The 72,089-nt window shown below is 45.1% G+C and overlaps 4 protein-coding genes across 5 annotated transcripts in view; 3 read left to right on the top strand and 1 right to left on the bottom strand.

Moving 5' to 3' along the window:
• Nucleotides 1-15,106, top strand: part of LOC120050918 (rho guanine nucleotide exchange factor 4-like) — a 101,933-nt gene extending 86,827 nt beyond the window's left edge. Inside the window, exons 11-13 of the mRNA XM_038997445.1 lie at nucleotides 8,337-8,580; nucleotides 9,199-9,276; nucleotides 14,476-15,106. Of these exons, the coding sequence (XP_038853373.1) occupies nucleotides 8,337-8,580; nucleotides 9,199-9,276; nucleotides 14,476-14,633 (480 nt within the window). The 3' untranslated portion in view covers nucleotides 14,634-15,106. The remainder of the gene's footprint in view (nucleotides 1-8,336; nucleotides 8,581-9,198; nucleotides 9,277-14,475) is intronic.
• A 16,784-nt stretch (nucleotides 15,107-31,890) lies between these two features.
• On the bottom strand, nucleotides 31,891-44,259 carry LOC120050917 (myelin-associated neurite-outgrowth inhibitor-like). The gene is made up of 7 exons (XM_038997444.1): nucleotides 44,134-44,259; nucleotides 38,442-38,532; nucleotides 38,215-38,301; nucleotides 37,242-37,381; nucleotides 35,203-35,389; nucleotides 34,948-35,069; nucleotides 31,891-33,573 (listed from the first exon to the last, which is right to left on the bottom strand). Exons 2-6 carry the CDS (start codon nucleotides 38,515-38,517, stop codon nucleotides 34,960-34,962), a joined length of 600 nt encoding a protein of 199 aa, XP_038853372.1. The 5' UTR covers nucleotides 38,518-38,532; nucleotides 44,134-44,259; the 3' UTR covers nucleotides 31,891-33,573; nucleotides 34,948-34,959.
• Nucleotides 44,260-44,971: 712 nt separating this feature from the next.
• On the top strand, nucleotides 44,972-48,586 carry LOC120050294 (F-box/SPRY domain-containing protein 1). 2 transcript variants are annotated; one of them, XM_038996870.1, is made up of 3 exons: nucleotides 44,972-45,488; nucleotides 45,963-46,319; nucleotides 47,593-48,586. In XM_038996870.1, the coding sequence occupies exons 1-3, from the start codon at nucleotides 45,171-45,173 to the stop codon at nucleotides 47,776-47,778; spliced, it is 861 nt and encodes a 286-aa protein (XP_038852798.1). In that variant the 5' UTR covers nucleotides 44,972-45,170; the 3' UTR covers nucleotides 47,779-48,586. The 2 variants fall into 2 exon arrangements, with proteins under 2 accessions (XP_038852798.1, XP_038852797.1); XM_038996869.1 differs by having other exon boundaries at nucleotides 47,572-48,586.
• Nucleotides 48,587-56,843: 8,257 nt separating this feature from the next.
• LOC120050293 (transforming growth factor beta activator LRRC33-like) lies at nucleotides 56,844-61,641 on the top strand. The gene is given in 3 exon segments (XM_038996868.1): nucleotides 56,844-56,864; nucleotides 56,866-56,952; nucleotides 57,954-61,641. Coding segments are annotated over 3 exon segments (2,139 nt in total). The 3' UTR covers nucleotides 59,985-61,641.
• The last annotated feature ends 10,448 nt before the right edge of the window (nucleotides 61,642-72,089 follow it).

The raw sequence follows: 72,089 nt of genomic DNA, 5'->3' as shown, positions 1-72,089 counted from the left end.
GGGTTAGTAACAGTTCCCTGTATCCCTCTAGGACCTCCTGCACAGGGACATGCTGTACTGTTAGGGTTAGTAACAGTTCCCTGTATCCCTCTAGTACCTCCTGCACAGGGACATGATGTACTGTTAGGGTTAGTAACAGTTCCCTGTATCCCTCTAGGACCTCCTGCACAGGGACATGATGTACTGTTAGGGTTAGTAACAGTTCCCTGTATCCCTCTAGGACCTCCTGCACAGGGACATGATGTACTGTTAGGGTTAGTAACAGTTCCCTGTATCCCTCTAGTACCTCCTGCACAGGGACATGATGTACTGTTAGGGTTAGTAACAGTTCCCTGTATCCCTCTAGGACCTCCTGCACAGGGACATGATGTACTGTTAGGGTTAGTAACAGTTCCCTGTATCCCTCTAGTACCTCCTGCACAGGGACATGATGTACTGTTAGGGTTAGTAACAGTTCCCTGTATCCCTCTAGTACCTCCTGCACAGGGACATGATGTACTGTTAGGGTTAGTAACAGTTCCCTGTATCCCTCTAGGACCTCCTCCACAGGGACATGATGTACTGTTAGGGTTAGTAACAGTTCCCTGTATCCCTCTAGGACCTCCTGCACAGGGACATGATGTACTGTTAGGGTTAGTAACAGTTCCCTGTATCCCTCTAGGACCTCCTGCACAGGGACATGATGTACTGTAAGGGTTAGTAACAGTTCCCTGTATCCCTCTAGGACCTCCTGCACAGGGACATGATGTACTGTTAGGGTTAGTAACAGTTCCCTGTATCCCTCTAGGACCTCCTGCACAGGGACATGATGTACTGTTAGGGTTAGTAACAGTTCCCTGTATCCCTCTAGGACCTCCTGCGCAGGGACATGATGTACTGTTAGGGTTAGTAACAGTTCCCTGTATCCCTCTAGGACCTCCTGCACAGGGACATGATGTACTGTTAGGGTTAGTAACAGTTCCCTGTGTCCCTCTAGGACCTCCTGCACAGGGACATGATGTACTGTTAGGGTTAGTAAGAGTTCCCTGTGTCCCTCTAGTACCTCCTGCACAGGGACATGATGTACTGTTAGGGTTAGTAACAGTTCCCTGTATCCCTCTAGGACCTTCTGGACAGGGACATGCTGTACTGTTAGGGTTAGTAACAGTTCCCTGTATCCCTCTAGTACCTCCTGCACAGGGACATGATGTACTGTTAGGGTTAGTAACAGTTCCCTGTGTCCCTCTAGGACCTCCTGCACAGGGACATGCTGTACTGTTAGGGTTAGTAACAGTTCCCTGTATCCCTCTAGGACCTCCTGCGCAGGGACATGCTGTACTGTTAGGGTTAGTAACAGTTCCCTGTATCCCTCTAGGACCTCCTGCGCAGGGACATGATGTACTGTTAGGGTTAGTAACAGTTCCCTGTATCCCTCTAGGACCTCCTGCGCAGGGACATGATGTACTGTTAGGGTTAGTAACAGTTCCCTGTATCCCTCTAGGACCTCCTGCACAGGGACATGCTGTACTGTTAGGGTTAGTAACAGTTCCCTGTATCCCTCTAGGACCTCCTGCACAGGGACATGCTGTACTGTTAGGGTTAGTAACAGTTCCCTGTATCCCTCTAGGACCTCCTGCACAGGGACATGATGTACTGTTAGGGTTAGTAACAGTTCCCTGTATCCCTCTAGGACCTCCTGGACAGGGACATGCTGTACTGTTAGGGTTAGTAACAGTTCCCTGTATCCCTCTAGGACCTCCTGCACAGGGACATGATGTACTGTTAGGGTTAGTAACAGTTCCCTGTATCCCTCTAGGACCAACTGCGCAGGGACATGATGTACTGTTAGGGTTAGTAACAGTTCCCTGTATCCCTCTAGGACCTCCTGCACAGGGACATGATGTACTGTTAGGGTTAGTAACAGTTCCCTGTATCCCTCTAGGACCTCCTGCACAGGGACATGATGTACTGTTAGGGTTAGTAACAGTTCCCTGTATCCCTCTAGGACCTCCTGCACAGGGACATGATGTACTGTTAGGGTTAGTAACAGTTCCCTGTGTCCCTCTAGGACCTCCTGCACAGGGACATGATGTACTGTTAGGGTTAGTAACAGTTCCCTGTATCCCTCTAGGACCTCCTGCACAGGGACATGCTGTACTGTTAGGGTTAGTAACAGTTCCCTGTATCCCTCTAGGACCTCCTGCACAGGGACATGATGTACTGTAAGGGTTAGTAACAGTTCCCTGTATCCCTCTAGTACCTCCTGCGCAGGGACATGATGTACTGTAAGGGTTAGTAACAGTTCCCTGTGTCCCTCTAGGACCTCCTGCACAGGGACATGATGTACTGTTAGGGTTAGTAACAGTTCCCTGTATCCCTCTAGGACCTCCTGCACAGGGACATGATGTACTGTTAGGGTTAGTAACAGTTCCCTGTATCCCTCTAGGACCTCCTGCACAGGGACATGATGTACTGTTAGGGTTAGTAACAGTTCCCTGTATCCCTCTAGGACCTCCTGCACAGGGACATGATGTACTGTTAGTGTTAGTAACAGTTCCCTGTATCCCTCTAGGACCTCCTGCACAGGGACATGATGTACTGTTAGGGTTAGTAACAGTTCCCTGTATCCCTCTAGGACCTCCTGCACAGGGACATGATGTACTGTTAGGGTTAGTAACAGTTCCCTGTATCCCTCTAGGACCTCCTGCACAGGGACATGATGTACTGTTAGGGTTAGTAACAGTTCCCTGTATCCCTCTAAGACCTCCTGCACAGGGACATGATGTACTGTTAGGGTTAGTAACAGTTCCCTGTATCCCTCTAGGACCTCCTGCACAGGGACATGATGTACTGTTAGGGTTAGTAACAGTTCCCTGTATCCCTCTAGGACCTCCTGCGCAGGGACATGATGTACTGTAAGGGTTAGTAACAGTTCCCTGTATCCCTCTAGGACCTCCTGCACAGGGACATGATGTACTGTTAGGGTTAGTAACAGTTCCCTGTATCCCTCTAGGACCTCCTGCACAGGGACATGATGTACTGTTAGGGTTAGTAACAGTTCCCTGTGTCCCTCTAGGACCTCCTGCACAGGGACATGCTGTACTGTTAGGGTTAGTAACAGTTCCCTGTATCCCTCTAGTACCTCCTGCACAGGGACATGATGTACTGTTAGGGTTAGTAACAGTTCCCTGTATCCCTCTAGTACCTCCTGCACAGGGACATGATGTACTGTTAGGGTTAGTAACAGTTCCCTGTATCCCTCTAGTACCTCCTGCACAGGGACATGCTGTACTGTTAGGGTTAGTAACAGTTCCCTGTATCCCTCTAGGACCTCCTGCACAGGGACATGATGTACTGTTAGGGTTAGTAACAGTTCCCTGTATCCCTCTAGGACCTCCTGCACAGGGACATGATGTACTGTTAGGGTTAGTAACAGTTCCCTGTGTCCCTCTAGGACCTCCTGCGCAGGGACATGATGTACTGTTAGTGTTAGTAACAGTTCCCTGTATCCCTCTAGGACCTCCTGCACAGGGACATGATGTACTGTTAGGGTTAGTAACAGTTCCCTGTATCCCTCTAGGACCTCCTGCACAGGGACATGATGTACTGTTAGTGTTAGTAACAGTTCCCTGTATCCCTCTAGGACCTCCTGCACAGGGACATGCTGTACTGTTAGGGTTAGTAACAGTTCCCTGTATCCCTCTAGGACCTCCTGCACAGGGACATGATGTACTGTTAGGGTTAGTAACAGTTCCCTGTATCCCTCTAGGACCTCCTGCACAGGGACATGATGTACTGTTAGTGTTAGTAACAGTTCCCTGTATCCCTCTAGGACCTCCTGCACAGGGACATGCTGTACTGTTAGGGTTAGTAACAGTTCCCTGTATCCCTCTAGGACCTCCTGCACAGGGACATGATGTACTGTTAGGGTTAGTAACAGTTCCCTGTGTCCCTCTAGGACCTCCTGCACAGGGACATGCTGTACTGTTAGGGTTAGTAACAGTTCCCCGTATCCCTCTAGGACCTCCTGCACAGGGACATGATGTACTGTTAGGGTTAGTAACAGTTCCCTGTATCCCTCTAGTACCTCCTGCACAGGGACATGATGTACTGTTAGGGTTAGTAACAGTTCCCTGTATCCCTCTAGGACCTCCTGCACAGGGACATGATGTACTGTTAGGGTTAGTAACAGTTCCCTGTATCCCTCTAGGACCTCCTGCGCAGGGACATGATGTACTGTTAGGGTTAGTAACAGTTCCCTGTGTCCCTCTAGGACCTCCTGCACAGGGACATGATGTACTGTTAGGGTTAGTAACAGTTCCCTGTATCCCTCTAGGACCTCCTGCACAGGGACATGATGTACTGTTAGGGTAACAGTTCCCTGTGTCCCTCTAGTACCTCCTGCACAGGGACATGATGTACTGTTAGGGTTAGTAACAGTTCCCTGTGTCCCTCTAGTACCTCCTGCACAGGGACATGATGTACTGTTAGGGTTAGTAACAGTTCCCTGTATCCCTCTAGGACCTCCTGCACAGGGACATGCTGTACTGTTAGGGTTAGTAACAGTTCCCTGTATCCCTCTAGGACCTCCTGCACAGGGACATGCTGTACTGTTAGGGTTAGTAACAGTTCCCTGTATCCCTCTAGGACCTCCTGCACAGGGACATGATGTACTGTTAGGGTTAGTAACAGTTCCCTGTATCCCTCTAGGACCTCCTGCACAGGGACATGATGTACTGTTAGTGTTAGTAACAGTTCCCTGTATCCCTCTAGGACCTCCTGCACAGGGACATGCTGTACTGTTAGGGTTAGTAACAGTTCCCTGTATCCCTCTAGGACCTCCTGCACAGGGACATGATGTACTGTTAGGGTTAGTAACAGTTCCCTGTGTCCCTCTAGGACCTCCTGCACAGGGACATGCTGTACTGTTAGGGTTAGTAACAGTTCCCCGTATCCCTCTAGGACCTCCTGCACAGGGACATGATGTACTGTTAGGGTTAGTAACAGTTCCCTGTATCCCTCTAGTACCTCCTGCACAGGGACATGATGTACTGTTAGGGTTAGTAACAGTTCCCTGTATCCCTCTAGGACCTCCTGCACAGGGACATGATGTACTGTTAGGGTTAGTAACAGTTCCCTGTGTCCCTCTAGTACCTCCTGCACAGGGACATGATGTACTGTTAGGGTTAGTAACAGTTCCCTGTATCCCTCTAGGACCTCCTGCACAGGGACATGCTGTACTGTTAGGGTTAGTAACAGTTCCCTGTATCCCTCTAGGACCTCCTGCACAGGGACATGCTGTACTGTTAGGGTTAGTAACAGTTCCCTGTATCCCTCTAGGACCTCCTGCACAGGGACATGATGTACTGTTAGGGTTAGTAACAGTTCCCTGTATCCCTCTAGGACCTCCTGCACAGGGACATGATGTACTGTTAGTGTTAGTAACAGTTCCCTGTATCCCTCTAGGACCTCCTGCACAGGGACATGCTGTACTGTTAGGGTTAGTAACAGTTCCCTGTATCCCTCTAGGACCTCCTGCACAGGGACATGATGTACTGTTAGGGTTAGTAACAGTTCCCTGTGTCCCTCTAGGACCTCCTGCACAGGGACATGCTGTACTGTTAGGGTTAGTAACAGTTCCCCGTATCCCTCTAGGACCTCCTGCACAGGGACATGATGTACTGTTAGGGTTAGTAACAGTTCCCTGTATCCCTCTAGTACCTCCTGCACAGGGACATGATGTACTGTTAGGGTTAGTAACAGTTCCCTGTATCCCTCTAGGACCTCCTGCACAGGGACATGATGTACTGTTAGGGTTAGTAACAGTTCCCTGTATCCCTCTAGGACCTCCTGCGCAGGGACATGATGTACTGTTAGGGTTAGTAACAGTTCCCTGTGTCCCTCTAGGACCTCCTGCACAGGGACATGATGTACTGTTAGGGTTAGTAACAGTTCCCTGTATCCCTCTAGGACCTCCTGCACAGGGACATGATGTACTGTTAGGGTAACAGTTCCCTGTGTCCCTCTAGTACCTCCTGCACAGGGACATGATGTACTGTTAGGGTTAGTAACAGTTCCCTGTGTCCCTCTAGTACCTCCTGCACAGGGACATGATGTACTGTTAGGGTTAGTAACAGTTCCCTGTATCCCTCTAGGACCTCCTGCACAGGGACATGCTGTACTGTTAGGGTTAGTAAATGTTCCCTGTATCCCTCTAGGACCTCCTGCACAGGGACATGCTGTACTGTTAGGGTTAGTAACAGTTCCCTGTATCCCTCTAGGACCTCCTGCACAGGGACATGATGTACTGTTAGGGTTAGTAACAGTTCCCTGTATCCCTCTAGTACCTCCTGCACAGGGACATGCTGTACTGTTAGGGTTAGTAACAGTTCCCTGTATCCCTCTAGGACCTCCTGCACAGGGACATGATGTACTGTTAGGGTTAGTAACAGTTCCCTGTATCCCTCTAGGACCTCCTGCACAGGGACATGATGTACTGTTAGGGTTAGTAACAGTTCCCTGTGTCCCTCTAGGACCTCCTGCACAGGGACATGATGTACTGTTAGTGTTAGTAACAGTTCCCTGTATCCCTCTAGGACCTCCTGCACAGGGACATGCTGTACTGTTAGGGTTAGTAACAGTTCCCTGTATCCCTCTAGGACCTCCTGCACAGGGACATGATGTACTGTTAGGGTTAGTAACAGTTCCCTGTATCCCTCTAGGACCTCCTGCACAGGGACATGATGTACTGTTAGTGTTAGTAACAGTTCCCTGTATCCCTCTAGGACCTCCTGCACAGGGACATGCTGTACTGTTAGGGTTAGTAACAGTTCCCTGTATCCCTCTAGGACCTCCTGCACAGGGACATGATGTACTGTTAGGGTTAGTAACAGTTCCCTGTGTCCCTCTAGGACCTCCTGCACAGGGACATGCTGTACTGTTAGGGTTAGTAACAGTTCCCCGTATCCCTCTAGGACCTCCTGCACAGGGACATGATGTACTGTTAGGGTTAGTAACAGTTCCCTGTATCCCTCTAGTACCTCCTGCACAGGGACATGATGTACTGTAAGGGTTAGTAACAGTTCCCTGTGTCCCTCTAGGACCTCCTGCACAGGGACATGATGTACTGTTAGGGTTAGTAACAGTTCCCTGTATCCCTCTAGGACCTCCTGCACAGGGACATGATGTACTGTTAGGGTAACAGTTCCCTGTGTCCCTCTAGTACCTCCTGCACAGGGACATGATGTACTGTTAGGGTTAGTAACAGTTCCCTGTGTCCCTCTAGTACCTCCTGCACAGGGACATGATGTACTGTTAGGGTTAGTAACAGTTCCCTGTATCCCTCTAGGACCTCCTGCACAGGGACATGCTGTACTGTTAGGGTTAGTAACAGTTCACTGTATCCCTCTAGGACCTCCTGCACAGGGACATGCTGTACTGTTAGGGTTAGTAACAGTTCCCTGTATCCCTCTAGGACCTCCTGCACAGGGACATGCTGTACTGTTAGGGTTAGTAACAGTTCCCTGTATCCCTCTAGTACCTCCTGCACAGGGACATGCTGTACTGTTAGGGTTAGTAACAGTTCCCTGTATCCCTCTAGTACCTCCTGCACAGGGACATGATGTACTGTTAGGGTTAGTAACAGTTCCCTGTATCCCTCTAGTACCTCCTGCACAGGGACATGATGTACTGTTAGTGTTAGTAACAGTTCCCTGTATCCCTCTAAGACCTCCTGCACAGGGACATGATGTACTGTTAGGGTTAGTAACAGTTCCCTGTGTCCCTCTAGTACCTCCTGCACAGGGACATGATGTACTGTTAGGGTTAGTAACAGTTCCCTGTGTCCCTCTAGGACCTCCTGCACAGGGACATGATGTACTGTTAGGGTTAGTAACAGTTCCCTGTATCCCTCTAGGACCTCCTGCACAGGGACATGCTGTACTGTTAGGGTTAGTAACAGTTCCCTGTATCCCTCTAGGACCTCCTGCACAGGGACATGCTGTACTGTTAGGGTTAGTAACAGTTCCCTGTGTCCCTCTAGTACCTCCTGCACAGGGACATGATGTACTGTTAGGGTTAGTAACAGTTCCCTGTATCCCTCTAGTACCTCCTGCACAGGGACATGATGTACTGTTAGGGTTAGTAACAGTTCCCTGTGTCCCTCTAGTACCTCCTGCACAGGGACATGATGTACTGTTAGGGTTAGTAACAGTTCCCTGTATCCCTCTAGTACCTCCTGCACAGGGACATGATGTACTGTTAGGGTTAGTAACAGTTCCCTGTATCCCTCTAGTACCTCCTGCGCAGGGACATGCTGTACTATAAGGGTTAGTGTGGTATATCTATGGTTCTTACAGGACCTCCTGCGCAGGGACATGCTGTACTATAAGGGTCGTATGGACATGGACCAGATGGAGGTGGTGGATGTGGAGGATGGGAAGGAGAAGGACTTCAACGTGTCGGTGAAGAACGTTCTGAAACTGCGCTCGCTGGCGGGGGACGAGGTCCACCTGCTGTGTGCCAAGAAGCCTGAGCAGAAACAACGCTGGCTCCAAGCGTTCCAGGACGAGAGGAGGCAGGTGCAGCACGACCGCGAGACAGGTGAGGCGCCGCCTCGTTACGTTAGGGATAACTGTCAGTTAACCGTCTCTGTCATGATTGTACGCCTCCGTTTGACAAAGGTATGTGATGAGCTGCCGACCTGTGTTATTGCTAGTCAGCTTAAAGCCACTGGATGTGTTTCCTTTCCTGTTAGTCAAATGCGAGTTTGGACCTCCTGTCTCTCTAATGCTGCAGTAATAGTTGAAACAGCTGTTGGCGCTGTGGTCAGAGAACCAGGAAGAGAAGGGTATGCTAATGGCTCAGCGTGTCATTGATCCCTCAGATAAACAGGCAAAAGGCCCATCAATCCATCTCAGCTGCCCCCTTCGCTTCTCTGCCGTAGTCTCAGGGTTTTGTCTGGGATCTGTGCATGTGTGGAGGGTTCTGGTTGGGAATTCAGTGGGCTCTTGCTCTGAGTCTGTCTGCCTTCCTAACCCGGATCCAGTCAGGTCCCCCTGGAAAACACAGCATATGGATGTTACTGAAACTTTCTCATCCAACAATCTGGCCTTGTGTTATTCTGTTCACTCTGAAAAGCTGGGTATTGATGGGTGGCACTGGCATAATGAATCTGTGATATCCACAATGACCTATGACCTATGTGGTTTCTACCTCCAGGATTCTCTATCACTGAGGTCCAGAAGAAACAGGCCATGCTCAACGCCTGCAAAAGCCATCCAGCTGGGAAACCCAAAGGTATGTCTGGGTAATGTAGTCCTTAGAGGGTTATACTGAAAATGGGTGCATGGCAGGAAAACTCAATTTCCCTTTGGGAGTTTTAGATTTGGCTGTGTGGATGGGTATGTGTAGTGTTGTTGATTTTTTAAATAAGCTTAGATAAGATGTTTGGCTATGTTTATACACATTTAGTTTGTAATAATATTATCAATATAATATTCATATGAGCCTCTTTAGATTGAAATGCACTCGTAATCCCCCCCATCTACAGTACCAGTCAGAGTGTACAAAGCTGTCATCAAGGCAAAGGGTACTAACCCCCTTCTGTTCTCCTCTCCCCAGCGGTGACCCTTATATTACTAACCCCCTTCTGTTCTCCTCTCCCCAGCTGTGACCCTTATATTACTAACCCCCCTTCTGTTCTCCTCTCCCCAGCGGTGACCCTTAGATTACTAACCCCCCTTCTGTTCTCCTCTCCCCAGCTGTGACCCTTATATTACTAACCCCCTTCTGTTCTCCTCTCCCCAGCGGTGACCCTTATATTACTAACCCCCTTCTGTTCTCCTCTCCCCAGCTGTGACCCTTATATTACTAACCCCCCTTCTGTTCTCCTCTCCCCAGCGGTGACCCTTATATTACTAACCCCCTTCTGTTCTCCTCTCCCCAGCGGTGACCCTTAGATTACTAACCCCCCTTCTGTTCTCCTCTCCCCAGCGATGACCCTTATATTACTAACCCCCCTTCTGTTCTCCTCTCCCCAGCTGTGACCCTTATATTACTAACCCCCTTCTGTTCTCCTCTCCCCAGCGGTGACCCTTAGATTACTAACCCCCCTTCTGTTCTCCTCTCCCCAGCGATGACCCTTATATTACTAACCCCCCTTCTGTTCTCCTCTCCCCAGCTGTGACCCTTATATTACTAACCCCCCTTCTGTTCTCCTCTCCCCAGCGGTGACCCTTATATTACTAACCCCCTTCTGTTCTCCTCTCCCCAGCGATGACCCTTATATTACTAACCCCCTTCTGTTCTCCTCTCCCCAGCGGTGACCCTTATATTACTAACCCCCTTCTGTTCTCCTCTCCCCAGCGGTGACCCTTATATTACTAACCCCCCTTCTGTTCTCCTCTCCCCAGCTGTGACCCTTAGATTACTAACCCCCTTCTGTTCTCCTCTCCCCAGCGGTGACCCTTATATTACTCACCCCCTTCTGTTCTCCTCTCCCCAGCGGTGACCCTTAGATTACTAACCCCCCTTCTGTTCTCCTCTCCCCAGCGATGACCCTTATATTACTAACCCCCTTCTGTTCTCCTCTCCCCAGTGGTGACCCTTATATTACTAACCCCCCTTCTGTTCTCCTCTCCCCAGTGGTGACCCTTATATTACTAACCCCCCTTCTGTTCTCCTCTCCCCAGCGATGACCCTTATATTACTAACCCCCTTCTGTTCTCCTCTCCCCAGCGGTGACCCTTAGATTACTAACCCCCCTTCTGTTCTCCTCTCCCCAGCGGTGACCCTTATATTACTAACCCCCCTTCTGTTCTCCTCTCCCCAGCGGTGACCCTTATATTACTAACCCCCTTCTGTTCTCCTCTCCCCAGCGGTGACCCTTATATTACTAACCCCCCTTCTGTTCTCCTCTCCCCAGCGGTGACCCTTATATTACTAACCCCCTTCTGTTCTCCTCTCCCCAGCGGTGACCCTTAGATTACTAACCCCCTTCTGTTCTCCTCTCCCCAGCTGTGACCCTTATATTACTAACCCCCTTCTGTTCTCCTCTCCCCAGCGGTGACCCTTAGATTACTAACCCCCTTCTGTTCTCCTCTCCCCAGCGGTGACCCTTATATTACTAACCCCCTTCTGTTCTCCTCTCCCCAGTGGTGACCCTTATATTACTAACCCCCCTTCTGTTCTCCTCTCCCCAGCTGTGACCCTTATATTACTAACCCCCCTTCTGTTCTCCTCTCCCCAGTGGTGACCCTTATATTACTAACCCCCTTCTGTTCTCCTCTCCCCAGCGGTGACCCTTATATTACTAACCCCCTTCTGTTCTCCTCTCCCCAGTGGTGACCCTTATATTACTAACCCCCTTCTGTTCTCCTTTCCCCAGCGGTGACCCTTATATTACTAACCCCCTTCTGTTCTCCTTTCCCCAGTGGTGACCCTTAGATTACTAACCCCCTTCTGTTCTCCTCTCCCCAGCGGTGACCCTTATATTACTAACCCCCTTCTGTTCTCCTCTCCCCAGTGGTGACCCTTATATTACTAACCCCCCTTCTGTTCTCCTCTCCCCAGCGGTGACCCTTAGATTACTAACCCCCCTTCTGTTCTCCTCTCCCCAGCGATGACCCTTATATTACTAACCCCCCTTCTGTTCTCCTCTCCCCAGCTGTGACCCTTATATTACTAACCCCCCTTCTGTTCTCCTCTCCCCAGCGATGACCCTTATATTACTAACCCCCTTCTGTTCTCCTCTCCCCAGCGGTGACCCTTATATTACTAACCCCCTTCTGTTCTCCTCTCCCCAGCGGTGACCCTTATATTACTAACCCCCCTTCTGTTCTCCTCTCCCCAGCTGTGACCCTTAGATTACTAACCCCCTTCTGTTCTCCTCTCCCCAGCGGTGACCCTTATATTACTCACCCCCTTCTGTTCTCCTCTCCCCAGCGGTGACCCTTAGATTACTAACCCCCCTTCTGTTCTCCTCTCCCCAGCGATGACCCTTATATTACTAACCCCCTTCTGTTCTCCTCTCCCCAGTGGTGACCCTTATATTACTAACCCCCCTTCTGTTCTCCTCTCCCCAGTGGTGACCCTTATATTACTAACCCCCCTTCTGTTCTCCTCTCCCCAGCGATGACCCTTATATTACTAACCCCCTTCTGTTCTCCTCTCCCCAGCGGTGACCCTTAGATTACTAACCCCCCTTCTGTTCTCCTCTCCCCAGCGGTGACCCTTATATTACTAACCCCCCTTCTGTTCTCCTCTCCCCAGCGGTGACCCTTATATTACTAACCCCCTTCTGTTCTCCTCTCCCCAGCGGTGACCCTTATATTACTAACCCCCCTTCTGTTCTCCTCTCCCCAGCGGTGACCCTTATATTACTAACCCCCTTCTGTTCTCCTCTCCCCAGCGGTGACCCTTAGATTACTAACCCCCTTCTGTTCTCCTCTCCCCAGCTGTGACCCTTATATTACTAACCCCCTTCTGTTCTCCTCTCCCCAGCGGTGACCCTTAGATTACTAACCCCCTTCTGTTCTCCTCTCCCCAGCGGTGACCCTTATATTACTAACCCCCTTCTGTTCTCCTCTACCCAGTGGTGACCCTTATATTACTAACCCCCCTTCTGTTCTCCTCTCCCCAGCTGTGACCCTTATATTACTAACCCCCCTTCTGTTCTCCTCTCCCCAGTGGTGACCCTTATATTACTAACCCCCTTCTGTTCTCCTCTCCCCAGCGGTGACCCTTATATTACTAACCCCCTTCTGTTCTCCTCTCCCCAGTGGTGACCCTTATATTACTAACCCCCTTCTGTTCTCCTTTCCCCAGCGGTGACCCTTATATTACTAACCCCCTTCTGTTCTCCTTTCCCCAGTGGTGACCCTTAGATTACTAACCCCCTTCTGTTCTCCTCTCCCCAGCGGTGACCCTTATATTACTAACCCCCTTCTGTTCTCCTCTCCCCAGTGGTGACCCTTATATTACTAACCCCCCTTCTGTTCTCCTCTCCCCAGCTGTGACCCTTATATTACTAACCCCCCTTCTGTTCTCCTCTCCCCAGTGGTGACCCTTATATTACTAACCCCCTTCTGTTCTCCTCTCCCCAGCGGTGACCCTTAGATTACTAACCCCCTTCTGTTCTCCTCTCCCCAGTGGTGACCCTTATATTACTAACCCCCTTCTGTTCTCCTCTCCCCAGTGGTGACCCTTATATTACTAACCCCCTTCTGTTCTCCTTTCCCCAGCGGTGACCCTTATATTACTAACCCCCTTCTGTTCTCCTCTCCCCAGCTGTGACCCTTATATTACTAACCCCCTTCTGTTCTCCTCTCCCCAGCGGTGACCCTTATATTACTAACCCCCTTCTGTTCTCCTCTCCCCAGCTGTGACCCTTATATTACTAACCCCCTTCTGTTCTCCTCTCCCCAGCGGTGACCCTTATATTACTAACCCCCTTCTGTTCTCCTTTCCCCAGCGGTGACCCTTATATTACTCACCCCCTTCTGTTCTCCTCTCCCCAGCGGTGACCCTTATATTACTAACCCCCTTCTGTTCTCCTTTCCCCAGCGGTGACCCTTATATTACTAACCCCCCTTCTGTTCTCCTTTCCCCAGCGGTGACCCTTATATTACTAACCCCCTTCTGTTCTCCTTTCCCCAGCGGTGACCCTTATATTACTAACCCCCCTTCTGTTCTCCTTTCCCCAGTGGTGACCCTTATATTACTAACCCCCTTCTGTTCTCCTTTCCCCAGCGGTGACCCTTATATTACTAACCCCCTTCTGTTCTCCTTTCCCCAGCGGTGACCCTTATATTACTAACCCCCCTTCTGTTCTCCTTTCCCCAGCGGTGACCCTTATATTACTAACCCCCTTCTGTTCTCCTCTCCCCAGCGGTGACCCTTATATTACTAACCCCCTTCTGTTCTCCTCTCCCCAGCGGTGACCCTTATATTACTAACCCCCTTCTGTTCTCCTTTCCCCAGCGGTGACCCTTATATTACTAACCCCCCTTCTGTTCTCCTTTCCCCAGTGGTGACCCTTATATTACTAACCCCCCTTCTGTTCTCCTCTCCCCAGTGGTGACCCTTATATTACTAACCCCCCTTCTGTTCTCCTCTCCCCAGCGGTGACCCTTATATTACTAACCCCCCTTCTGTTCTCCTCTCCCCAGCGGTGACCCTTATATTACTAACCCCCCTTCTGTTCTCCTCTCCCCAGTGGTGACCCTTATATTACTAACCCCCCTTCTGTTCTCCTCTCCCCAGCGGTGACCCTTATATTACTAACCCCCCTTCTGTTCTCCTCTCCCCAGCGGTGACCCTTATATTACTAACCCCCCTTCTGTTCTCCTCTCCCCAGCGGTGACCCTTATATTACTAACCCCCCTTCTGTTCTCCTCTCCCCAGCTGTGACCCTTATATTACTAACCCCCTTCTGTTCTCCTCTCCCCAGCGGTGACCCTTATATTACTAACCCCCCTTCTGTTCTCCTCTCCCCAGCTGTGACCCGGCCCTATTGTGACTTCCTGCTCCGTCAGAAGCAGCCGTCTCTGCCCAGCAGCGTACCCCAGCAGCAGGTCTTCATGCTGGCTGAGCCCAAACGCAAGGCAACCACCTTCTGGCAAAACATCGGCAGACTGACGCCTTTCAAGAAGTGAAACGCCAAAGGAGAGGAGAGCTCTCTGCTCGTGCCTGAACTTAACTTTTTATGCCAGATGCTCTTTTTTTATATATACATAATCCTATCCTAATTGATATACTGATATCGTGAAAGATTATTATGATATATTTTTTTCTTTGAGAAAGCACTTTATAGGCTGTTACAATTAGACTTGGGAATGGTTCTTCCGGACAGTGTGTGTGTGTGTATATACATTGGGCGACCGTTACTAGGACTATTATACCTGCTACTGCAACCAACAACCGATTGGTTCCACTACTGCTGCGTGATCATGTGACTGCCAGTGAGGCTCCTCTTTATGAAAGACGTTGACTGGCGACAACAAAATGTTTAGTTCTTTTCCCCCCCAGTGTTTATGTTTTCTGACAAATGCCAACTGTTCACAGTGCCAGAAACATGTTGCTTTCTGGGAAAAAAGGTGAAAAATTGTGATAAAGATTTATTGTACTTCTCTGTGTACAAAGATGTTTTCCTGATTTATTTTAATAATTTAATAAGAGTCGATAGTTCACACGCCTTACCTTTGAACTTTCCCAAACTTGGTCCTCTGGACCCCAAGGAGTGCACATGTTGTTTTTTTGCCATAACACTACACAGCTGATTCAAATGATTAAAGCTTGATGATTATCTGAATCAGTTGTGTAGTGCTAGGGCAAAACACTAAACATGTACCCCTTGAGGACTGAGTTTGGGAAACCCTGCCTTACCCTGCGAGTAATTAACTTCTTTATAGAAGTGCCATCTGAAGAGTGTACGGATGCTTTGAAACACAGCATGAAGAGTACTGTTTTACCTTTTATAAACCCCTACATTTACATTCATTTAGCAACACATTTTCTGATTCTACATGTATTCTCAAAATGAGGCTGGATTGAAGAGGTGCAACTGCACTTGTGTTCCCCATCGGAACGATGTCTGTCTGTGACACCTTTCAGAAGTGTTAATTTACAGGTGAATATTCAGGGTTTCTGGAAAGATAAAGTTGTCTGTTGTGACAAAAAAAGAAATGTGTGTTCCCGCTGATAAGGAGACTACAGGCTCCCTTGTATTCCTGCTGATGAGGAGACTACAGGCTCGCTTGTATTCCTGCTGATGAGGAGACTACAGGCTCCCTTGTATTCCCGTTGATGAGGAGACTACAGGCTCGCTTGTATTCCTGCTGATGAAGAGACTACAGGCTCCCTTGTATTCCTGCTGATGAGGAGACTACAGGCTCCCTTGTATTCCTGCTGATGAGGAGACTACAGGCTCCCTTGTATTCCTGCTGATGAAGAGACTACAGGCTCCCTTGTATTCCTGCTGATGAAGAGACTACAGGCTCCCTTGTATTCCCGCTGATGAAGAGACTACAGGCTCGCTTGTATTCCTGCTGATGAAGAGACTACAGGCTCCCTTGTATTCCTGCTGATGAAGAGACTACAGGCTCCCTTGTATTCCTGCTGATGAAGAGACTACAGGCTCCCTTGTATTCCTGCTGATGAAGAGACTACAGGCTCGCTTGTATTCCCGCTGATGAGGAGACTACAGGCTCGCTTGTATTCCTGCTGATGAGGAGACTACAGGCTCCCTTGTATTCCTGCTGATGAAGAGACTACAGGCTCCCTTGTATTCCTGCTGATGAGGAGACTACAGGCTCCCTTGTATTCCTGCTGATGAAGAGATTACAGGCTCCCTTGTATTCCTGCTGATGAGGAGACTACAGGCTCCCTTGTATTCCCGCTGATGAGGAGACTACAGGCTCCCTTGTATTCCCGCTGATGAGGAGACTACAGGCTCCCTTGTATTCCTGCTGATGAGGAGACTACAGGCTCCCTTGTATTCCCGCTGATGAGGAGACTACAGGCTCGCTTGTATTCCTGCTGATGAGGAGACTACAGGCTCGCTTGTATTCCTGCTGATGAGGAGACTACAGGCTCGCTTGTATTCCTGCTGATGAGGAGACTACAGGCTCGCTTGTATTCCTGCTGATGAGGAGACTACAGGCTCGCTTGTATTCCTGCTGATGAAGAGACTACAGGCTCCCTTGTATTCCTGCTGATGAGGAGACTACAGGGAGCTTGTATTCCTGCTGATGAAGAGACTACAGGCTCGCTTGTATTCCTGCTGATGAAGAGACTACAGGTTCGCTTGTATTCCTGCTGATGAAGAGACTACAGGCTCGCTTGTATTCCCGCTGATGAGGAGACTACAGGCTCCCTTGTATTCCCGCTGATGAGGAGACTACAGGCTCCCTTGTATTCCTGCTGATGAAGAGACTACAGGCTCCCTTGTATTCCTGCTGATGAGGAGACTACAGGCTCCCTTGTATTCCCGCTGATGAGGAGACTACAGGATCCCTTGTATTCCTGCTGATGAGGAGACTACAGGCTCCCTTGTATTCCTGCTGATGAGGAGACTACAGGCTCCCTTGTATTCCTGCTGATGAAGAGACTACAGGCTCCCTTGTATTCCTGCTGATGAAGAGACTACAGGCTCCCTTGTATTCCCGCTGATGAAGAGACTACAGGCTCGCTTGTATTCCTGCTGATGAAGAGACTACAGGCTCCCTTGTATTCCTGCTGATGAAGAGACTACAGGCTCCCTTGTATTCCTGCTGATGAAGAGACTACAGGCTCCCTTGTATTCCTGCTGATGAAGAGACTACAGGCTCGCTTGTATTCCCGCTGATGAGGAGACTACAGGCTCGCTTGTATTCCTGCTGATGAGGAGACTACAGGCTCCCTTGTATTCCTGCTGATGAAGAGACTACAGGCTCCCTTGTATTCCTGCTGATGAGGAGACTACAGGCTCCCTTGTATTCCTGCTGATGAAGAGATTACAGGCTCCCTTGTATTCCTGCTGATGAGGAGACTACAGGCTCCCTTGTATTCCCGCTGATGAGGAGACTACAGGCTCCCTTGTATTCCCGCTGATGAGGAGACTACAGGCTCCCTTGTATTCCTGCTGATGAGGAGACTACAGGCTCCCTTGTATTCCCGCTGATGAGGAGACTACAGGCTCGCTTGTATTCCTGCTGATGAGGAGACTACAGGCTCGCTTGTATTCCTGCTGATGAGGAGACTACAGGCTCGCTTGTATTCCTGCTGATGAGGAGACTACAGGCTCGCTTGTATTCCTGCTGATGAGGAGACTACAGGCTCGCTTGTATTCCTGCTGATGAAGAGACTACAGGCTCCCTTGTATTCCTGCTGATGAGGAGACTACAGGGAGCTTGTATTCCTGCTGATGAAGAGACTACAGGCTCGCTTGTATTCCTGCTGATGAAGAGACTACAGGTTCGCTTGTATTCCTGCTGATGAAGAGACTACAGGCTCGCTTGTATTCCCGCTGATGAGGAGACTACAGGCTCCCTTGTATTCCCGCTGATGAGGAGACTACAGGCTCCCTTGTATTCCTGCTGATGAAGAGACTACAGGCTCCCTTGTATTCCTGCTGATGAGGAGACTACAGGCTCCCTTGTATTCCCGCTGATGAGGAGACTACAGGATCCCTTGTATTCCTGCTGATGAGGAGACTACAGGCTCCCTTGTATTCCTGCTGATGAAGAGACTACAGGCTCCCTTGTATTCCCGCTGATGAGGAGACTACAGGCTCCCTTGTATTCCCGCTGATGAGGAGACTACAGGCTCCCTTGTATTCCCGCTGATGAGGAGACTACAGGCTCGCTTGTATTCCCGCTGATGAGGAGACTACAGGCTCGCTTGTATTCCTGCTGATGAAGAGACTACAGGCTCCCTTGTATTCCCGCTGATGAAGAGACTACAGGCTCCCTTGTATTCCCGCTGATGAAGAGACTACAGGCTCGCTTGTATTCCTGCTGATGAGGAAACTACAGGCTCCCTTGTATTCCTGCTGATGAGGAGACTACAGGCTCCCTTGTATTCCTGCTGATGAGGAGACTACAGGGAGCTTGTATTCCTGCTGATGAAGAGACTACAGGCTCCCTTGTATTCCTGCTGATGAGGAGACTACAGGCTCGCTTGTATTCCTGCTGATGAGGAGACTACAGGGAGCTTGTATTCCTGCTGATGAAGAGACTACAGGCTCCCTTGTATTCCCGCTGATGAGGAGACTACAGGCTCCCTTGTATTCCTGCTGATGAGGAGACTACAGAGAGCTTGTATTCCCGCTGATGAGGAGACTACAGGGAGCTTGAAGATTCCTGGGAAATATAGTGTATTTGGAAAGTATTCAGACCCCTTCCCCTTTTCCACATTTTGTTATGTTAGCTTTATTCTAACATGGATTAAATAAACATTCTTATCAATCTACACACAATACCCTATAAAGACGAAGCAAAAACAGGTTTAGATTTTTTTGCAAATGTATTAAAAACAAATACCTTGTTTATTTATTAAGTTTTCAGACCCTTTGCTATTAGACTCAAAATTAATCTCAGGTGCATCCTGTTTCCATTGATGATCCCAGCAGGTAGCCTAGTGGTTAGAGCATTGGGCCAGTAACCAAAAGGTTGCTAGATCAAATCCCCGAGCTGACAAGGTAAAAATCTGTCATTCTGCCCCTGAACAAGGCAGTTAACCCACTAGGCCATGGCAAACTAAGTGGGCTGTCTTGTGCCTTTTACTGAGGAGTGGCTTCCATCTGGCCACTCTACCATAAAGGCCTGATTGGTGAAGTGCTGCAGAGATGGTTGTCCTTCTGGAAGGTTCTTCCATCTCCACAGAGGAATTCTGGGGCTCTGTCAGAGTGACCATTGGGTTCTTGGTCACCTCCCTGACCAAGGCCCTTCTCCCTGATTGCTCAGTTTGACCGGGCGGCCAGCTCTAGGAAGAGACTTGGTGGTTCCAAACTTCTTCCATTTAAGAATGATGGAGGCCACTGTGATCTTGGCCACTGTGGTACCCTTCCCCAGATCTGTGCCTAGACAAATCCTGTCTCTGACCTCCATGGACAATTCCTTCAACCTCATGGCTTGGTTTTTGCTCTGACATGCACTGCCAACTGTGGGACCGTATATAGACAGGTGTGTGCCTTTCCAAATCATGTCCCATCAATTGAATTTACCAATCAAGTTGTAGAAACATCACAAGGATGATCAATGGAAACAGGATGCACCTGAGCTCAATTTCGGGTCTGAATACAGTACTTAAGTTTATAGAATTCCCTTGTGTCTTTTGTATAAAAATGTGTGTAATTGTACCAGGGGAAAATAAGACCCTATCCCAGGGTTGGGTTTTCAGAAGACTGAGGTGGGGTTTCCTCTTAACTTTTTACCTGGGCTTTGCTCCGTTCATATTTATTTTGATACTAACAAACTCTCCAGTCGCTGCTGGTGACAAAACTTGAAAATACATTGCATTCACTCCATATTACTGGCCTGCATGACAAAGGGGAAAGAAAGAGGCCTGTGTTTAAAAAAAAAAAAAAAAAAATCCAAATCATCCATTCAGTTTGCATCAAGGCTGTTAAGTAATACTGCATTACAACACAGAAAATATAGAATGTCCATTGGCTGCACGGAGTCGCATTAGGAGAAATCCCATGCAGCCTTGTTTTACAAGTTTGAACACTGGAATGTGAGATGTAATCTACACCTCGATTACGCTGATGGAAATCCTCATTATTTCGTTTAATGCTTTTCACTTTCTGTAGTATACAGCCTACACTTTCTTCGTTCTGAACATCTATTGCGAATGGGACGGGTGTGGCTTCATGACAATGATCAAGAGCAACTGCTCTCCGATTAGACAGTTCCAACATAGTTATACCGGTGACACAACCAAACCATCAGCTGTGAAGAGAAATCCCATGCAGGTTAACACTTAAAATATCAACTATGCAGAAATTTCCTGGTTGCTAAAATCCTAATAGTTCACCGAATTTCAGTTTATGTGACAAAAGTACAGTGTAGTGAATCACTGTACCATCTAAACTGTGAAATATATTTTCCATAACCAAAAATATAATATTTTCAGCTGTTTTGAAGCTGGTGTACAAAAACCTGAAATAAAAGAAGCAAAAATGAAACGTTAAAACTGGAAGCATAGAAACAACACATAAGACAGATCTACTGCTTCTCACAGTTTCTCAATCGCTTTGAGTGACGTATGTTGGTTCGGTGGAAGCTGACATTATCCCACACAATTACATCATTTAGCAAATCTGGTCTAACTAAAACCTCTTTCGTATTCTGGTATTTATATCTCTGTAAAGGGTATTTAGGAAGGCCAGGAGAAGTTGGGTGTTATAGGGCCCAATGTGTGGAATACGTGTTCTCACGCCATTCTCAGAAATGGCAGCACACGTTGTAATATTGCCCCTACGTTGGCCTGGTGTGCCAATTGTGGCTCGGTGTCCGATGAGATTGCGGTCACATCTCCTGCCTTTGGCCAGATTGAACCCAGCCTCTTCCACAAAATCAAGAATGTGGGTCATTTCATGTCCTTCCAGGTCCATTATTCTCTATATAGTAACACAGAAACCAAATATAAAGTTAGTTTTACATAAACTATTCTAGAATCAGACAGTTTAGTAAAGTAGAAATGTTTTCTGTTCTTATGGGTATCTACAACTTCAATAACTATATACAGGCATCATTGAAGTACAGTAAAACTCCCTGTACAAGATACCATGTGCACACCAATGTTTTACCTGGACATACTGGTACCGCAGCTCCTACCTGGACATACTGGTACCACAGCTCCTACCTGGACATCCTGGTACCACAGCTCCTACCTGGACATACTGGTACCGCAGCTCCTACCTGGACATCCTGGTACCACAGCTCCTACCTGGACATACTGGTACCGCAGCTCCTACCTGGACATCCTGGTACCACAGCTCCTACCTGGACATACTGGTACCACAGCTCCTACCTGGACATCCTGGTATCACAGCTCCTACCTGGACATACTGGTCCCACAGCTCCTACCTTGACATCCTGGTACCGCAGCTCCTACCTGGACATACTGGTACCACAGCTCCTACCTGGACATACTGGTACCACAGCTCCTACCTGGACATCCTGGTACCACAGCTCCTACCTGGACATCCTGGTACCGCAGCTCCTACCTGGACATCCTGGTACCACAGCTCCTACCTGGACATACTGGTACCGCAGCTCCTACCTGGACATACTGGTACCGCAGCTCCTACCTGGACATCCTGGTACCACAGCTCCTACCTGGACATCCTGGTACCACAGCTCCTACCTGGACATCCTGGTACCACAGCTCCTACCTGGACATCCTGGTACCGCAGCTCCTACCTGGACATCCTGGTACCACAGCTCCTACCTGGACATACTGGTACCACAGCTCCTACCTGGACATCCTGGTACCACAGCTCCTACCTGGACATACTGGTACCACAGCTCCTACCTGGACATACTGGTACCACAGCTCCTACCTGGACATACTGGTACCACAGCTCCTACCTGAAACATACTGGTACCACAGCTCCTACCTGAAACATACTGGTACCACAGCTCCTACCTGAAACATACTGGTACCACAGCTCCTACCTGAAACATACTGGTACCACAGCCCCTACCTGGACATACTGGTACCACAGCTCCTACCTGAACATACTGGTACCGCAGCTGCTACCTGGACATACTGGTACCACAGCTCCTACCTGAAACATACTGGTACCATAGCTCCTACCTGAAACATACTGGTACCACAGCTCCTACCTGGACATCCTGGTACCGCAGCTCCTACCTGGACATCCTGGTACCGCAGCTCCTACCTGGACATACTGGTACCACAGCTCCTACCTGGACATACTGGTACCACAGCTTCTACCTGGACATACTGGTACCACAGCTCCTACCTGGACATCCTGGTACCACAGCTCCTACCTGGACATCCTGGTACCACAGCTCCTACCTGGACATCCTGGTACCTCAGCTCCTACCTGGTCATACTGGTACCACAGCTCCTACCTGGACATCCTGGTCCCACAGCTCCTACCTGGACACCCTGGTCCCACAGCTCCTACCTGGACACACTGGTCCCACAGCTCCTACCTGGACACACTGGTCCCACAGCTCCTACCTGGACATCCTGGTCCCACAGCTCCTACCTGGACATCCTGGTCCCACAGCTCCTACCTGGACATCCTGGTCCCACAGCTCCTACCTGGACACACTGGTCCCACAGCTCCTACCTGGACACACTGGTCCCACAGCTCCTACCTGGACATCCTGGTCCCACAGCTCCTACCTGGACATCCTGGTCCCACAGCTCCTACCTGGACACACTGGTCCCACAGCTCCTACCTGGACATCCTGGTCCCACAGCTCCTACCTGGACATCCTGGTCCCACAGCTCCTACCTGGACATCCTGGTCCCACAGCTCCTACCTGGACATCCTGGTCCCACAGCTCCTACCTGGACATCCTGGTCCCACAGCTCCTACCTGGACATCCTGGTCCCACAACTCCGTCACTATTCCTCTCAAATGGCACCTTGTGGAGTTGTTTCATAGTCATTAGATTTTTTTTCAAAACTCTGTCTATAGTGGAAATGCTGACAGAATTGAGATTTGCGAAGATATTGTTGTCATTTATGATTGCACATTGGATCTCTCTCAGCGTGATGGAATTGTTGGCTATGACCCTGTTGCAAATGTCTTGTTCTTGCTGATGGCTTAATCCTGCTGCTCTGCCACCAGCATGAGGTCATTGGGCAGTCCTTTATATATATATGACATGTAGAATTCACAAATAGATCATGTTACGGATAGTATATTGTATTCAAATTGTGCTGTATTACTGTATATTCCTCCTAACTATCTTACGGTACATTGTGATTTTCAGACTTGCATTTACCTTTTACAGTAGTTGCTGTGTTGTTGTGAATGAGATGCTGTAACAAAAGTAAAGGACGAGTACATATTGACCTGTTTTCCCTACGGAATGTTTACACAATTGATGACACTGTGGACCTGTTAACATTAGGCTGTACTCTCCGACCAGTCTCTTCCATTGTAAGACCGTGGTTTATGACACTGTGGACCTGTTTTACATTAGGCTGTACTCTCCGACCAGTCTCTTCCATTGTAAGACCGTGGTTTATGACACTGTGGACCTGTTTTACATTAGGCTGTACTCTCCGACCAGCCTCTTCCATTGTCAGACCAGGGTTTATGACACTGTGGACCTGTTTTACATTAGGCTGTACTCTCCGACCAGCCTCTTCCATTGTCAGACCAGGGTTTATGACATGGTCCACAATTGTGGCTCTGATTTTATTAGGGACTCTTATTCTTAGCCTTCGACCTCTTCCACTATTATGTCTTCCCCTAAAACCACCGCATTCTTACACCTTATTTCTCTTTTACGAGCATGTAGCTGCTGTTCAGGGTTGTGATGTTCGCAAATGGTAGTGATTGTGCTGTGGGCAAGCTCCATATATATATATATATGCTTCGAAACTTGATTGGTAAGATTGTGTTTTCTATTTCATTCCTATGTCACCTGGCAGGTAATTTGCCAATTTAGCAGACATCACAAACATTCCATGTCCTAGATATTTATGTAATATACATGTACGTATGTATGACTGTTTTTGATAATTTAATGGATCATTTTGCATGTGACGGCTCACACATTGAAATAATGTTTAGAAGTTGTGAAGAGTATGACAAATTCACTGAGAATCAACTCATCAGTTTTGATCAGCCATGTGCATGTAGTAGTTATTGTGCAAATTGTAGACAATTGTACTTATTATTTTGCACATGTGGCAAAACATGTGCAATTTGCTTAAATTAATAAGAAATTCTAATCTGGTGTGAACAAGAAACAAATTTTTCAGAGATTTGAATTTATTGTTTAAAAAAATATATATTCTAATTTGAGAATGGAGCCAAAGCGATTGAAAAATAGTAGAAAGTGTATTTTCAATGAGAATAGCAGATCTATAACTCACATTTCTATGTTTATTATGTCGGTCGCACAAAGGTTTGAATATTGCTGTTAAAAAATGATTCCCATTCAAATTGACCGAGCTTGAATATAACAATGAATATACAGGTAACTGCCAAAATAAAGGAAACCCCAACATAAAGTGTCTTAATAGGGTGTTGGACCATCACAAGCCAGAACAGCTTCAATACACCTGGGCTGCGTTCAGTACGTTTTAATGTTAAATTGAACGGAAACGGTGCTGTACTGAAAGACCTGTTAAAAAACAGGAAGGTTGTGGGTTGGGGAACGCTGTCAGCATGGCCACCGCCCTTTTAAATACGTCACTCATTGAGTCAAGACACACCTCGCCACACCCACAAACGGGAGCAAACGTACCTTAAAGTCTGTTCAAGAACCTACAAGAACGTTCTGGATAAACGTGTCGTCCAGTACAAACTGTTCCGCAACATAGCAAACGTTCAAGCAAACTGAATGCACCTTGGCATAGATTCTACAAGTGTCTGGAACAATTGGTTTCCACTAGTTACCACAGCCACCAAGTCAAAACTGTTTAAATCGTAAAAATTCATGAAAACAAACATTAGCTTTTTGGTCTTAATTTAAGGTTAGGGTTAGGCATAAGGTTAGCATCATTGTAGTTAATGTTAGGGTTATAAGGTTATTAAGAAGATAAATTGCAGAAATGTGTGAGGTTTGTGACCTTCTGGCTGTGGTAACTAGTGACAACCAATTCTATGGGCCATTCTTCCAAGAGAAATTATATTGTTGGGTGTTTTGTTGATGGTGGTGGAAAACGCTGTCTCAGGCGCCGATCCAGAACCTTCCATAAGTGTTCAATTGAGTTGAGATCTGGTGACTGACAAGTCAGCTACATTGACACAGTGCTGATGGTAATGCTGGTAATGTGACGTTCTAATAGGCCGTTGCAGATTGGCAGGGCGGTGACAGATAGGCAGGGCAGATTGGCAGTGGCAGATAGGCAGGGCAGATTGGCAGTGGCAGATAGGCAGGGCGGTGGCAGATAGGCAGGGCAGATTGGCAGTGGCAGATAGGCAGGGCGGTGGCAGATTGGCAGATAGGCAAGGCGGTGGCAGATTGGCAGTGGCAGATAGGCAGGGCGGTAGCAGATTGGCAGTGGCAGATAGGCAGGGTGGTAGCAGATTGGCAGTGGCAGATAGGCAGGGCGGTGGCAGATTGGCAGTGGCAGATAGGCAGGGCGGTGACAGATTGGCAGTGGCAGATAGGCAGGGCGGTGGCAGATTGGCAGTGGCAGATAGGCAGGGCGGTGGCAGATAGGCAGGGCGGTGGCAGATAGGCAGGGCGGTGGCAGATAGGCAGGGCAGTGGCAGATAGGCAGGGCAGTGGCAGATTGGCAGATTGTACAGTCTTCTTTCCTGACAATTATATTTCTAAAGGAAGTTTGTTCTGAAGTGTCTGTCCTATATCTGAGAGATAGAAGAAAGATCAGGAAACATTTATATTTTTTGGGCATGTTTTGGCACCCCCTATTTTTGGCCCTAAACAGTCTCCATATACAGTATACTGTACTTCCATTCCTTTTTTCAACTGGTACAGGGGACTTTCAGAGGAGTATTGTGAGGCCTGTGGGCGACCTAGATGAGTTTCAACAGTTTGTGTAGCCCAAACTGTTCGGACGCTGCAGACAGAAGTTGGCCGATTGGCTGTACCGACGAATCCCAAGACGCTTGTGGGGGTAGTAGAGCAAAATGGAGAACGAAGTTGACTCTAGGGGTTAACTCTTGAGATTCCTCAAGTCTCCACCGAACTAGGTAAATCCACTTTTAGTTTTAACGCTCCACAGATTTGGAATCACTTACAAAATGAATTACATTTGGATTCCCTGGTGCCATTAGGGCAGTTTAAAATCCTGATGATAAATTTGTTTACCGAGGTGTGCAATTGTTTTGACTTTAATCAATCAATCAATCAAATGTATTTATAAAGCCCTTTTTACATCAGCAGATGCCACAAAGTGCTGTACAGAAACCCAGCCTAAAACCCCAAACAGCAAGCAACGCAGATGTAGAAGCACGGTGGCTAGGAAAAACTCCCTAGAAAGACCAAAACCTAGGAAGAAACCTAGAGAGGAACCAGGCTATGAAGGGTGGCCAGTCCTCTTCTGGCTGTGCCGGGTGGAGATTATAACAGAACATGGCCATTAAAGCTAGATCATTCTTCAAAAGTTCATAGCAGGGTAAAATAATAATCACAGTGGTTATAGAAGGAACAACTCGAGTAAATGTCAGTTGACTTTTCATAGCTGAGCATTAATCATTTGTTTTAGTTATTATGTTTGTGATATTATAATGTAATGTACTTGTTATTGTATCCCAAAGGTGTTCAATGGAGTTGAGGTCAGGGCTCTGTGCAGGCCAGTCAAGTTCTTCCACACCGATCTCGACAAACGATTTCTGTATGGACCTCACTTTGTGCATGGGGGAATTGTCATGCTGAAACAGGAAAGGGCCTTCCCCAAACTGTTGCCACAAAGTTGGAAGCACTGAATCGTCTAGGTTGGCATTGTATGCTGTAGCGTTAAGATTTCCCTTCACTGGAACTAAGCGGCCCGAACCATGAAAAACAGCCCCAGATCATTATTCCTCCTCCACCAAACTGTACAGTTGGCACTATGCATTCGGGGAGGTAGACTGCCAGATGGTGAAGCTTGATTCATCACTCAAGAGAACGCGTTTCCACTGCTCCAGAGTCCAATGGCGGCGAGCTTTACACCACTCCAGGCAACGCTCTGTATTGTTCAACCATGGAAACCCATTTCAGGAAGTTCCAGACGAACGGTTCTTGTGTTGACGTTGCTTCCAGAGGCAGTTTGGAACTCGGTAGTGAGTGCTGCAACCGAGGACAGACGATTTTTACGCACGTCAGCACTCGGCGGTCCCGATCTGTGACCTTGTGTGGCCTACCACTTCGCGGCTGAGCCGTTGTTGCCCCAAGGCCTTTCCACATCACAATAACAGCACTTACAGTTGCCCGAGGCAGCTCTAGCAGGGCAGAATTTTGAATAAGGTGGCATCCTATGATGGTGCCATGTTGAAAGTCACTGGGCTCTTCAGTAAGGCAATTCTACTGGCAACGTTTGTCTAGGGAGATTGCATGACTGTGTGCTCGATTTTATACACCAGTCAGCAACGGGTGTGGCTGAAATACCCGAATCCACTAATTTGAAGGGGTGTCCACATACTTTTGTATATAAAGTCCCCACTAATACTTAAATGCATGTGATTTTGTCCTTGAAACATTTAGTTTAAATACTGTAGAATTTCATTAATTCTTTTGGAGGACTAATCCTAAAGGGGACTGCCAATATGGCCGACCGGTGGCTTCAAAACCTCTCAATCACTGAGGCATAATGAGAAGTGGAGACTGCGTCCAAGATGTCCGCTGTTGTTTTCAAGGTATTCTATTCACTTTCGCATACGCAGATTTATGGACCATCTATATCCGTGTTGCATCTGGTTTATACGGACCAACATCAATGTGCACTAACACTCAGTGCTGCACACAGGGAGCACAGCGAGCAGAGACGATGTCATCACGTTATCCAAAAACATTGCAGACATCGGATGAATATAAAATGTTAATACCTTCGGCTGAGTGATACATTTTTTGGGGTTGGCCTCAGCGACAATAATTTGAAAAAAAATCAATGGATGATAAATCAAGTGTCTTATTAGGAATTTTCAAATTTGACTTCTCTATGTGGTCGTCTATGGAAATGGTCTTTCTGGTCTGGGGTGTCAGTTAAACTGCATTTCGCTACACTGACGAGCATTTCGCTACACTCATTAACATCTGCTAACCATGTGTATGTGACAAATGCATTTGATTTGATTTGATTACCGAAGGAGTAGGAGCAGTCGAAACCGTGCTTCAAGACTGGAACCCTGGTCCCTAGCTCTCAGTGGCCAATACATAGCATCAGTGATCCAGGTTTGATATACATCATTGGAATGAACAAATTAATTCCTCTGTGATACTCTGTGATACTTGAGCTTGGAGCTTGCCATTGGACGTGATGCGGGCAGAATGGCAGCTTTCATTGATTTCAAAGGAATCGTTCCCTCAATGGTTTATGGCAATGCCGGACTCCGGATGGCTGTAGTGTAGCAGGGCCGTGAGACGGCCATGGCATATGGTTTACAATATTTTCATGCACATCATTCAATGACCACTCGTGCCAATATAATAGCCTGCCCATCATTTTTATACATGACCCTAAGCATGATGGGATGTTACTTGCTTAATTAACTCCGTAACTAAACCTTTCAATATACAGTTGTGGCCAAAAGTTTTGAGAATGACACAAATATTAATTTTCACAAAGTTTGCAGCTTCAGTGTCTTTAGATATTTTTGTCAGATGTTACTATGGAATACTGAAGTATAATTACAAGCATTTCATTAGTGTCAAAGGCTTTTATTGACAATTACATGAAGTTGATGCAAAGAGTCAATATTTGCAGCGTTAACCCTTATTTTTCGAGACCTCTGCAATCCGCCCTGGCATGCTGTTAATTAACTTCTGGGCCCCATCCTGACTGATGGCAGCCCATTCTTGCATAATCAATGCTTGGAGTTTGTCAGAATTTGTGGGGTTTTGTTTGTCCACCCGCCTCTTGAGGATTGACCACAAGTTCTCAATGGGATTAAGGTCTGGGGAGTTACCTGGCCATGGACCCAAAATATTGATGTTTTGTTCCCTGAGCCACTTAGTTATCACTTTTGCCTTATGGCAAGGTGCTCCATCATGCTGGAAAAGGCATTGTTCGTCACCAAACTGTTCCTGGATGGTTGGGAGAAGTTGCTCTCGGAGGATGTGTTGGTACTATTCTTTATTCATGGCTGTGCTCTTAGGCAAAATTGTGAGTGAGCCAACTCCCTTGGCTGAGAAGCAACCCCACACATGAATGGTCTCAGGATGCTTTACTGTTGGCATGACACAGGACTGATTGTAGCGCTCACCTTGTCTTCTCCAGACAAGCTTTTTTCCGAATGCCCCAAACAATCGGAAAGGGGATTCATCAGAGAAAATGACTTTACCCCAGTCCTCAGCAGTCCAATCCCTGTACCTTCTGCAGAATATCAGTCTGTCCCTGATGTTTTTCCTGGAGAGGATTGGCTTCATTGCTGCCCTTCTTGACACCATCCTCCAAAAGACTTTGCCTCATTGTGCGTGCAGATGCACTCACACCTGCCTGCTGCCATTCCTGAGCAAGCTCTGTACTGGTGGAGCCCCGATCCTGCAGCTGAATCAACTTTAGGAGACGGTCCTGGCGCTTGCTGGACTTTCTTGGGCGCCCTGAAGCCTTTTTCACAACAATTGAACCGCTCTCCTTCAAGTTCTTAATGATCTGATAAATGGTTGATTTAAGTGCAATCTTACTGACAGCAATATCCTTGCCTGTGAAGCCTTTTTTGTGCAAAGAAATTATGACGGAACGTGTTTCCTTGCAGGTACCCATGGTGGACAGAGGAAGAACAATGATTCCAAGCACCACCCTCCTTTTGAAGCTTCCAGTCTGTTATTCGAACTCAATCAGCATGACAGAGTGATCTCCAGCCTTGTCCTCGTCAACACTCACACCTGTGTTAACGAGAGAATCACTGATATGATGTCAGCTGGTCCTTTTGTGGCAGGGCTGAAATGCAGTGGTAATGTTTTTGGGGGATTCAGTTCATTTGCATGGCAAAGAGGGACTTTGCAATTAATTGCAATTCATCTGATCACTCTTCATAACATTCTGGAGTATATGCAAATTGCCATCATACAAACTGAGGCAGCAGACTTTGTGAAAATGTATATTTGTGTCATTCTCAAAACTTTTGAACATGACTGTAATCCCTCATTTACTCAAGTGTTTCCATTATTCTGGCAGTTACCTGTATGCTGCCCTAGAGTTGTGGAAAGTTGGTAGAATCTTATTCCAAATGATTAATAAATGACTAAAATAATATGATATAATGAAGCCCTGTTCACACTGCAGACCTTAATCAGTTTTGTTTTTCAAATCCGTTTTGGAATACTGACTGTACAAACAGCAATTTATAAGTGACCAAAATCGGATTTGTGTGTTCAGACCATAGACTGTAAAAAAGACTGTTCAGACAGCAGTCATTTGTTGACATTTCTATGCTCATTGTCATAGTAACAACAGGTGTGTGCGCAGTGGCTGATTGATGGTGGTGCTCCTGCTACCTACCATTTAGAAGTTATGTAGCAAGCCGAGGTGACAATGCCTTTCATGGACGTGTCCCAGTTGCTTTGAACGTTCAAAATCATAGTGTAAAAAAACATAAAGCCTTTTAAAGTCTCAAAGGATAAGATGATCCAACTTTCAAAATGAGTCCTTATTGGCCACAGCGGTCAACTAGCTAGCCACAGCGGTCAACTAGCTAGCCACAGCGGTCAACTAGCTAGCTGTTTTGCTTTCTAGCACATTCACTCATTTGTTTGTAAACAATTAACAAGCTAGTAAGCTAACACATGTTCTTGTCAAATTGTTGAGTAGCTAGTAAGCAACAAAAATGCCAAATAAGTCTAAAAACCACTTGAGGGCAAATAAATCAGATTTGTATCCGATTTCAAACCACCTACAAAGGTGGTTTGAAATGTGGCTTGAAATATCCGATTCCATGTACTTTTAGGCTATTCAGACTGCAGAAAAATTGACAAAGGTGCTAACACCATCTATTAAATCTGGGGTGTGAAGACATCCACAAAATCAAGACATCTTTGTTTTTTTTGTGTTTCATTAATTTGGAATATGTTCTAGAACTTTCTGCCACTTTGAACATGCAGTAGTAGATGGTGTAGCTCTATAGGAATTTAAAAAAAAATCAAACCCTTTTTAGATTACATTTTAAGACAGCAAAATGTGAAGACTGTGCACGTGGTTTGTAGACTTTCCCCTTTACCTTAGCTGGACATTTAGTATATATATATTCCCACAAAATGGTATTACCATGATCATCCCATTCACACGTTCAGACAATGCAGTGATGCTGAAGGCAGATATCTAAGACGTAAGGTCCATCTGCTGGACATCAGACGGGACGACTGCAGCAAGCCTCAAACCACATCACCTCACCCCATCGCTCAGGGTTATCGTAAATCACCTTAAAACACCACATCACCTCACCCCATAGCTTGGTGTTATCGTAATCACCTTAAAACACCACATCACCTCGGACCCCATAGCTCGGTGTAATCGTAAATCACCTTAAAACACCACATCATCCTTGGATCCCCAAAGATGTGCAGGTGACATGATTCAATGAAATGGTTAAATAAAAATCCTTGACAATTCTCATAATAGTATTTATTTTGTAGTCTTTCTCGACAACCCAAAAACACATTACAAAACAGATTCAGTAACTGAGGTGACTTAGATTAGATAGGCAACATAGACGAGTGACTCAGACAACGATATAATCTGGTAAGTTCTGGTGGAGCCTTGAGAGAGATATCTCGCGTCAGTTAAGTTCTGGCTTCCTTAAAACAGTCTCAAATAAGAATTTAATGTGTCTTCTCTTCCAGTAGTGCTTAGAAAATTATAATAGATTTAATAATTTAATAAAGTCTCAAACCTGTTGAAAATGTCTCAGGTTAGCATTGCTTTTAAAAGTTTGTGGCTCTTGGTTTGGTTAAGCACAAACCAATGACAGAAAGGAATCTGTAGACATGTTCAGGTATGATACATACATACATACAAGCATAAATACATACATCTGTATGTGCAACAGTTTCAGTATTTTAAACCTCTGAAGATAGAATTATACACAATCACTCATTGTCTGCAGGAGTCCAAGTGGCTGTAAATAGATTCCTTTCCTTTGCGACCAGTAATAGATCACATGTCACGACAGGTCTGTATCATTCTGCTGTCATGATGTAGTGGATCTTAGGACGATGGTCCAAGGAAAAGGAAATTATCTGTCTTAGACCGTTGGAACTTCTACATGGAACTCGGTGTCCACAACATCTTCCAATGGGCAAAGAGTGTGGAGAATGATTTAGAGTTGGAATGGACACAGAGGCACAAAACTCAACAAAAAAAGCCCCACTTTCCCAAACTACAAAAACAAAAAGGTCCCAACAGACAAAATGTTGACGCAGCTTCATCTAGGGAAATAATACTGTGCCTGCAACGTTTCTAAAAACAAGTCAAACAGAAATCTGCACGGCTTTGTGTAGTAATCCTAAAGCTGGAATCGTTAATGGTGAAAATGCCACATCCGTTTGTGATATTACCACAACAAAGACGTTACTGCAAACACAACCAACACTGTTGTTCCCCCTCTGACACCAGCAATAGAGGAACACAAAACATACTGCACATTTTGTTTTTTACCGTGCAGCTTTGCAACTAAAACAATAACAGTGGTGGGGCAGCCAGTGGCACCGTCTTCCCCCCGCTGCGGATTCCATCTTTAACTTTGTATGAAACTAAACTTTTTTCCCCTTTCTTATTTAAGGTTTCAAATTAAGACACGACATCAGTGCTAAAAAAAATTGCAGTTCTTATTCTTAGTTCCTTTTAGATTCAATCTTTTTGGTGATTTTGCATGTCTCAGGTAGATTGAGCGAGCATTATTTAGCATACACACGCGCATTTACCTCGATATGGATCCCCAAAAATAAAAACTCATCCAAACTCTCTTTTAACCACTTAATAGTTAACTACACATTTCTAAAGACAGTCCACAAAACACAAGTTTGCATGGAGGAGACCTCCAGTAGCCATCTGACGGAAGATATGCAGCAGAGTGAGCGAAGGATTCTGGGATAGCGTTATTCCAAACAGGAATAGTCAGGAGTGGGAAGATTGTCTTCATCCCGTTCTGAACAGACCTGTTGATGTATGGTTAGGATTCAGATTCGCATCACGCCTATAAAAAGGAAGGAAGAACAACTGAAGGGGGTCATCATCATCAGCTGTAGAATACTGGACGGGAGTGTCAATGCATATCTACCATCTTCTGACCTGAAGAGAGAAGCAGAGGAAAAGTTGATTTAATACACAGTAATACCGATTGTTTTCCTACACATAAAATGTACTTCTATTGACCACTGCCAAATTTTCCCAACAGGTTTGACAACCCTTTAAAATGGTAATAAGTAGGCCACCCTTCCTGTGACAACCCTTTAAAATGGTAACAAGTAGGCCACCCTTCCTGTGACAACCCTTTAAAATGGTAACAAGTAGGCCACCCTTCCTGTGACAACCCTTTAAAATGGTAACAAGTAGGCCACCCTTCCTGTGACAACCCTTTAAAATGGTAACAAGTAGGCCACGCTTCCTGTGACAACCCTTTAAAATGGTAACAAGTAGGCCACCCTTCCTGTGACAACCCTTTAAAATGGTAACAAGTAGGCCACCCTTCCTGTGACAACCCTTTAAAATGGTAACAAGTAGGCCACCCTTCCTGTGACAACCCTTTAAAATGGTAACAAGTAGGCCACCCTTCCTGTGACAACCCTTTAAAATGGTAACAAGTAGGCCACCCTTCCTGTGACAACCCTTTAAAATGGTAACAAGTAGGCCACCCTTCCTGTGACAACCCTTTAAAATGGTAACAAGTAGGCCACCCTTCCTGTGACAACCCTTTAAAATGGTAACAAGTAGGCCACCCTTCCTGTGACAACCCTTTAAAATGGTAACAAGTAGGCCACCCTTCCTGTGACAACCCTTTAAAATGGTAACAAGTAGGCCACCCTTCCTGTGACAACCCTTTAAAATGGTAACAAGTAGGCCACCCTTCCTGTGACAACCCTTTAAAATGGTAACAAGTAGGCCACCCTTCCTGTGACAACCCTTTAAAATGGTAACAAGTAGGCCACCCTTCCTGTGACAACCCTTTAAAATGGTAACAAGTAGGCCACCCTTCCTGTGACAACCCTTTAAAATGGTAACAAGTAGGCCACCCTTCCTGTGACAACCCTTTAAAATGGTAATAAGTAGGCCACCCTTCCTGTGACAACCCTTTAAAATGGTAACAAGTAGGCCACCCTTCCTGTGACAACCCTTTAAAATGGTAACAAGTAGGCCACCCTTCCTGTGACAACCCTTTAAAATGGTAACAAGTAGGCCACCCTTCCTGTGACAACCCTTTAAAATGGTAACAAGTAGGCCACCCTTCCTGTGACAACCCTTTAAAATGGTAACAAGTAGGCCACGCTTCCTGCATTTTCCTGCCTTAAAAGTAAAAAAAAAAAAAGTGATTTTATTATTGATTTTATAACTATAAAATTATCACAATTTTCTATGATATTGTATTTCCATGTGTCAGTGGTCAGTGTTTATCCCAGGCAGATCGACCAGAGAGAGGGGGACACGGAGAACGTATTCACTACTCACAGTGCCATCACTTCACCACTGGGGGGGCACATAGCTGTAGGTGGGCGTGCCTGGGTGTCGGTATGTGGGCATCGTGACTTGGTGGGGGGCGAGGGGATTCGGGGAGTGCGTCAACAATGTTCCTGGAGAAGGGAGGGAGGTGGGAAAGGTCAGGAATTTAGACAAGAGCAAAACCATTTCTTCATCCTCGTCAAAGATTTGTACGCTGTGTAGAGACAGGATAGTATAAAAAAAGAGGAAAATATTGGAACTCACCGGCTGACATGGCCATAGTGGTCCCTGCTACCATCCCCATGGCAACACCATTGTGGGGGCGAGGCGGATGGTGCATGGGCGGGGCATACATGGCTGCTGGCATCCCATTGGGCTGGACCACTGTAGTGTGATGTATGACATGGGGCGGGGCTGCGTACAGTGGCTGTGTGTAGTAAGTGCCTTGATGCTGAGAGAGAGAGATCTCACGTCAGTACCTCAGAGAGAGATCTCACGTCAGTACCTCAGAGAGAGAGATCTCACGTCAGTACCTCAGAGAGAGAGATCTCACGTCAGTACCTCAGAGAGAGATCTCACGTCAGTACCTCAGAGAGAGAGATCTCACGTCAGTACCTCAGAGAGAGAGATCTCACGTCAGTACCTCAGAGAGAGAGAGATCTCACGTCAGTACCTCAGAGAGAGAGAGATCTCACGTCAGTACCTCAGAGAGAGAGAGATCTCACGTCAGTACCTCAGAGAGAGAGAGATCTCACGTCAGTACCTCAGAGAGAGAGAGATCTCACGTCAGTACCTCAGAGAGAGAGAGATCTCACGTCAGTACCTCAGAGAGAGAGAGATCTCACGTCAGTACCTCAGAGAGAGAGAGATCTCACGTCAGTACCTCAGAGAGAGAGAGATCTCACGTCAGTACCTCAGAGAGAGAGAGATCTCACGTCAGTACCTCAGAGAGAGAGAGATCTCACGTCAGTACCTCAGAGAGAGAGAGATCTCACGTCAGTACCTCAGAGAGAGAGAGATCTCACGTCAGTACCTCAGAGAGAGAGATCTCACGTCAGTACCTCAGAGAGCGAGATCTCACGTCAGTACCTCAGAGAGAGAGATCTCACGTCAGTACCTCAGAGAGAGAGATCTCACGTCAGTACCTCAGAGAGAGAGAGATCTCACGTCAGTACCTCAGAGAGAGAGATCTCACGTCAGTACCTCAGAGAGAGAGATCTCACGTCAGTACCCCAGAGAGAGAGATCTCACGTCAGTACCCCAGAGAGAGAGATCTCACGTCAGTACCCCAGAGAGAGAGATGTCACGTCAGTACCTCAGAGAGATCTCACGTCAGTACCTCGGAGAGAGAGATCTCACGTCAGTACCTCAGAGAGCCAAGTACAACTACAGCAGCAATATGCAGCAAGCTAATGTGTATGGACCCAATTCAGACCAAGGAAATGTCTGCCTTTCATACGCACTTCTCAGTATTTGGTATTCCGACTTAACTTATTCAGTCGCGTAATGCGCTCTGCAGGAGTGGCTACCTTGCTCGCTTTGAATACATTTCATTTTTAAAATATACTCTGATCTTGTAGATTATTTAGGGTTAGGAAAGTATTTATGAAACCCTTTGGGCTGGGGGCAGGGACTTGGCCCTTCCGGCGTCTCGGGGCATGTGGAAGTCGAGGGCTCCCACTGATGGGAGCGCCCATTCGTATTGTCTTAATAAAAATTCTGATTTTAAAAAATACCGTATATATATTTATGATATTTTTTTAAATAAAAATTCTTATTTAAAAAAATACCGTATATATATTTATGATATTTTTTTAAAGGTTTGGAGAGCCTTTACGCAGAAAAGAAAGAAAATGGTGGTTGGATTCATTCGGAAAATTACCACATTCAGTTATTTAACACACGGAAACGTTGGAAGATTAGTGTACATAGATTTATGATAGGGAGAATAGTGTACAATAGTAGGTTATACCCTCATCTATTGCCTGCACTAACCATGGAACTGTGTGATGTCACAGCCAAGTACAGCGCTAGGTTCAAACTGTTACGGCTTGGCATAGGAGAAATGCTCACTAACAGGGAGGCTAACAAATTCATGCACAGTATGGGAAATATCTGGGATCTTTCAATTCGGCTCATGAAACCAACACTTTACATGTTGCGTTTATATCTTTGTTCAGTACAGTTCTGCAAGTACAGCAAATAAATAAATAGGTTACGTTTTACTACTTCAGATGGTAAAGGTTGACTGGATATGTTGCAGTAGTCTGTAGATGAACTAACAAACTAACGGACGGACTGACCTGTGCGTAGGGGTTCTGTTGGGGGTAGGTGCCTCTCACAGGGTATACTGCTCCAGGGTAGGGGTTGGGTGACGAGTAAGGTGGGACAGCCCCCGTGGTGGGCGAGCAGGACATTTTAAAAGGAGTGCCCGGAGCGTAACCTATAAGAGACATTTCAGAGATATCATCTGGGGAATTACACATTTTAACAGGAAAAAAAAACAATGAACACTTCAGGGCTGGCCTTTGTCCTAAGGGCTTGTAAAGGGACTGATTAATGTCCGACTCCTTTCTGAATCTGTACAACATAAAAGAGGGAAGTTTCAGTCAACGGCAAAATACGTGTAGCTGGAAAACAAGACGAGAGGCAGAAACGTTTGTCTGATTTCAATCTTCTCTCCTGAGAGCTGTCTGGTTCTCCCATGTTTAGCTAAAGGTAATGAAACCATGGTGTACAGAGTCACAACACAGCAGCGACCGCTGAAAGCTGCCGCTACACTACGTACAAAGACTGCGATCGAATTCGACCGATTCAATTCAGGTCAGGATTTAGCCTTCAGTAATGTATCGGGTTGCAACGATCCCACAAACTGATACGGTTCAGCTGGGGTGTACTCACTAGGAACCAAACGGAACCAAATGGAACGGAGAGGGACCTACCTGAATTTGTCCAATGGAAACTCAATTGCAACGGTTTGGACTAATGATTAGACCCCCTGGGGGTGTATTCATTATGGAAACCGTTTACCGTTTAAAAACCAAATGGAAGAAAACAGAGCAAAACATGAGTTTCTATTGGATAAATTCAGGTAGGTCCCTGTTTCCTTCCATTTGCCTCCGTTCAAGAAATGTTTTGCAACAGAATCTGCGTAATAAATACACCCCTGGTGAGATTGGGAGATCAATTCCCACAGAAATCACATACTAACAATGTATTCACTGACTGTACAAGGGTAGGCTTTACATGCAGCTCTGGGAGGGACTGTTACCTTACCCGTGGGGAAGGCTGGGTGGTTGGCTCCAGGGTGGTACATGTTGGGAGCATAGGCAGGGGACGCTGCATACCCCACAGGGAATCCAGCTGGGAGGTCATATGTCATACAAGTTCAGAAGCATCAGACAGACATTTAGAGAAGACCCAACACTTAGAGAGAATTTTTTTAATAAAACTGTGTGTAAACACTACAGGCTCACAAACTGGTTAAGGGGTTCTCTGCCTACCTGGGTATCCTACTAAATGCCCCTTTTGATTGGCATAGGGGACCCCTGTTGGTGCAGGGCAGTACACTGGGTTCATAATGCACTTCAGATACTGCAACAACCAAGACAAGAAGCAAACATTTTATTGTTAATGTTAGATAATATCTGATATGTTCTTCATTAAAAAAAAAACAGTTTTAGAAAAAGTAGCCACTTGTCATACTTGAGTAAAAGATACCATAATAGAAAATGACTCAAGTAAAAGTCACCCAGTAAAATACTACTTGAGTAGTGGGGCAAAAAAGTATTTAGTCAGCCAAAATTGTAGACCTGCACCAGGCTGGGAAGACTGAATCTGCAATAGGTAAGCAGCTTGGTTTGAAGAAATCAACTGTGGGAGCAATTATTAGGAAATGGAAGACATACAAGACCACTGATAATCTCCCTCAATCTGGGGCTCCACGCAAGATCTCACCCCGTGGGGTCAAAATGATCACAAGAACAGTGAGCAAAAATCCCAGAACCACACGGGGGGACCTAGTGAATGACCTGCAGAGAGCTGGGACCAAAGTAACAAAGCCTACCATCAGTAACACTCTACGCCGCCAGGGACTCAAATCCTGCAGTGCCAGACGTGTCCCCCTGCTTAAGCCAGTACATGTCCAGGCCCGTCTGAAGTTTGCTAGAGAGCATTTTGATGATCCAGAAGAAGATTGGGAGAATGTCATATGGTCAGATGAAACCAAAATAGAACTTTTTGGTAAAAACTCAACTCGTCGTGTTTGGAGGACAAAGAATGCTGAGTTGCATCCAAAGAACACCATACCTACTGTGAAGCATGGGGGTGGAAACATCATGCTTTGGGGCTGTTTTTCTGCAAAGGGACCAGGACGACTGATCCGTGTAAAGGAAAGAATGAATGGGGCCATGTATCGTGAGATTTTGAGTGAAAACCTCCTTCCATCAGCAAGGGCATTGAAGATGAAACGTGGCTGGGTCTTTCAGCATGACAATGATCCCAAACACACCGCCCGGGCAACGAAGGAGTGGCTTCGTAAGAAGCATTTCAAGGTCGTGGAGTGGCCTAGCCAGTCTCCAGATCTCAACCCCATAGAAAATCTTTGGAGGGAGTTGAAAGTCTGTGTTGCCCAGCAACAGCCTCAAAACATCACTGCTCTAGAGGAGATCTGCATGGAGGAATGGGCCAAAATACCAGCAACAGTGTGTGAAAACCTTGTGAGGACTTACAGGAAACGTTTGACCAACAAAGGGTATATAACAAAGTATTGAGATAAACTTTTGTTATTGACCAAATACTTATTTTCCACCATAATTTGCAAATAAATTCATTAAAAATCCTACAATGTGAGGCCTCCCGGGTGGCGCAGTGGTCTAGGGCACTGCATCGCAGTGCTAACTGCGCCACCAGAGTCTCTGGGTTCGCGCCCAGGCTCTGTCGCAGCCGGCCGCGACCGGGAGGTCCGTGGGGCGACGCACAATTGGGCTAGCGTCGTCCGGGTTAGGGTGGGTTTGGCCGGTAGGGATATCCTTGTCTCATCGCGCTCCAGCGACTCCTGTGGCGGGCCGGGCGCAGTGTGCGCTAACCAAGGGGGCCAGGTGCACGGTGTTTCCTCCGACACATTGGTGCGGCTGGCTTCCGGGTTGGAGGCGCGCTGTGTTAAGAAGCAGTGCGGCTTGGTTGGGTTGTGCTTCGGAGGACGCATGGCTTTCGACCTTCGTCTCTCCCGAGCCCGTACGGGAGTTGTAGCGATGAGACAAGATAGTAATTACTAGCGATTGGATACCACGAAAATTGGGGAGAAAAGGGGGATAAAATTTTTAAAAAATTTAAAAATTTAAAAAAAATCCTACAATGTGATTTTCTGGATTTTTTTTCTCATTTTGTCTGTCATAGTTGAAGTGTACCTATGATGAAAATTACAGGCCTCTCTCATCTTTTTAAGTGGGAGAACTTGCACAATTGGTGGCTGACTAAATACTTTTTTGCCCCACTGTAAGTATCAAAAGTACATGTCATTACTAAAATATACTTAAGTATCAAATGTATAAATCTTTTCAAATTCCTTATATAAAGAAAACCATGTGTTTAGTGAGTCCACCAGAACATAGAAAGTAGGGATGACCAGGGATGTTTTCTTGATAAGTGTGTGAATTAGACCATTTCCCTGTCCTGTTAAGCATTCAAAATGTAACGAGCATTTCGCTACACCCACAATAACATCTGCTAAATATGTGTATGTAAACAATAACATTTCATTTGAATACTTTTGGGTGTCAGGGAAAATGTATGGAGTAAAAAGTACATTATTGTCTTTAGGAATGTAGTGAAGTAAAAGTAAAATGAGTCAAACATATAAATAGTAGAGCAAAGTACAGATTAGAGGTCGACCGATTAATCGCAATGGCCGATTAATTAGGGCCGATTTCAAGTTTTCATAACAATCGGAAATCGGTATTTTTGGACACTGATTTGGCTTTTTTTTTTTTACACCTTTATTTAACTAGGCAAGTCAGTTAAGGACACATTCTTATTTTCAATGACGGCCTAGGAACAGTGGGTTAACTGCCTTGTTCAGGGGCAGAACGACAGATTTTTACCTTGTCAGCTCGGGGATTCAATCTTTCAACCTGACGGTTAACTAGTCCAACGCTCTAACCAGCTGCCTTACATTGCACTCCACGAGGAGCCTGCCTGTTACACGAATGCAGTAAGAAGCCAAGGTAAGTTGCTAGCTAGCATTAAACTTATCTTATAAAAAACAATCAATCATAATCACTAGTTAACTATACATGGTTGATGATATTACTAGTTTATCTAGCGTGTCCTGCATTGCATATAATCGATGCGGTGCGCATTCGCCAAAAAGGACTGTCGTTGCTCCAACGTGTACCTAACCATAAACATCAATGCCTTTCTTAAAATCAATACACAAGTATATATTTTTTAACCTGCATATTTAGTTAAAATAAATCCAGGTTAGCAGGCAATATGAACCAGGTGAAATTGTGTCACTTCTCTTGCGTTCATTGCACGCAGTCAGGGTATATGCAACAGTTTGGGCCGCCTGGCTCGTTGCGAACTAATTTGCCAGAATTTTACGTAATTATGACATAACATTGAAGGTTGTGCAATGTAACAGCAATATTTAGACTTATGGATGCCACCCGTTAGATAAAATACGGACCGGTTCCGTATTTCACTGAAAGAATAAACGTTTTGTTTTCGAGATGATAGTTTCCGGATTCGACCATATTAATGACCTAAGGCTCGTATTTCTGTGTGTTATTATGTTATAATTAAGTCTATGATTTGATAGAGCAGTCTGACTGAGCGATGGTAGGCACCAGCAGGCTCGTAAGCATTCATTCAAACAGCACTTTCGTGCGTTTTACCAGCAGCTCTTCGCAATGCTCCAAGCATTGCGCTATTTATGACTTCAAGCCTATCAACTCCAGAGATCAGGCTGGTGTAACAGATGTGAAATGGCTAGCTAGTTAGCGGGGTGGACGCTAATAGCGTTTCAAACGTCACTCGCTCTGAGACTTGGAGTAGTTGTTCCCCTTGCTCTGCATGGGTAACGCTGCTTCGAGGGTGGCTGTTGTCGATGTGTTCCTGGTTCGAGCCCAGGTAGGAGCGAGGAGAGGAACGGAAGCTATACTGTTACACTGGCAATACCCCACCTCTTTAAGGAATACCTAGGATAGGATAAAGTAATCCTTCTGACCCCCCCCCCCCCCCCCTTAAAAGATTTAGATGCACTATTGTAAAGTGGCTGTTCCACTGGATGTCATAAGGTGAATGCACCAATTTGTAAGTCGCTCTGGATAAGAGCGTCTGCTAAATGACTTAAATGTAAATGTAAAATGTACTAAAGTGCCTGTAAGAACATCCAATAGTCAAAGGTATATGAAATACAAATCGTATAGAGAGAAACAGTTCTATAATTCCTATAATAACTACAACCTAAAACTTCTTACCTGGGAATATTGAAGACTCATGTTAAAAGGAACCACCAGCTTTCATATGTTCTCATGTTCTGAGCAAGGAACTTAAACCTTAGCTTTCTTACATGGCACATATTGCACTTTTACTTTCTTCTCCAACACTTTCATCTTGCATTATTTAAACCAAATTGAACATGTTTCATTATTTATTTGAAGCTAAATTGATTTTATTGATGTATTATATTAAGTTAAAATAAGTGTTCATTCAGTATTGATGTAACTGTCATCATTACAAATAAAATAAATAGGGCGATTAATCGGTATTGGCTTTTTTTGGTCCTCCAATAATCGGCGTTGAAAAATCATAATCGGTTGACCTCTAGTACAGATACCCCCAAAAACTACTTCAGTAAAATTACTTGAAAGTACTACTTAAGTACTTTACACCACTGTTTAAAACAAAACCTGGCTATAGTAAGTGCCATACTGGTTGCTGTCACATAACGTATTGCTTGTCGAGGAGGATGCAATGCTATGTCATGACTCATGATCTGAATCATTATAGCTTCACAACCAAAACTATGTGAAGAAGGTAGCTAGCTAGCAAACCAGTTAAACTAGCCGCAATAGCTAACTATAGTACAGTGCATTCGGAAAGTATTCAGACCCCTTCACTTTTCCCACATTTTGTTACATTACAACCTTATTCTAACCTTATTTTTATTTTTTTTGCCTCAATCTACACACACCCCATAATGGCAAAGTAAACAAAACGTTTTTTAGACATGTTTGCAAATGTATTAAACATTTTAAAAACTGAAATATCACATTTAAATTTCATCCCCCCCCCAAAAATCGCTAAGTAACAAAGTCTTCCAATTTTGAGTGTTCATGTAATGTTCAAAGCATCCTGAATACACTCGTTTTGTTTTTTTACCTTTATTTAACTTGGCAGGTCAGTTAAGAACAAATTCGTATTTTCAATGACGGCCTAGGAACAGTGGGTTAACTGCCTTGTTCAGGGGCAGAACGACAGAGTGTTACCTTGTCAGCTCGGGGATTTGAACTTGCAACCTTTCGGTTACCAACGCTCTAAAGCCACTTGGCTACCCTGCCACCCCATCACCTAACCTGTGATTTTTATTAAAACAAATTCCACCCTGGTCATAGAACTAAGCCATGTCAAAATACGTAGAATTGCAGTAAATTACCTGAAAAACAGTAGGGGGGTTGTGCTAGGGAGAACACACATAGTAAATCCAAGCCCTCTTCAAAAGTTGGCAACCCTGAGCAGCTAGCTAGTATATACACAGATCAATGTTTTTCGTAAATCATAATTAGCCATCATGTGGCGCCCTTCACTTGACACATTTAGAGTATGGGACCCGTGGTCGCAGTATTGGAAATGGACGTGTATCGATTAACGAACAGCTACAGTAGTGAACGATAGGGCAGCTAGCTAGAATTCAACACATTACGGTAACGTTAGGTAGCGAACTGTAAACAGTGACATTATTCTTGTGCTTCTGTGCTGACAAATCCCTATGGAGCGTTTAACTATGGGCGATGCAGTAGCTCCACAACAACAAGGGCCGCGGGATGGTATTGTGTTGGGGCTACAGTCGCATCTCTCTCCTTGTAGTTAATACTGGCTGTCCCATCCACCTCTTCATATTGTCAATCTTGGCAACTGGTTTAACAATAGATGCCAACTGTAATATTAGGAATAGTTGTCAACGTTACTTACAGTTGTAATTTCTCAGTTTCCGACTGCTGTTCTTTTAGGCTCAGATGTTTACTTTTGGTTATTGTATTTTTGTTCTCACGGTCTCTGGTTGACGCTGTTCTTTTCTGCTTGGCTCACTGCGCACAAAAAATTCTCCAGCAACCGGCGTCACTTCCGAGTACAGTGAGTCTCCATTGTGCCCATGTCACATGATGTCGTACTGCAATAAAAGGTGACTTTCACTTTGCTGTCTCTGGGCAATGGTTCTGGGACAGCATATGTATAACATGGTATACGCTATTATATAATTTATGTAATAGAGTATAGATACTGATGCATACGCATCATCTGTCATAAATAATAGCTATGGGGGTGTCTCAATGCATTAATGCATTAGGCATTTGTAGATTATATTGGACCTTTTGTCGGTGTTGGATCGTGTTGGCATTGCTCAACAATACGTTGTTCCTAAAAATAACTGCAATCAAATCTGAAAGAAGCATTCTTGCATTCATCTATTTTCTATCTGTCAATGACAATTACAACCCTCCCCATAATGGAAGTAGACCCTTACACAGATCTAGGATCAGTAAACCATACTTCAATCTTCAGTTTGGACTCTAGGCTGGCTGGGGGGTACAATTAAATCTGACTGTAGATCAGCTATAAGGGGCACTGTATGACAGACAAAGGTCCTAACAGGAACACAAAGTAAAATGCACCTATTATCATTTTCCGGACAGAAAGTTATTTATGCGATTATCTCGGTCCCCTTATTTAGAATTAAGGATTGTGAATCAGAATAAATATAAATTTATATTAATTTAGAAATACATGATTTATCAATGCTGTACAAACATTTCCGGGACCTTGACTGGATTTCGCATTTTCCTTCTCCCTTTACCAACCCGGGCTGGGTCCATGGAAATACATGCAGAACAATACAACCGCTGTGATTTAGGCTCGTATTGTTAAAAATGGTCAGTTTTAATTCATTTTAGTTAGGAATTTATGCTGTAAAACACAATTTATCGGTCGGCGTCCTCAATTAGACAAATATGTCGGGAGCGGCCGCCGGAGGGGCGCAGTCTTGCATCGGCGCAGCCGCTGCCAGTTGTAGCTCTGCCGGGAACTCCTTCGTCGCAGCCGGCGGAGGTGTGGGAATAGCAGGCAGGCTACCCAGTCGGGTTCTTGAGCATGTGTTCTCTTATCTGGATTTGTATGATCTAATGCGGTGCTCGTTGGTGTGCTGGCATTGGAACAACTGCCTAGCCGACGAGAACAGCGAGGTGTGGCGGAGTCTGTGCGCTCGCTCTCTCAGTGAAGAGGCACTGCGCTCCGACATTCTCTGCAATCTGCCAACCTACAAGGGAAAGGTAGCTATATATGCTAACGTTTGTTTACTATTTGAAAATCATCGTGAAGGCCTATAGCTATTGTTACAGACTTGTATGATTTCAATCCAGATGATACTACAATGAATAACTCACGCACCCACTTTCAGCACACATATTAGCTTGCCATTCAATCAGACCGCCTACTCATCAACGTTATTAGTCACGCTGTCTGTCATGCAGAGACTAGTGTCTAGCGGTCTGCACACGCCCTGTTTATTCGACGTCTGCATTCAATAAGATACATGAGCATGATGTAATAATTTCCTGAACGAGATAATGTAAGTGAAATGATATAGCTATGATCTCTGGTTCTGCCCTCATATTTTGCTCTCAATTCATCGAGATGCACCAGCCATATTTGATCAATTACTTGGATGGATGGAGTTGTTGATCCTCTTCAAAACCCTGACCCATCTTTGTCTGCCTTCTCTCCCGTCTTCTCCTCTCCTGAAGCTCAAGTCCTACCAGCACGCTCTGAGTTCCCACGACTGTTCACGTAATGTCTACGTGAAGAAGAACGGCTTCACCCTTCACCGCAACCCCATCGCCCAGAGCACAGACGGAGCCCGCGGCAAGATTGGCTTCTCTGAGGGCCGCCATGCCTGGGAGATCTGGTGGGAGGGGCCCCTAGGGACCGTGGCGGTGATCGGCATCGCCACCAAGCGTGCTGCCATGCAATGCCAGGGCTACGTGGCCCTCCTGGGTACTGACGACCAAAGCTGGGGCTGGAACCTGGTGGATAACAACCTGCTCCACAATGGGGAGGTCAACGGGAACTTCCCCCAGTGCAACAACGCCCCCAAATACCAGGTAGGTTAGCAACATGTATCCCGTGGGTCATATTCATTAGCGCACAGTGTACACCGTAGCAAATATTTTGCTACAGAAAAATTCCATCTCAACAGCGAGTTTAGTGCTGAAGTTCAGGGACGTTGTCACTATGGGGTGAGCTGCAGAGTTCAGGGACGTTGTCACTATGGGGTGAGCTGCAGAGTTCAGGGACGTTGTCACTATGGGGTGAGCTGCAGAGTTCAGGGACGTTGTCACTATGGGGTGAGCTGCAGAGTTCAGGGACGTTGTCACTATGGGGTGAGCTGCAGAGTTCAGGGACGTTGTCACTATGGGGTGAGCTGCAGAGTTCAGGGACGTTGTCACTATGGGGTGAGCTGCAGAGTTCAGGGACGTTGTCACTATGGGGTGAGCTGCAGAGTTCAGGGACGTTGTCACTATGGGGTGAGCTGCAGAGTTCAGGGACGTTGTCACTATGGGGTGAGCTGCAGAGTTCAGGGACGTTGTCACTATGGGGTGAGCTGCAGAGTTCAGGGACGTTGTCACTATGGGGTGAGCTGCAGAGGTCAGGGACGTTGTCACTATGGGGTGAGCTGCAGAGGTCAGGGACGTTGTCACTATGGGGTGAGCTGCAGAGTTCAGGGACGTTGTCACTATGGGGTGAGCTGCAGAGTTCAGGGACGTTGTCACTATGGGGTGAGCTGCAGAGTTCAGGGACGTTGTCACTATGGGGTGAGCTGCAGAGTTCAGGGACGTTGTCACTATGGGGTGAGCTGCAGAGTTCAGGGACGTTGTCACTATGGGGTGAGCTGCAGAGGTCAGGGACGTTGTCACTATGGGGTGAGCTGCAGAGGTCAGGGACGTTGTCACTATGGGGTGAGCTGCAGAGTTCAGGGACGTTGTCACTATGGGGTGAGCTGCAGAGTTCAGGGACGTTGTCACTATGGGGTGAGCTGCAGAGTTCAGGGACGTTGTCACTATGGGGTGAGCTGCAGACAGGGGTATAGACACATCTGAATACATAAATGGATATGTCCTATTAAAGCTCTGAGCCATTGTTTAAGGCTGATGAACCATCTCAATTAAGTGTTTGTAGTTGAAATATTAAATTGACATTTATTTATGGGATGAGTTGGTACAGTAGGATGCATGTCAAGAAGAACGTTACTTTAAATGAGAAGTTCTCATAACAGTAAGCATGTATTAATTGTAGCTTGAAAGTGAAGCAATTCTCTGTATTGTAGCTGTTACTTATTGTTATATTACTTTCTAGTGTAATGGTGTGCGTCCACAGATCGGGGAGAGGATACGAGTAATCCTGGATATGGATAACAAAACCCTGGCCTTCGAGAGAGGCTTTGAATTCCTGGGAGTGGCCTTCCGAGGGCTTCCGAAAGCCTGCCTCTTCCCGGCCGTCTCGGCTGTCTATGGCAACACTGAGGTGACCATGGTCTACCTGGGCAAGCCTCTGGATGGGTAGCACTGCCACAAGACCAGCCGGTGCCATGTCAGGTGTGCCAAGGATAATGACTGATGGTTGGCACCGAGAAGACTCTAAACTAACATTCCACAACCACTGGAGTGGAACCTAAAATCAAAATGGATGCTAGTGATCATTGATGGACAGAGGGGAGGTGGGTGTGGACTGGAGGTTGTCTCAACATGGATGTTATCCACTAGCTGCTGGACCATTTTATTGACAATATGGGAGGACTTGACTTTTTTTTTTTTTAAATGTTATTTTATGAAGTAACAACACTGCTGAATCCCGTACATGCGGTTGGTTGTATGTCTGTTCCTATGAGGCCAAACCAAATATGAACTGTGGCAAATATGTAAAGAAACCTCATCATATGATAGAGGAACAAGTCATCATCATGAGAATATTGTAGATGTGGAAATGTAAAGCTGTAACATTTCTAGAGCACAAAGGTGTAACTGCCATGAGGGGAGAACGTGGAGTGATTGACCTTTGACCCTTTCAGAGGACTACATGCAGTATGGAACACTTTTTGGCCAACTGACCATTAAAACCAGGAAAGACTGGTTCAGTAGCTAAGCTAGCTAGTCATGAGCATGCGTTACAGTATAACTGACACGTCTCCTCTCTTCAGATACATCGTATAGGAGAGCAGAAGTCCGGGGACTACATTACCCTTTGTGCATCCATTTTAATTGTGGTGGTATTAGTCCTAGTATTTCATGATATTTATTTATAGGTTTTAATCCGTGGTACTATTGAAGAGGTCATGGAAGCTTCAAATAAAGACTACCTGGTGCCAGTCTGATTGATTGTTTCATGATGCTTCCACAAGAGGGCGATCATTGCTTTGTATATGTTATATAAAATAAGAACCACCTACTGAAACATTTTAATAGGCCTGTATTTTATTTACTTCCTAAATCAAAAGACACTTGCACATCTGAGCTATCTTTGTTGCAGGTGCCTGGTAACAGTTTAATAAGATAAGAACGAAGAAGAAACCCGCACCTTGATAGTATCACTGCTCTTTATTTAGCTGTACGTATCGGCTTCCTAAATTCAAAGCCACCTTTCAATGTCTATATTATCACATTGCAGTCTCCCTTATTCTACAATCAAATCCTTTGTTTTGTCTGCCTTTCTCATAAAGTAGAGTTGGTGTTTGTGGGCTGAATGAACTGCAGGAGAGTGTCAGTCTGTAGGGATTCTCAGATGCCCTAGGTTAGCTTAAAGCAGGTTTCTGATTTATAGTTTGATTATAATGTACCAGTTTGTCAACCGGTTTCCTGGGTGTGTGTGTGTGTTATAACCACATGAAAGCTTAGAATGTCAGCGGTGTTCTACCTCAATGCTACTCGTGCACACTCTTGAGGGAGCATGAGGGATGTCTCTTTGTACTGTTTTTAAAACACAAGGCATAATACTTTTACTAAATGGAATATTGAAAGAGAGGAGATCCAGGTCTAATATTTGAGGCCAGGTTAAACCTCTGAACAATGAACGCTGCTTAAATTAAACTGACCATGAATCTGGCTTCAGCTGCCAATCCCGTAGTAAAGTCAGAGTTGAGGGAGAGAGGAGAGGCCTCATAGCATGAAAACAAGAAGGAAGCGCCAACAGATCACCCATGCAATGGCCCCAACAGATCACCCATGCAATGGCGGCTCCATCACTTCCTGATTCTAATTCCCTATTCTATTTCCAGAACTATAGGAGAATACACAACACTACGCTGTGGTAGGCCACAGAATTTAAAAAAATAATTACCTTTCTCTCTGTGTTTCTCTTCCAAAGGTTCAGCACAAATGAGAGGGCTGGTTGAATATGTTTAATAGTGTCAGTGTAGGTGAACTATTCATTGTCAAGAAAAAACTATTTTTCTCTTTACAGTTGCACAAGTGTCAGCTAGGCAGGAAGGGTGTGAGTGTTGAGTGGTTTCCTCTCTGTACTATCTGATGATCAGAAACAGGAGTAGGCGAGAGAGGGGTGAGAAAGGCGTTTTCTCACTAGGTTTTTGTGGTAGACGAGAGAAGCATACACAAATCGTGATGTGAATGACAAATGCCAATGTACCAGGCTTTTTCGTGAGAGCATGAAGTGCTTCACATTGCTATTTTGAAAACAAAACTTTAAAAAAGGGTATTTTAACTTAGAATTCCCACATAGAAATGATTGGGTGAGAAAGTTGTATTTGATGTAAACCTTTATCGGCAAATAACATTGTAAGTCGACAGTGATGCACTATGTGCACAGGTATGGATGCCATGCATATTATACAATGTAGTGAAGCTTCTGGTTCCAATGTTTAATGTAATATAGAACATGTCTCTGACCTAGGCATGTGAATCTATTTGTATGATCTTGTCCATGTGACTTTGGTTTCCGTTGCTAGCCTGCTTCCGCAAATACTAATTGCACGGCTCTGCTGTGTAGAGAACACACACCACTCGACCCACCAGCGCTGCATCGCGCACAACCGGAGATATGGTCAACAGCTCAACCGACTGTGGCTTGAAGGACCCACATCTAACCATCAGCGTGAGTAGTGGATGCGCTGTACACTCCTTTCCAACTGCGTGTGATGGATCTACACTCAGCATGTAGAAAAGTCATCTATAAATAACATAAACGCAAACTAGCACTCTTTTCACTACATGCTTGTAATATCCGAACAGAAAGTTTAACGTTGAGGTTATTGTCATTCATGCTCTTAGGTCAAGGAATGTTACTTTGTAGCTTAATATCCTAATACAGTCTATGCCAATTCACTGGATTTGTCAAATGCTTTTTAAAGTGCTTATAAATTATTATTGATTCGTTTGTTTCACTATAAGTAGTGTTTGTTCAGATATTTAATATGTGGGTCTTTCCACCAATTGGTTGCCTTGTGAGTAATGTAACTTGGTGATTCGTTTTTTAATCATTCTGTTATGGAGCTCCTTATGGGTCACGGTGGAGAAAAAACAGCTAGGCTAACCCGTTCCCTCGGTTTTTTTTATCCATACCCTCAGAATTTTTATAAGGGACTGTACGTTATATATAATGAGGGATACCTGGAGAAAATCGGATCTCTCTGAATTGAAATATATTTCAGTAAAATATATTTTTACCTAACCCCCACTGAAAGCTTGAAAAAAAACAACAAGTGACCCTCCACTATATCCAAAATAATAATTCAAACAAAGAGGATAGCAGCGACCATGCCTACCGTTTAGCCTCACTCCTAGGACAGACCAGATCATTAGATATGCAGTTTAAGAAACGTTTCTTTGTTTTGTAAGCATTACATGGCAAAGTAGCCAGAAGTTTATGGATTCGCAGATCACCACGGACACGGGTGGAAAGATATACGATTATAACAAAAGCCCTGCATGAATCTGTCAGGTAGCCTGGTGGTCAGAGTGTTGGGCCAGTAACCGAAAGGTTGCTAGATAGAATCCCCGAGCTGACAAGGTAAACATCTGTCGTTCTGCGCCTGAACAAGGCCGTCATTGAAAATAAGAATTTGTTCTTAACTGACTTGCCTAGTTTAAAAAAATAAAAATAAAATCTTATTTGCGGTCTGAGAAAAAGTATTATTTTATAAATGCAGAATATTTTTTTTAATACCACAACAGAGTATGACTACGAATGATCGCATGCTACAGTAACCGGAGACGTTTTGATATCTATACAGGCTGTTGTTAGGAAGGAGGATAAGTTTGGATCAGTACAAATGTTTTATATCAACTGTACAATTTGAGCCCAACAGAACCAGTTACAACTGACGTATCTGATCATCAATAATTTAGAGAAAAAGCCATTCATTGTTTAACACAGCAGCCACATATCATCCAGTATGCACTTGTAACTTTTTTTCATTTGGGAAAAATATCATTTTCAAATGTATTAAATTTTATTCCATGATATTGTTGTTACAAAATAGATTTGTGTTGACTGTGATCAGGGCATGGGACTATAAGAGGCTAAATTAACAAACTAGGCATGCAAAGCTCACCACATGATCCTCAAACCAAAGACTGGCCAAACTCGTGATTGTAAAAGGGAATTCAAAGGAATTGTAGAATAACTGTATAGCCTAATACGGCATTTTTCGTTTAATAATTATTTCATGCTAACTAATAATTGTTTTAAATGTCATTTTATACAGCATAAATGCTACATTTATAGGCATGTCGTTGTAGTGCTGATGTTGATGTGTTGTTGAAATGCCAAGTGCTCCTGCCAGCCTGTAGACTGTCACAACTGCTTCACATTTGATTTCTTAAATGGCAGGCCTTAAAATAACTATAGCCTAAATCATTCATTTCCCTTCCTTCTTCGGCTACCTGGCTTGCTCCTGACTGATTTAGAGTCAGTATGTTGTTTAATAACCTGTTGAAAGGTCGAATGTCAGGTGATAGGAACAGAGTCATTACCTCCCAAGCAAAGTGAATGTGTTGTCTCCTCGTCCTCAGCTATAGCATGTTGTGGTGCAGCCTCTGAATGTCATAGAGACGAACCAAATATATTCGATATGTCCTGGAATCACGTCTTTCCTCGACATTTTACAGCTTGTTTCTAGCATAAAGCATTCTGGACAAAAGCGTTGCTTTATATAATCAGATCCATTGTTTATTTTCTTCTAAATCTTAAGCTAACAAAGGGCAGGCCTATATATTCAATATATTTGAGCCATTTTCTTTAACAAAAGCCACAACAACCTGACATACCCTCAATTTGAGCCCTGGTTCTAATTTCCTTAACACACCAATCTCTTCACTGGCACTGAGATATTTAATGAGTGCATGGTGACGGGAAGGAATTGTCTGACAAAATCTACTGACAGTAGGCTGTCATTTCGTCTGTCAAACAGATAGCATGATATTCCTATAGCATAGGCCTAATTTTAACTCTCAAACTTGTTGGTGCCAGGGACACCTCAGAGGTGTCAAGGAGTTTTCAACAGCTAGTGTGTTGCGATATTTAGATGTTATTGTAGCAAGAGACAAGTTGGTCTCACATAATGAAAGGGGATTAATGTCTGCACTGCGATCTTGCAGAGTTGCGGGTATTACCCGCTGCTGAACAGCCATCTCATTAAAACAAGCGTGTAGGCTTCAGTCACAGGACAGCTCAGATTATTATCAAGAACCGGTGACAAGCTTCTTTTTTTAAATTGTCAATTTTATCGTTTGCTTGGAAAATCTCACTTTCACTTCCCTGCGTGGATAGGTTGAGCAGCAGTCTTGTTGGTAGGCCTACAGATCACAATGCAACAGCCCCGTTGTAATCCATGTCCCTTTTTAGTTTAGTCATTTAGCAGAGGCTCTTATCCAGAGCGACTCACAGGAGCAATTAAGTGCCTTGCTCAAGGGCACATCAACAGCTTTTTTCCTAGTTGGCTTGGGGATTCGAACCATCAACATTTTAGTTACTGACCCAATGCGCTTAACCACTAGGCTACCTGCCGCCCACATACTTGTTCAGAACACAGAATATTTCACCTGCAGTTGTGTTCTGAGGCAACTGCAACAAAGACTATCTTCATATATGTAGCAAATATATACAAGATGCGGCATTTGAAATGTCAGTCGCCTCATCTAATTGCATTGCAAAAACCAATTTGATGTGCGGGCTCTGTCTAAAACCTGCGTGTGATTCAACATCATCTGCCATATCCTGGATTCTATGCGCGATAGTGTCATTGGAAAGTGGGATTTCTCTGATCTTTGTAGCAGCGGTTGGGACAAAACCCTCTCGGCAAGCATCCATGACTGAGGGAATGACCAGCTTTTCACCTATAGTCAAAGGAGCCCTTGGACATGTTATCAGGTGGTATGAAGCCATCAGTAAACTCGTCTGGGAAATTATTGTTCAGTATTTTTGTTTGTTTGGTAAACACATTTTTTTTCTATAAAAAAATAAATAAAAATCGGGTTTATCCTTGAGACGTGGATGCTTTGTTTCTGATGTCTGCGCATTTTCCGATTTAAAAGATCCCAGAAATGTTCCATATGCACAAAAATATTTTTTTCTCCCAAATCTTGTGCACACATTTGTTTACATTCCTGTTAGTGAGCATTTCTCTTTTGCCAAGATTATCAATCCACCTGACAGGTGTGGCATATCAACAAGCTGATTAAACAGCAGGATCATTACACAGGTGCACCTTGTGCTGGGGGGACAATAACAGGCCACTCTAAAATGTACAGTTTTGTCACAATGCCACACAATACCACAGATGTCTCAAGTTTTGAGGGAGCGTGCAATTGGCATGCTGACTGCAGTAATGCCCACCAGAGCTGTTGCCAGAGAATTTAATGTTAATTTCTCTAAAATAAGCCGCCTCCAACATCGTTTTAGAGAATTTGGCAATACACACAAACCGGCCTCACAACCGCAGACCACGTGTAACCACGCCAGCCCAGGACCTCCACATTCGGCTTCTTCACCTGCAGGATCGTTTGAGACCAGCCACTCGGACAGATGAAACTGTGGGTTTGCACAAACTGTCAGAAACCTTCTCAGGGAAGCTCATCTGCATACTCGTCGTCCTCACCAGGGTCTTGACCTGACTGCAGTTTGGAATCGTAACCGACTTCAGTGGGCAAATGCTCACCTTCGATGGTCACTGGCACGCTGGAGAAGTCAGGTCATGAATCCTGGTTTCAACTGTACCGGGCAGATGGCAGACAACGTTTATGGTGTTGTGTGGTCGAATGGTTTTCTGATGTTAACATTGTGAACAGAGTGCCCCATGGTGGCGGTGGGGTTATGGTATAGGCAGGCATAAGCTATTGGCAACAAGCAATTGCATTTTATCAATGGCAGTTTGAATGCACAGAGATACTGTGACGAGTTCCTGAGACCCATTATAGTGCCATTCACCCACCGCCATCACCTCATATTTCCTCATGATAATGCACGGCCCCATGTCACAAGGATCTGTACACAATTCCTGGAGCTGAAAATGCCCCAGGTCTTCTTCCATGGCCTGCATACTCACCAGACATGTCACCTATTGAGCATATTTTGGGAGGCTCTGAATCGACGTGTACGACAGCCTGTTCCAGTTTCTGACAACATCCAGCAACTTCGCACAGCCATTGAAGAGGAGTGGGACAACATTCCACAGGCCACAATCAACAGCCTGATCAACTCTATGCGAAGGACGTGTCACACCAGATTCTGATCCACGCCCCTATAAAATAAAAAGAAGATATCTGTGACCAACAGATACATATCTGTATTCCCAGTCATGTGAAATCCATAGATTAGGGCCTAATGAATTTATTTAAATTGACTGATTTTCTTATGTGAAATGTAACTCTGTAAAATCTTTGAAATTGTTGCATGTTGTGTTTATATTTATGTTCAGTGTATCTTAGCTGGCAAGGTTGTTAGACTTTAGAAAAGCAAGCAATAACTAAATGAATGTAAAATAAATAAATAACCACCAATCAGGATGCTACAGACAGCTCCAGAGGTAGGCTTAGATACTGTACGCTGAAAAAGAAACATATTTTCGACACAGAAATAAGCATAATGATTATGGTTACTGATTGCAAGAAAAAAGCTGTTTCAGGTGTTATTTGCAGACACAGGCCGAGCCCACCTCCGGGCCACACCTCAGTCATCCTAAAGTATCTGAAAACATTTAGGCTGCAATATGTTATAGGCCAAGTAGGACCGTCAAGGTAGCACACATATGGAGAATCCCGTTTTTAGGCCTAGAGATAGGCTACACAAAAAAACAAGGGGATGAATGAAACATCTGAGGGAATGGATAAGTAAAACAGAGGGAACAGATTAGCCTGGCTGTCTTTTTCTCTTCACCATGACCCCTAAGTGGTTCCGTATTCTGTCATAAAGAACACATGTGCAACTTAAAAAGCAAACATGTTTTTCCATCTCAAGAGGTTGACCTTAACAGGGTTCTTAAATCAGACATAAATCCCCTTGTGACAAGGGGAATGGAAGATGTTATAATCGACCCGCTCAGTTTTCCACCACAAAATGACCAACAAGAGTAGAACCAGTTTTTACACTAGGGTTTGACTATAAGATGTTCAGTAAATAAATAACAAATATTTAAAAAGGAATAGTTTTAGCATATTAAAACCAGAGTTTAGTTCATGTAACAGGATTGACTTTAAAATGAGGGACATGTTGTTTTTACCTTTAAAATAATTGACTAAAAATCACATTAAATAAATAATAATAACCAGAAATTAATTTGACAAAAGAAGAAAATAACTACAGCTTTACAATGATGGTAAAAAAATTGGAGAAATGTTGGGGTTAAAGTGGGTTGAAATCCCTCTAGAAGTCATAGAGGGACACAGAGGGACATGTAAAAATGCAGAATTTGGGCACTTTAGAAAGTATTCTTTAATATTAAAAATGTGATTTATAGAATTTTCCATGTGGTCTATATTTAAATGGCACTTCATTTAATAAAACAAGCTTTTAAAATGCAATATTTGTGCACAATTTCTACTTAAAAATGTAATATTAAAGGGATGTAAAAGGCACTAATTTCGTGGAATAACCCATGTAAATTTAGTATTTGAGTAAAATATTAGTTAATTTATAGATTATAAAAGGTTTTAGAAGTATATTATAGATTATTAATAATTTGTTTATTTGATTACAACAGTAGTGGACATAGGATAACATGTTATATAGCACATATTTCCAACAGTGAATAGTGGAATTTACCTATGTGCCACATAGATTTGATAGAATGGATGGGATTTGATATGGTTATGATGATACCGTATGAAAATAATTAATTGAATGTTTTATCAAGGTTAAATGATAGCGGACTGCTCAGATGCTCAAGATATACTTTTATTATATTTGAATGGGCCCTCTGGTCCCTGACCCTCTGGTCCCTGTGTAGCCTCCTGATGCCTGCCTTCTGCCAGCCTCACCACAGCCCCTGCAGACTGCGTTGGTATTATAATGTCTGGCGTGTATTAACCATGACGTCTCTCTGCCCACATTGTAGACCTCCTCTCCTTTTGACAGTCTCACTTCTCTCCTGCTGTCCTCTCTTCCACAGCCAGGATGTTAAGATGCTCATCCACGGCCTCTTCCCCTACCCTGCTCTGTCTAACCCTCTGGTCCCTGTGTAGCCTCCTGATGCCTGCCTTCTGCCAGCCTCACCACAGCCCCTGCAGACTGGTAAGCGCTAAACTTCTTGGACAAGCTCATTAAAATAAATATAACTCAATAAAAAAAATACAATAAAAAACGAGGTAAAGAAAGTCCCTTTGAATGTTGAACTTCAGAGCTTGTGGTTCTCAGTGAAAGGTGTAAAAAGTGCCTCTGATGACCTTTGCATACACAGGGCTAAGGGGAAGAGACTGCAAACGTTACCACAAAGGTGATGCTGTAGTGGAAACTGCTGCTGGTTCTCAGTGGTGTAAAGTACTGAAGTCAAAATACTTTAAAGTACTACTAAGTATTTTTGGGGGGTATCTGTACTTTACTATTTATATTTTTGACAACTTTTACATTTTCCCTGACACCGAAAAGTACTCGTTACATTTAGAATGCTCCGGCAGGACAGAACTATTGTCCAATTCATGCACCTATCAATATAACACATGGTCATTCCTACAGCCTCTGATCTGTCAGTCTCACTTAACACAAATACTGCGATTCAAAATGATGTCTGAGTGTTGGAGTGTGCCCCTGTCTGTCTATAAATGAGAAAAAAAAAACAATAAAGTCATTCTGTCTGGTTTGCTTTAATTCAAGCAATTTGATGTTTAGCATTTACACGTACTTTTCTCAAGTATGACAATTGAGTTCTTTTCCCACCACTGTTCTTAACTATATTTAGATACTTTTAGACTTTTACTCAAGTAGTATTTTACTGGGTGACGTTCACTTTTACTTGAGTCATTTTCTATTAAGGTATCTTTTACTTTTACTCTAGTAGGACAATTGGGTACTTTTTCCATCACTGCTGGTTCTCAGAGTTTCAACTCCTGCGTACATGTAATATATTTATACCCTCATATACTCTCTGGTCTGATATGTGATATAAGCAGGGTTTTTTTCTTCCTTTGCTCTTCAAAGTGTTTTATCGTATAAAGTAAAGTATTTTATATTGCATTTCTAAAATAAAGTATTTCTCTTGCATACACTTAAAATGCTCTCTTTTTTTCCCTTTACAGACCCAAAAGACTGCTCTCTGTAGCAACAGTGAGCTCTCGTCTGTACCTGAGGGCCTACCTGACAGCATAGAGGACCTCCACCTGAACCACAACCACATTCAGACGCTACAAGATGACTCCCTCTCCCGCTACGTCTCCCTTCGTACTCTAAACTGTGCCGACAACCGCTTGGAGACGGCGGGGTCCAAGCTCTTTCACAACTCACCTCATCTAGAGAGCCTCAATCTAGCTGCCAATAACCTTCACGTTGGATACCGGCAAACTAGCCTGGCGCTGCTCACCTTGTCTAGACTCAGAGTTCTGGATCTGTCAGAAAACCAGCTTACAGAGGACATGGTCTCCGTCCTCCTCCAGAACATGACGTCGCTGGAGTACCTCAACCTTTCCAGGAACCTCCTGTTGAGGCTGGATGAAAGCTCCTTCAGCGACCTCCACCAGCTCAGAGAGCTGGACCTGCAGAGGAACATGCTGTTTGAGATTGACGAGTCCTTCGATCACCTGCACAAGCTCCAGAGACTCAACCTGGCCTTCAACTACCTGCCCTGCCTGGTGCACTTCCACATGACCCAGCTGGTGGTCCTCAATGCCAGTCACAATGCCATTGAGTGGTTCATAGCCAACCAAGACCTCCAGGAAGTCTTCCAGCTGGAGACCCTGGATCTCACAGACAACAACCTCCTCTTCTTCCCCTTTCTGCCCACCCACAGCCGCCTGAGGAACCTCCATCTGTCCCAGAACAGGGTGAGCTTCTACGAACACCTGGCGGACACCGCTGCCTACCCCAACTGGAAAACAAGTGTCCAGTTCTACAACCTGAGGGGCAACATGAGCAACGTCACAGCCAAGTTGTGGGATGAGAGCCTGCACGGGGACATCTCCTCTCTAGACCTGCTGGATCTGAGTGGAAATCAGGTGGGCTACTTCCCCCAAGGGTTCATCAGCAAAATGCCAAGCCTGACCAGACTCAGGATGTGGACAAACTGTCTTGAGGTCTTGAATCTAACTCTGGAAAAGCTGCCGGGGACGTTGTACGAGTTGGACGTGAGCAACAATAGGTTGACAGAGCTCCACGCCGACCAAGTTAGTTTGAGAAAGCTAGGCAACCTGAGCTTCCTGAACCTGAGCCAGAATGACCTGCAGAGTCTACCTGCTCAGCTGTTTTCCTCTCTCACCAGCATCAGCTCTGTGGATATTAGCTACAACAGAGTTGGCGTGTGCCCCCTTGAGGCATGGGGTGGGGGCATGGGTGGGGGTAACCAATCAGACTGTGTCGTTTGGAGAAACATAATTTCTCTGAGATATCTCCACCTATCAGGGTGCAACCTGGGGAGGCTGCCATCATTAGCATTCGTAGGGACGCCCCTAACACACCTGGAGCTGTCTAACAACCCAGAACTCGTCATCGGGCCCAGATCGATAAAAGACCTCAGCAGAACTTTACACCATCTAGGATTGGGAAACACAGGCCTGAAACACTTTGACTTCTCTCCTTTCCACCACTTGAAGTCTTTGAACATTTCCAGAAACTCTCTTACTCAGCTCCCTGCTTCACTGCAACATCTGGAGCTGAGGCTGCTGGACCTGAGGGACAACAAACTGACCACCGTCCCCTCAGCTCAGGCTAACGTGTTAGCCACGAAACTCCACACTGTTTTTCTCAACGGAAACACTTTCAACTGCTGCCAGTTGGACTGGTACAGGACGTTCGAGAGGGCAAAAACTGTCACTATCGTGGACCTCTCAGATATTTCATGTCAGGATCTGACCAAAAGGACACACAGAGTGGTGCTTGTAGACTCCCTAATATGTGGCGGTAGTGACGGAGAGTCTGTGTACTGGTACATCCTGCTGTTTATCGTACCTGTTCTCTGTCTGGTTGGAATGTCTGTTATCTTCCTGCTCACCTTTAGGCCCAGACTGCTTCCCATGGCCATTAAAAATACATGCTGGAGTCACCTTCCCTGTGTTGTGGAAGAAAAGTCCAATAAAGAAGACACTGGCCGTGTCCAAATACCCATACTAGAGTTCTAAGTAGAAGGAAATAGAACGTTTTATAGCAAGTGCAATTACAAAAAAAACTAGTATGCTTTAAATGCCAGAATGTTATGTTACTTTGAGAAAGATAATCATCTTTCCAGGCTCACGTGTGTTTGGCAACAGCTGATAATGAGATCATTCCTTTATTTAAACTAGGCAAGTCAGTTAAGAACAAATTCTTATTTGCTATGACGGCCTACCCTTGCCAATTTCTGGGCCAATTGTGCACCGTCCTATGAGACTCCCAATCACAGCGGGATGTGATACAGCCTGGATTCAAACCAGGTACTGTAGTGACACCTCTTGCACTGAGATGCATTGCCTTAGACCGCTGCGCCACTCGGGAGCCCAAGTGGCTGTACCAAAATGAATGAATGGCGGGAATCAATGCAAATGCACATTAGATGAATCATTCTCAGGATCGATGAGCCTAGTATGTTGATTACTGCATTTGTTTGTACTAAACAGTACGTATGTAGTACGATTAGTACACAGAATGTAGTTTTAGTCAGTAGTAGGCAAGACAGATTTCGGACACAGCCATAGTCATAAATTACAATTATGTCAAAGTGTGATGTTTTGCACATACAGTATCAATACAATTTCAAGGCAGAAACAAATGTTTCCTTACAAAGCAATTGAGTTTAGGTAATTCAAAAACAATGTCATATTACATGTGGTGATATCTCCCATTGGAAACACTTAAAACGAACATATCCTGCTAAACCAGATAAAGAACTGCGTGTTACAATGTTCAGCAGCAAGTCAACCTTTTTTGCATTGTGATAATCTGTATGTGCTACGTGTGGTTGGTTCACACGATCGCTGCCTCTGGGGGCCTGAATGTGAGAATATGGCTATACTCCACATGTCTTTGTGTGTGTGTGCGTGCGGTGTGCGTCTGTGTGCAGAAGTTTTGTGATGCAAACTGTTGCTAAAAGCAGCGGAGGAAACATGACATTTCCTGTTTTGCTGAGATGTGCATCAACTGCCCAGTTTTATATCGGACTCAGAAAGGACGGGTTGGCGGTTTTCACCTCAAGTCATATTTGTGAGGCACAGCTGCAACTCTGGTCACAGGAACCGCAATTATGTTGTTCTCTAGTGTTACACTAATATGCATTTGAACAATTTAATTCTAGTATTTGGATAACTACATCCTTCAAATGTACTATGTGAATTATATAGAGATATACCATGTTCTATATTTATGGCCAGTCCTATAGAGGAATACCATGTTCTATATTTATGGTCAGTCCTATAGAGGAATACCATGTTCTATATTTATGGTCAGTCCTATAGAGGAATACCATGTTCTATATTTATGGTCAGTCCTATAGAGGAATACCATGTTCTATATTTATGGTCAGTCCTATAGAGGAATACCATGTTCTATATTTATGGTCAGTCCAATAGAGGAATACCATGTTCTATATTTATGGTCAGTCCTATAGAGGAATACCATGATCTATATTTATGGTCAGTCCTATAGAGGAATACCATGTTCTATATTTATGGTCAGTCCTATAGAGGAATACCATGTTCTATATTTATGGTCAGTCCTATAGAGGAATACCATGTTCTATAATGAACTAAAATATAAAATGTAACATGCAACAATTTCAAAGCTTTTACTGAGTTACAGTTCATATGAGGAAATCAGTCAATTGCAATGAATTCATTAGGCCCTAATCTATGGATTTCACATGACTGGGGAATACAGATTTGGATCTGTTGGTCACAAGATAGCTTAGAAAAAAAGGTAGGGGCTTGGATCAGAAAACCAGTCAGTATCTGGTGTGACACATCTCCTTCTCATAGAGTTGATCAGGCTGTTGATTGTGGCCAGTGGAATGTTGTCCCACTCCTCTTCAATGGCTGTGCGAAGTTGCTGGATATAGGTGGGAACTGGAACACGGTCGTACACGTCAATCCAGAGCATCCCAAACATGCTCAGTGGGTGACAGGTCTAGTGAGTAGGCAGGCCATTGAAGAACTGAGAAATTTTCAGCTTCAAGGAATTGTGTACAGATCTTTGCGACATGGGGCCGTGCATTATCATGAGGAAATATGAGGTGAGGGCGGTGGATGAATGGCACGACAATGGGTCTCAGGATCTCGTTATGGTATCTCTGTGCATTCAAATTAGCATAGATAAAATGTAATTGTGTTTGTTGTCTGTAGCTTATGCCTGCCCATACCATAACCTCACCGCCACCATGGGGCACTCTGTTCACAATGTTGACATCAGCAAACCGCTCGCCCACACGACGCCATACACGTGGTCTACGGTTGTGAGGCTGGTTGGACGTACTGACAAATTCTCTAAAACAACGTCGGAGGCGGCTTATGGTAGAGAAATTAACATTCAATTCTCTGGCAACAGCTTTGGTGGACATTCCTGCAGTCAGCATGCCAATTCCACACTACCTCAAAACTTGAGACATCTGTGGTATTGTGTTGTGTGGCCTTTAATTGTCCCAAGCATAAGGTGCACCTGTGTAATGATCATGCTGTTTAATCAGCGTCTTGATATGCCACACCTGTCAGGTGGATGGATTTTCTTGGCAAAGGAGAAATTTTCAATAACAGGGATGTAAACAAATTTGTGCATACAATTAGATTTTTTAAATTTCAGCTCATGAAACATGGGACCAACACTTTACATGTTGCGTTTATATTTTTGTTTAATGTATGTCCTGCCCATGTATTTAAAAAAGTATTGTGCTTTTACTGTTTAAAACTGCTCTGTGACAATCACTATGCTCCAATACAAATAAACCCTGCCTAAAGTGAAGCACCAATCAACATGTAATACCTTCTGAAAGAAAACACTGAAGACAAAATAGGTGACTGGCGGATTGACTGAGGCCAAATCATGACGGAGCACTGGCCCTAAAATGGCCCCAGAACATTCTGGAGATCTTCCAGACAGCTTCAGAAAGCATTAACAGCCTGTCTCAAGAGACACGTTCCTTCAATGGTACTTATGACAGGCACTGCATGTAGTGATGAAAAGCTTGTTTTGTCTGTGGCCATGCATCTCGGAAGGTAATTCAAAATATTGTTGAAATTTCAAGGTAATAATGAGTCTTACACTTTGAGAATGAATGCTGAGGTGTGTGTGTGACTGTGTACACACACAGTAGGCTACTTCTCCAGCTCTGGCAATTAAAACGTGCATGTTTGTCTGTGTACCAGTGCAGTACCCTCAGTGACATTTTGGCAGTGCTGGGTGCCAGTCTGGATGTGTGTGGTGTGTACCAGTGCAGTACCCTCAGAGTGACAGGCAGGCAGTGCTGGGTGCCAGTCTGGATGTATGTGTGAAGTGCAGAACGACTGTGCTGTAAAGTTCAGAGTAACCAGAATACCACTGTGGTAATGCTGTGGCTGTAGGTTATGGTGGTTGCAACAGACAGAAACCTAGCCGGCGTGGAGGGAAGGCCTGGAGCTCTCTCTACACACGTCGGGCTGCTCTTAGAAAATATGGTTCTCCCTGGAACCAAAAAAGGGTTATTCTATGGGGACAGCCGAAGAACCCTTTTGGGAACCGTTTTCTAAGAGTGTACACACCGGGGTTTACGTACTTGGAATTGGTCTGTGTGTTGGTTTGTTCAATGGTTTATGTGTTGGTTTGTTAATTAAAAATAACTTTAAAAGTTTCTTCAAGTGCAGTCGCAAAAATCATCAAGCGCTATGATGAAACTGGCTCTCATGAGGACCACCACAGGAAAGGAAGACCCAGAGTTACCTCTGCTGCAGAGGATAAGTTCATTAGAGTTACCAGCCTCAGATTGCAGCCCAAATAAATTCTTAAACAGAGTTCAAGTAACAGACACATCTCAACATCAACTGTTCAGAGGAGACTGTGGGAATCAGGCCTTCATGGTCAATTTGCTGCAAAGAAAACACTACTAAAGGACACCAATAAAAATAAGAGACTTGCTTGGGACAAGAAACACGAGCAATGGACATTAGACCAGTGGAAATCTGTCCTTTGGTGTGATGAGTCGAAATTCCAACCGCCTTGTCTTTGTGAGACGCAGAGTAGGTGAACGGATGATCTCCGTGTGTGTGGGTCCCACTGTGAAGCATGGAGGAGGAGGTGTGATGGTGATTTATTTAGAATTCAAGGCACACTTAACCAGCATGGCTACCACAGCATTTTGCAGTGATACACCATCCCATCTAGTTTGCGCTCAGTGGGACTATAATTAGCTTTTCAACAGGACAATGACCCAACACACCTCCACAGGCTGTGTAAGGGCTATTTGACCAAGGAGAGTGATGGAGTGCTCCATCAGATGACCTGGCCTCCACAATCACCCGACCTCAACCCAATTGAGATGGTTTGGGATGAGTTGGACCGCTGAGTGAAGGAAAAGCAGCCAACAAGTGCTCAGCATATGTGGGAACTCCTTCAAGACTGTTGGAAAAGAATTCCAGGTGAAGCTGGTTGAGAGAATGCCAAGTGTGCAAAGCTGTCATCAAGGCAAAGGGTGGCTACTTTGAAGAATCTAAAATATGAAATATATTTTGATGTTTTGTACTTTTTGGGTTACTACACGATTCCATATGTGTTATTTCATAGTGTTGATGTCTTCACTATTATTCTACAATGTAGTGTACTGTATTTGTGGAAGCAGTGGTGGGAAAAAAGTACCCAATTGTCATACTTGAGTACAAGAAAATACCTTAATAGAAAATGACTCAAGTAAAAGTCACCCAGTAAAATACTTGATAAAAATTCATTAGGCCCTTTAAATATACTTAAGTATCAAAAGTAAAAGTATAAATCATTTCAAATTCCTTATATTAAGCAAATATGCACCATTTTCATGTGTTTATTTATTTACGGATAGCAAGGGGCACACTCCAACACTCAGATGTAATTTCCAAAGAAGCATGTGTGTTCAGTGAGTCCACCAGATCAGAGGCAATAGGGATGACCAGGGATGTTCTCTTGATAAGTGAGTGAATTGGACCATTTTCCTGTCCTGCTAAGCATTAAAAAATTGAAGTATTTTAGGGTGTCAGGGAAAATGTATGTAGTAAAAAGTACATTATTTTCATTAGGAATTAGTAAAAGTACAGACACCCAAACAACTACTTAAGTAAAAATACTTTAAAGTACTACTTAAGTACTTTACACCACCGTGTGGAAGCTAAGACATTCTTCAATGCCACTGTATTGAGTCAAATGGTAAAGTACAAAACAGGTAGTGGCCTACAACCACCAAGGGACCCTTGGCCTTAGACCAACAAATGTGTAAATAACATCGCTATAGAGTCCAGGAGGGTTGTCATCTGGCAGAAGCTGTCCGCATGGGTCCCTGGGCGGCGTAGAGCTACACGCTGCGCCCTCGGGCCCCTAACCCCGGCATGTGAGCACGAGTAACATCACTGGATGTGGATAGGTGGCAGTACCAGGAGCCCATAAGGTAGCGCAGACTAACAGGCTATAGGGGACCATTTGGGATAGATTGTATTGGACCAAGTCAGCCTTGTGAAGTAACACAAGTTACACTAATAAAATGAAAAGATTGTTTTAAAATCCACCACACCCACTTTGAATCAGACGAAGAAAAGCATGAACACATTTAATGAATTTAATGACATTTAATGAAGCATGAACACACGTTGTAGGCCACTACCTGTTTTGTACTTTACCATTTGACTCAATACAGTGGCATTGAAGAATGTCTTAGCTGTTACTTATTATTCTTATCTGTAAAGTCTCACACCTAATTTTAAAACAAGCTACACTTGTTTTCCTCACCCTTTAAATGCTGTTGGAGAAGGAAAGTCATTTCATACATTTATTTCCATGTTCGCTCTCCTCCCCTCGATTACCTTTATAATAATTTGGTGGACGCTTATATTTGTCCTATTTCACAGATGTACAAGTGTGTATTGATATGCATGTGTGAACTACAAATGTATATATTCTTTATTTTTTAGCATATCCTAACTCCCTGAGACACACTCGGAGAGTGGGGATCACGGACAGGGTCCGCCGTTACCAACGACGACCCTGGAGCAATTAGAGTTAAAGGTCCAGTGCAGTAAAAAACTAGTTTTTTCTAGTTTTACACACACACACACACACACACACACACACACACACACACACACACACACACACACACACACACACACACACACACACACACACACACACACACAGAGGTTGGAATAATACTATGAAATTGTGAAAATGATGTCAGCCTGTTTTAGTGGAATGGAATTTTGGCCTGCGCTGTGACATCTCTTTATTAAGAAGCAATTTTTTGAGGGGGACCATTTTCATTGAAAACACTCACAGTAAGGTACTTAACTGTTACCCAGAAACGTGATATTGCTCAAGGGCACATAAACAGATTCTTCACCTTGTCAGCTCGGGGATTCAAACTAGTGACCTTTCCGTTATTGGCCCAGCGATTTAACCACTAGGCTACCTGCCGCCTCCCACCCACATTTAACCTTTTAAAAAGAGGAAAGAGGACACGAGCAAAACCAATTGAGAACCTCCCTTGGTCCTCTCCACAGGGTTCTGACAAGACGGCCACAACATGGTCCTCAGAGCCTCACTTCCACCCGCAACACAAACGGAACGGCTCCACCACATAAAAATGTTACACGTTACTAATAATACAAAACAAGACATGGTCAAACAAATTGTTCTTACTTTAATACCATACTGCATATACTATGATTACGGTTAAACAATAATAACAAGCCAATACATACTTTAACCTCTCCAATGAACTGGTGTGTGTGTGTGTAAGGATGAGCATACGTGTTTGGGGAAACTGGTTGGATACAATAGTACTGAAAGAATTAATCCCACACGTTTTCCTCGTCACCGTGCTTCTACTTCTGCATTGCCTGTCGTTTGGGGTTTTAGGCTGGGTTTCTGTACAGCACCTTGTGACATCTGCTGATGTAAAAAGGGCTTTATAAATACATTTGATTGATGTTGCTTTCCATTAAGGCACTGTTGCCTATCAAAGTAAAGCTAAGGCCTGGACACACACCACAAGGCATGAGGACAGTCCTGATTAATTAACCAAATTCCATAATGAAAATCAGAAGCATTACCCTAAGAATATCTGAAGCTGCTTGAGAGTTGCTAACACTGAATGAAAATGACTTATTAAAGCCAACGTGCTTTCCTAAAATAGCGACAGTGAAAATATACGTCCCCATTTATCACATTATGTAAATAAAATATCAATTAGGGGTCAACATTATGAAAGATTGTTTGAAATGGATTCTTATTAAGGAATATTTTACTGGGTAGCTCCATTTAAGACATTTATATCTAACATGATTTACTGTATCAGACAGACAGACAGACAGACAGTATCAGACAGAATCAGAGGCAGACACCCCCTCCTACCCGTGCACACAACCCTGAATGATCTTTCCCCATTCTGACTGCACTCTACACTAACTGTTTTTACAACCCTGGTTCTGTCCTGGTTAAGGTTCCACTGAGGAAGGCTGTCAGTTTCCCATCAGGCACTGTGGCACTGTCAAAAGGAAACCAGTAGTTAAACTCAAGATGACCAAAAGGCCATTGCATCATACCATTATGACATATGAAATAATACTTAAAAATAAAAAATAAAAAAAACATTGACTTTTCGATTGTCCAAGTCCTTTTTTTCGTTGCAAATATGAATAAAGACATGCCTAGTATTTCACCCACACAACAAACAGGACTATTCATGGCAGTGAGATTAAAAATCCCACTTTAAGATCAAATCAAAGATCACCATCGAAGTTAAGTGCATCGTAAACAAAAGGTTTGGTTGTAAAAATGGAAGGTTTTAGAGAAATTCTGGCACATAATGGATGAAGATTGCATTGAGAAAAAAACAGAAGCATGGAAGGGTCTTGTATGAACACTGTTGCAGGGCGGGGATCTGGTCAGTTCCAATTCAATTACTTTGACCAATTAAAATTACATTCAAGATTTATTTTTTCCATGTTTGAATTGACTTCCAGTTGTCCTGTTGAATTGAATTGACAGAATTATCATGGAGCGTACCCCATCCCCTGACAGACAGAATTATCATGGAGCGTACCCCATCCCCTGACAGACAGAATTATCATGGAGCGTACCCCATCCCCTGACAGACAGAATTATCATGGAGCGTACCCCATCCCCTGACAGACAGAATTATCATGGAGCATACCCATCCCCTGACAGACAGAATTATCATGGAGCATACCCCATCCCCTGACAGACAGAATTATAATGGAGCATACCCATCCCCTGACAGACAGAATTATCATGGAGCGTACCCCATCCCCTGACAGACAGAATTATCATGGAGCGTACCCCATCCCCTGACAGACAGAATTATCATGGAGCGTACCCCATCCCCTGATAGACAGAATTATCATGGAGCGTACCCCATCCCCTGACAGACAGAATTATCATGGAGCGTACCCCATCCCCTGACAGACAGAATTAGCATGGAGCGTACCCCATCCCCTGAAAGACAGAATTATCATGGAGCGTACCCCATCCCCTGACAGACAGAATTATCATGGAGCGTACCCCATCCCCTGACAGACAGAATGATCATGGAGCGTACCCCATCCCCTGACAGACAGAATTATCATGGAGCGTACCCCATCCCCTGACAGACAGAATTATCATGGAGCGTACCCCATCCCCTGACAGACAGAATTATCATGGAGCGTACCCCATCCCCTGACAGACAGAATGATCATGGAGCGTACCCCATCCCCTGACAGACAGAATTATCATGGAGCGTACCCCATCCCGACAGACAGAATTAGCATGGCGCGTACCCCATCCCCTGACAGACAGAATTATCATGGAGCGTACCCATCCCCTGACAGACAGAATTATCATGGAGCGTACCCCATCCCCTGACAGACAGAATGATCATGGAGCGTACCCCATCCCCTGACAGACAGAATTATCATGGAGCGTACCCCATCCCCTGACAGACAGAATTATCATGGAGCGTACCCCAACCCCAGACAGACAGAATTATCATGGAGCGTACCCCATCCCCTGACAGAATTATCATGGAGCGTACCCCATCCCCTGACAGACAGAATTATCATGGAGCGTACCCCATCCCCTGACAGACAGAATTATAATGGAGCGTACCCCAACCCCAGACAGACAGAATTATCATGGAGCGTACCCCATCCCCAGACAGACAGAATTATCATGGAGCGTACCTAATCGCCTGACAGAATTATCATGGAGCGTACCCCATCCCCTGACAGACATAATGATCATGGAGCGTACCCCATCCCCTGACAGACAGAATTATCATGGAGCGTACCCCATCCCCTGACAGACAGAATTATCATGGAGCGTACCCCATCCCGACAGACATAATGATCATGGAGCGTACCCCATCCCCTGACAGACATAATGATCATGGAGCGTACCCCATCCCCTGACAGACAGAATTAGCATGGAGCGTACCCCATCCCCTGACAGACAGAATTATCATGGAGCGTACCCCATCCCCTGACAGACAGAATGATCATGGAGCGTACCCCATCCCCTGACAGACAGAATTATCATGGAGCGTACCCCACCCCGACAGACAGAATTAGCATGGCGCGTACCCCATCCCCTGACAGACAGAATTATCATGGAGCGTACCCATCCCCTGACAGACAGAATTATCATGGAGCGTACCCCATCCCCTGACAGACAGAATGATCATGGAGCGTACCCCATCCCCTGACAGACAGAATTATCATGGAGCGTACCCCATCCCCTGACAGACAGAATTATCATGGAGCGTACCCCAACCCCAGACAGACAGAATTATCATGGAGCGTACCCCATCCCCTGACAGAATTATCATGGAGCGTACCCCATCCCCTGACAGACAGAATTATCATGGAGCGTACCCCATCCCCTGACAGACAGAATTATAATGGAGCGTACCCCAACCCCAGACAGACAGAATTATCATGGAGCGTACCCCATCCCCAGACAGACAGAATTATCATGGAGCGTACCTAATCGCCTGACAGAATTATCATGGAGCGTACCCCATCCCCTGACAGACATAATGATCATGGAGCGTACCCCATCCCCTGACAGACAGAATTATCATGGAGCGTACCCCATCCCCTGACAGACAGAATTATCATGGAGCGTACCCCATCCCGACAGACATAATGATCATGGAGCGTACCCCATCCCCTGACAGACATAATGATCATGGAGCGTACCCCATCCCCTGACAGACAGAATTAGCATGGAGCGTACCCCATCCCCTGACAGACAGAATTATCATGGAGCGTACCCCATCCCCTGACAGACAGAATTAGCATGGAGCGTACCCCATCCCCTGACAGACAGAATTAGCATGGCGCGTACCCCATCCCCCGACAGACAGAATTATCATGGAGCGTACCCCAACCCCAGACAGACAGAATTATCATGGAGCGTACCCCATCCCCAGACAGACAGAATTATCATGGAGCGTACCCCATCCCCTGACAGAATTATCATGGAGCGTACCCCATCCCCTGACAGACAGAATTAGCATGGCGCGTACCCCATCCCCTGACAGACAGAATTAGCATGGAGCGTACCTCATCCCCTGACAGACAGAATTAGCATGGCGCGTACCCCATCCCCCGACAGACAGAATTATCATGGAGCGTACCCCATCCCCAGACAGACAGAATTATCATGGAGCGTACCCCATCCCCTGACAGAATTATCATGGAGCGTACCCCATCCCCTGACAGACAGAATTAGCATGGCGCGTACCCCATCCCCTGACAGACAGAATTAGCATGGAGCGTACCTCATCCCCTGACAGACAGAATTACCATGGAGTGTACCCAATCCCCTGACAGACAGAATTATCATGGAGCGTACCCCATCCCCTGACAGACAGAATTATCATGGAGTGTACCCCATCCCCTGACAGATATAATTATCATGGAGCGTACCCCAACCCCTGACAGACAGAATTATCATGGAGCGTACCCCATCCCCTGACAGACAGAATTATCATGGAGTGTACCCCATCCCCTGACAGACAGAATTATCATGGAGTGTACCTCATCCCCTGACAGACAGAATTATCATGGAGCGTACCCATCCCCTGACAGACAGAATTATCATGGAGTGTACCCCATCCCCTGACAGACAGAATTATCACGGAGTGTACCCCATCCCCTGACAGACAGAATTATCATGGAGCGTACCCCATCCCCTGACAGACAGAATTATCATGGAGCGTACCCCATCCCCTGACAGACATAATGATCATGGAGTGTACCCAATCCCCTGACAGACAGAATTATCATGGAGCGTATCCCATCCCCTGACAGACAGAATTATCATGGAGCGTACCCCATCCCCTGACAGACATAATGATCATGGAGCGTACCCCATCCCCTGACAGACAGAATTATCATGGAGCGTACCCCATCCCCTGACAGACAGAATTATAATGGAGCGTACCCCAACCCCAGACAGACAGAATTATCATGGAGCGTACCCCATCCCCAGACAGACAGAATTATCATGGAGCGTACCTAATCGCCTGACAGAATTATCATGGAGCGTACCCCATCCCCTGACAGACAGAATTATCATGGAGCGTACCCCATCCCCTGACAGACAGAATTATCATGGAGCGTACCCCATCCCCTGACAGACAGAATTATCATGGAGCGTACCCCATCCCGACAGACATAATGATCATGGAGCGTACCCCATCCCCTGACAGACATAATGATCATGGAGCGTACCCCATCCCCTGACAGACAGAATTAGCATGGAGCGTACCCCATCCCCTGACAGACAGAATTATCATGGAGCGTACCCCATCCCCTGACAGACAGAATTAGCATGGAGCGTACCCCATCCCCTGACAGACAGAATAAGCATGGCGCGTACCCCATCCCCTGACAGACAGAATTATCATGGAGCATACCCATCCCCTGACAGACAGAATGATCATGGAGCGTACCCCATCCCCTGACAGACAGAATTATCATGGAGCGTACCCCATCCCCTGACAGACAGAATTAGCATGGAGCGTACCCCATCCCCTGACAGAC

The sequence above is a fragment of the Salvelinus namaycush genome, chromosome 7 (genome assembly GCF_016432855.1).
Source record: "Salvelinus namaycush isolate Seneca chromosome 7, SaNama_1.0, whole genome shotgun sequence".
NCBI lineage: Eukaryota > Metazoa > Chordata > Actinopteri > Salmoniformes > Salmonidae > Salvelinus > Salvelinus namaycush.
This window is presented reverse-complemented; position numbering and strand designations above follow the sequence as displayed.

Bases quoted from the DNA above. Each gene is read 5' to 3' on its own strand.
- LOC120050917 (XM_038997444.1), bottom strand. From the start codon at position 38,517: ATGAACCCAGTGTACTGCCCTGCACCAACAGGGGTCCCCTATGCCAAT. The intron at 38,302-38,441 runs GTAGGCAGAGAA...ATGACCTCCCAG, and splicing joins GCATTTAGTAGGATACCCAG to CTGGATTCCCTGTGGGGTAT. The intron at 35,070-35,202 runs GTGAGTTCCAAT...TCCCTTCTCCAG, and splicing joins CACTATGGCCATGTCAGCCG to GAACATTGTTGACGCACTCC.
- LOC120050294 (XM_038996869.1), top strand. From the start codon at position 45,171: ATGTCGGGAGCGGCCGCCGGAGGGGCGCAGTCTTGCATCGGCGCAGCC. The intron at 45,489-45,962 runs GTAGCTATATAT...CCTCTCCTGAAG, and splicing joins TGCCAACCTACAAGGGAAAG to CTCAAGTCCTACCAGCACGC. The intron at 46,320-47,571 runs GTAGGTTAGCAA...ATTACTTTCTAG, and splicing joins ACAACGCCCCCAAATACCAG to TGTAATGGTGTGCGTCCACA.